Genomic DNA, 72,089 nt, shown 5'->3' with positions numbered 1-72,089 from the left:
GCCATGATGTAGGTATCACAAGCGCATTGCACTGTATGAATTGTTTTAAATTTTAGTCTGGATTTTATACTTCAAGGAAACATACCGACCTCTGCATTTCAGTTACCTTGAAGTATTTTAACATGTTTTCCAGTTCTATCAAGTGTACATTTTAAGAGCTGTATTCAACTGACTTGTAAATGTTTGATGAAAAACTGCCATACTTGACCATTGCGTTATATGCTCCAGCCTGTTACGGTAATTTTTTGATCTGCGTGCATGAGTCACTTTGAGGGCCTCTGTGTGACAAACAACAAAAAATTTAACTGTAAGGAAAGTCTGAGTGGCACACTCATAAATGCTAATTCACTGCCTCGCTTCCCAGAATGCTATCTCCATAAATTATATCTCATGATATCCCCTTTCAAGAACACATACAGACTTTCACTCATAAAACCTATCAAAATTAGGAGCTAGAATACAGGGAAACGAGTCTGGCAAAATCTATTATGTCAAACATACCAACTCTGTTCTCAGCCAATTGAAAAGTATTAAAATCACACGACATGAAAGCGGCGCATTTGCTGCAGGAAATACGAAACTACCAAGACACCTAAAGAGAAAGTTTCATACTTTCTGCGATATTATTCGCGCTCTCGCACCTCACTTGTGTTTATATGGACATACTTATACAGTAGACATTCAAGATGATAAAATCTATAGGTCTATTCGATTACAAAACACAAACTGTTTCGTAACAGCGTAACAAAACATTACATTATAGATTGAATTATTTCGAAACATGTACAAATTTAACTCCTCTACAATTTAACGGCTCGCATCATATGATACAAGCCTTCCAAAAATTAATGTATCGATTAAGAGGTATAATAAAGATCCTACAGAGACTTTTTTTTTTTTTTTTTACTTTATTGTCATTTTAAAACCTATACAATAGGCAGGCTGGCAGCAGCACACTACGCTGCTCTTCAGCCAAAGAAGACATAAGCATAAAAAACAGGAGAAAAACATAAAAGTCACAAAATGGTGGGCGATAAAACAGGAGACACAGAGAGACAAACACGGAGCCGTTCACACTCGACGATAAACCACACTGCAAACTGTTGAGACGACGCACAAACACTGAAGAAGACGATGGCACTGGTGAACAACGGAGTGTGACGGTGAACACTGAACACTAAACACGACGGCACACACAAGACACTGATGGCAGCGATCTCCGGCGCGCGAAAGTCCACGTAGCGTGTGCGAGTCCGGGGACCTGCCAAGAGGGGAACGGGGGTGAGGTGGGGGAGAAGGGAGAAAAGGACGCCGATGGCGGAGGAGACGGGGGCAGGAGGGAGAGGGACAGGGGAGGGGAGGCCCGGGGGAGGAGGGGAGAGAAAAGGAGGGGGGGAGGGAAAAAGGGAGAGAAGGGAGGGAGGGTGCCCTGAGGAGCATGCACAGGAGGAGGGTGGAAGGATCAAAGTTGGTAGGAGGGGTAGATGGAGGGGAGGAGGACATCATCAGGGAGGGGGAGCTGGCGGAAGCCACCTTGGGAGAGGGTAAGGAGGGTGGAGAGATGGAGACCGGGTGGGACATGGGAGTACAGGCGCGGCAGCGGGCGGGGGTGGGAGAGGATCGGGGAGACGAGCGGGTGAGGAGGATCGAGTTTACGGGAGGTGTAGAGGATGCGTATTCGTTCGAGGAAGAGGAGGAGGTGGGGGAAGGGGAGAAGATCATACAGGATCCGCGTGGGGGAGGGGAGACGGATGCGATAGGCAAGGTGGAGAGCATGGCGTTCAAGGATTTGGAGGGATTTATAAAAGGAAGGGGGGGCGGAGATCCAGGCGGGATGGGCGTAACAGAGGATAGGGCGGATGAGGGACTTATAGGTGTGGAGGATGGTGGAGGGGTCCAGACCCCACGTACGGCCGGAAAGGAGCTTGAGGAGACGGAGTCGGGAACGTGCCTTGGCTTGGATTGTCTGGAGATGGGGAGTCCAGGAGAGGCGGCGGTCGAGGGTGACGCCAAGGTACTTAAGGGTGGGGGTGAGAGCGATGGGACGGCCATAAACGGTGAGATAGAAATCAAGGAGGCGGAAGGAAGGGGTGGTTTTGCCTACAATGATCGCCTGGGTTTTGGAAGGATTGACCGTGAGCAACCACTGGTCGCACCAAGCGGTGAACCAGTCAAGATGGGATTGGAGAAGGTGTTGGGAGCGTTGCAGGGTGGGGGCAAGGGCAAGGAAGGCGGTGTCATCGGCAAACTGGAGAAGGTGGACGGGGGGTGACGGCGGCGGCATGTCCGCCGTGTACAACAAGTACAGAAGGGGGGAGAGGACGGAGCCTTGGGGCACACCGGCAGAGGGGAAGAAGGTGTAGGAATCGGCGTTATGGATGGTGACATGGGAAGGACGGCGGGAGAGAAAGGAACCGATCAGACGAACGTAGTTAATGGGAAGGGCGAAGGTTTGGAGCTTGAAGAGGAGACCGGAATGCCATACGCGGTCATATGCGCGTTCGAGGTCAAGAGAGAGGAAGATTGCGGAGCGACGGGAATTGAGCTGTTCGGAAAGGAGATGAGTGAGGTGAAGGAGAAGATCGTCGGAAGAGAAGGACGGCCGAAAGCCACACTGGGTAACGGGGAGGAGGCGGTGCTGGCGGAGATGCTGGTGGATGCGGCGGGTGAGGATAGATTCCAGGACCTTGCTGAAGACCGAGGTAAGGCTGATGGGACGGTAGGAGGAGACGGCGGACGGCGGTTTGCCAGGTTTGAGGAACATGAGGATACGAGAGGTTTTCACATGTCGGGGTAGTAACCAGTGGACAGGACTACATTGTAGAGCCTGGCCAGGGTGGAGAGGAAAGAGACAGGAGCTTCACGAAGGTGACGGTAGGTGACACGATCGTGACCAGGAGCGGTGTTGCGTTTGGTGCGGAGTGTAGTAATGAGATCCTGTGTAGTGATGGGGGCATTAAGTTCCCTGTGTGGAATGTTGTCCAAGTACTGGAAACCAGGAGCGAGGGGAGGGACAGATGTGTCAGTTCGATCGCGGATATCTGGGAAGAGGGAGTAATCGAACCGAGGATCATCAGGGATGGAAAACACATCGGACAGGTAGGAGGCAAAGTGGTTGGCCTTACTAAGGGCGTCAGGGAAGGGGTGGTCATCGTGGAGAAGAGGATAGTAGGGGGAGGGCTTAGTTCCGGTAAGGCGACGGAAGGCGGTCCAGAACTTGGACGAGTTTATAGGGAGGGTAGCATTTAAGCGGGTGCATGTCTGTCGCCAGTCCCGGCGTTTCTTAGCCGCGAGCAAATTTCGAATGTGTCGCTGTAGTTGCCGGTGGCATCGTAGGGTGTCCGGGTCACGCGTGCGGAGGAAGGCACGGTAGAGACGACGGGATTCACGGAGGAGGAGGACGGCCTGTGGCGGCAAGGTAGGACGGTGGGGGTGGATGGCAACAGTAGGTACGTGGGCCTCCACGGCCTCAGACAAGGTCTGCTGGAGAAGGGAGGTGGCATGGGAGATATCATCGGGACGGCGGTAGGCGAGAGGGTGGCTGTCGACCCGAGTGGAGAGGGTATCCCGGTAGGCATTCCCCTACAGAGATTTTTTTTTTTTTTTTTTTTTTTTTTTTTTACTTTATTGTTATTTTAATACTTGTACAAAGCAAGTAGGCTGGCAGCGGCACACTACGCCGCTCTTCAGCCACAGCGGTTTACAAAAGTAGAAAAACGGAGAAAGACAATGAAACAAAGTGACGGGCAAAAGAAAGATGTCACATAGGCACAAAAAAACACGGAGTCGTTCACACGTGACGATAACAACACTGATAACACATTGGCACGGCGCACACAACACTGATGAATCCGACGGCACAAGTGAACGTAGTAGTGGGACTGCGGACACCAAAAACACTAAACGGCGGCACACACACGAGACACAGAAGGCGATGATCTCCGGCGCGCGAATGTTCACTAGGCGTGTGCGAGTCCGGGGACCTGCCAAAAGAGGAGGAGGAGGAAGTGGAGAGGGAGAGCGAGAGGGGAGAGCAGGGATGCCATGGGCAAAGGAGAGAAGGGGAGGGAGGAAGGGGGTGGGGAAGCCCGGGGGAGAGGGGAGGAGGGAGGGGGGAAAGGAAAGAGAAGGGAGGGGATAGGAGGGAGGGAGGGTGCCTAAAGGATAGGACACAGGAGGAGGGGGGGGGATCAAAGTTGATAGGAGGGGTAGATGGAGGGGAGGAGGACATCATCAGGGAGAGGGAGCTGGCGGAAGCCACCTCGGGAGAGGGTAAGGAGGGTGGAGAGATGGAGACCGGGTGGGACATGGGAGTACAGGCGCGGCAGCGGGCGGGGGTGGGAGAGGATCGGGGAGACGAGCGGGTGGGGAGGATCGAGTTTACGGGAGGTGTAGAGGATTCGTAGCCTTTCGAGGAAAAGGAGGAGGTGGGGGAAGGGGATAAGGTCATACAGGATCCGCGTGGGGGAGGGGAGACGGATGCGATAGGCAAGGCGGAGAGCATGGCGTTCAAGGATTTGGAGGGATTTATAAAAGGAAGGGGGGGCGGAGATCCAGGCTGGATGGGCGTAACAGAGGATAGGGCGGATGAGGGACTTATAGGTGTGGAGGATGGTGGAGGCGTCCAGACCCCACGTACGGCCAGAAAGGAGCTTGAGGAGACGGAGTCGGGAACGTGCCTTGGCTTGGATTGTCTGGAGATGGGGAGTCCAGGAGAGACGACGGTCGAGGGTGACGCCAAGGTACTTAAGGGTGGGGGTGAGAGCGATGGGACGGCCATAAACGGTGAGATAGAAATCAAGGAGGCGGAAGGAAGGAGTGGTTTTGCCTACAATGATCGCCTGGGTTTTGGAAGGATTGACCTTGAGCAACCACTGGTTGCACCAAGCGGTGAACCGGTCAAGATGGGATTGGAGAAGGTGTTGGGAGCGTTGCAGGGTGGGGGCAAGGGCAAGGAAGGCGGTGTCATCGGCAAACTGGAGAAGGTGGACGGGGGGTGGCGGCGGCGGCATGTCCGCCGTGTACAACAAGTACAGAAGGGGGGAGAGGACGGAGCCTTGGGGCACACCGGCGGAGGGGAAAAAGGTGTAGGAATCGGTGTTATGGATGGTGACATGGGAAGGACGGCGGGAGAGAAAGGAACCGATCAGACGAACGTAGTTAATGGGAAGGGCGAAGGTTTGGAGCTTGAAGAGGAGACCGGAATGCCATACGCGGTCATAGGCGCGTTCGAGGTCGAGAGAAAGGAAGATTGCCGAGCGACGGGAATTGAGCTGTTCGGAAAGGAGATGAGTGAGGTGAAGGAGAAGATCGTCGGAAGAGAAGGACGGCCGAAAGCCACACTGGGTAACGGGGAGGAGGCGGTGCTGGCGGAGATGCTGGTGGATGCGGCGGGTGAGGATAGATTCCAGGACCTTGCTGAAGACCGAGGTAAGGCTGATGGGACGGTAGGAGGAGACGGCGGACGGCGATTTGCCAGGTTTGAGGAACATGAGGATACGAGAGGTTTTCCACAGGTCGGGGTAGTAACCAGTGGACAGGACTACATTGTAGAGCCTGGCCAGGGTGGAGAGGAAAGAGACAGGAGCCTCACGAAGGTGACGGTAGGTGACACGATCGTGACCAGGAGCGGTGTTGCGTTTGGTGCGGAGTATAGTAATGAGATCCTGTGTAGTGATGGGGGCATTAAGTTCCGTGTGTGGAATGTTGTCCAAGTACTGGAAACCAGGAGCGAGGGGAGGGACAGAGGTGTCAGTTCGATCGCGGATATCGGGGAAGAGGGAGTAATCGAACCGAGGATCATCAGGGATGGAAAACACATCGGACAGGTAGGAGGCAAAGTGGTTGGCCTTACTAAGGGCGTCAGGGAATGGGTGGTCATCGTGGAGAAGAGGATAGTAGGGGGAGGGCTTTGTTCCGGTAAGGCGACGGAAGGCGGTCCAGAACTTGGACGAGTTTATAGGAAGGGTAGCATTTAAACGGGTGCATGTCTGTCGCCAGTCCCGGCGTTTCTTAGCCGCGAGCAAATTTCGAATGTGTCGCTGTAGTTGCCGGTGGCGTCGTAGGGTGTCCGGGTCACGCGTGCGGAGGAAGGCACGGTAGAGACGACGGGATTCACGGAGGAGGAGGACGGCCTGTGGTGGCAAGGTAGGACGGTGGGGGTGGATGGCAACAGTAGGGACGTGGGCCTCCACGGCCTCAGACAAGGTCTGCTGGAGAAAGGAGGCGGCATGGGAGACATCATCGGGACGGCGGTAGGCGAGAGGGTGGCTGTCGACCTGAGTGGAGAGGGTATCCCGGTAGGCATTCCAGTCGGCACGGGAATAGTCATGGATGTACTTGGGGGGAGGGTCATTACGAGGGTCGGGGCGGGGGCGACGACCGTCTGAAACGGTGAGGAGGACAGGGAGATGGTCACTACCAATAGGCTCCAGGACATCCACCGTAATGCGACCAAGGAGGTTGGGGGAGGAAAGAATAACATCGGGAGTGGAATTGGATTCGGGGCGGGTGTGCTGGGGGATGGGGATGAGGTCGCCTTGAAGGGAGGAGAGGAACCGATGCCACCGCCGTAACTGGGCAGCGGAGCGACTATGGATGTTGAGGTCGGCGGCGATCACATAGGAGGAGAAGGTACGGTCGATGTGGGAGAGGAAGTCGAAAGGAAGAGGGGCGTTAGGGCGGACATAGATGGTGGCACAGGTAACGGTAAGGCCGGGGAAGAAGAGACTAAGGATCAGGTGTTCGGTGGGGTCGGGAAGGAGAGGTTGGAGCCGAACGGGGATCTGGCGGTGGTGGCCAATGGCAACGCCGCCACGCGCCACTGGGAGGGGATTATCGGATCGGTGGAGGAGATAGGGGGAGGTGTGAATGGAGTGGTGGGGTTGGAGAAAGGTTTCATTGAGGAGGAAGGCATCCACACGGTGGGTAGCAAGGGTGTGCAGGAAGAGGTTCTTGTTGGCGGGAAGGGAGCGGATATTGTTGAAAAGGATACGATGCTGTCGCGCCATAATAGGATTTAGACGAGGGTGTCAAGGCGGGAGAAGGTGAAATGGGCCTGGTTATTGGAATAGGTGGCGTACATTTTAAGGTGGAATATGGAACGGGCGGCGAGGGAGATCTGTTGGAGGGTGTGGGGGCGCTGAAAGGGATGGACGTTTTGGAGGACAATAGTGAGGAACCTGATGATGTCCTCAGCAGTGGGGGGGGGACGAAGGGAATTGCCAGGAGGGGTGGGGGCGTCCAGGGGACGGACAGGTACGGTGAGTTCAGGGGTGGTGGGAGGGGGCCGGGCTTTACACTTTTGGGAGTAGGTAGGGTGGGGCAGGCTGCAGGTATTACAGGAGGGAGGGGATTGGAGGTTGGGGCACTGCCGGAGAAAGTGCGCTTGTCGACAATGCGGGCAGGTGGGGGCCTCGCGGCACTCGGCTGTTGTATGTGCATTGTAGCGCAGACATCTCTGGCAGCGCAGGGATTGAGGGGGGGAACGGGAGGGGTCGACCTTGTACCGCTGATTGAAGAGGAGGGCACCCTCCTTCAGGAGGCGGTCAATGGAGGGGGCGTCCTCAGAGAACACCCGCATAAGGCGGGTGGGGCCGGTCGCGTTAAAAATGCGGCGGACTGCCCGCACCTCCAGGGTGGGATGGGCCTTCAGCTCCGCCAACACCTCCTCCTCCGTGATCGACGGACTAAGCCGAGTGATCACGGCGGTGAGGGTCGGCGGGCGACGCGGGGGTTGGGGTTGGCGGGTAGGAGAAGGAGAGGGAGCAGGGGTGAGGGAGGCGTTAGGACCAAAACGGGTGATGGGGAGGCGGGAGAGGATGTCAGTATGGAGGGTCGGGCTGGGGGAGGAGATAAGAACAGAGTCCCGTCTGGGAGTAAGGAGAGATATGGGGGCGCCAGGGAAATGGCGGCGGAGGAGGAGGGAGAGATTCCGGGCCTCGAGGAAGGAAGGATCGGGACGGGACAGTAGATATTTGTAGAGACCGGGTGGGGAGGAGGAGGAGGAGGAGGAGGGAGCGGGGCCAGGTGGGGAGACGTCCATGGCATTTTGGGGTGGGGATGGGGGGCGGGGTGGAGCCTTTTTAGGAGCAGAGGAAGTGGGGGCGCCACTAGGGCGTTTGACAGCTGCAGATGGGCGGGTGGTGATAAGAGGGACGGGAACGATGGGGAGGTGGTGGGAAGGGGCAGGTCCCGGCACGGACGCAACAGTCGGCGCCGGAGATGACTGTGACGGTGCAGGCGAAGGTGGCAGTGATGGTGACGGCGACGAAGATGGCGGTGGTGGTGGTGGTGGTGGCGGCGGAGATGGCGATGGCGACGGGGAAAGCTGGGCGTGGGCAGTGGCCCGACGGGCCACCACCCGAGCCGGAGCTGCAGCGACAGGCTGGGGGAGTGGGGGGAAGGGATCAGAACGAGAGGAAGAAGCGGAAGAGGGGGGGACAAAGAGCGAGGGCGAAGGGATAGAGAGGAGGGGAGGGATGGAAGGAGGGGGGTGGGACTGGGCACACCAAGTGATAGTGGTGGAGGCGGCGGAAGGGGACGTATACACGATGACGGTGGTGGTAGTAGTGACGGTGGTGGTGGGGGCGGACATGATGACAAGGAGAAGAAAAAACACAGCACTAAAGGACAGGACACACACTGGCGGACGGCGGGAACGCTGCTGCCGCGGACGGGGCCGGGGCGGCGGCTGCTGCTGCTGCTGCTGCTGCTGCTGCTGCTGCTGGCGGAGCTGCTGCTGCTGGCGGAGCTGCTGCTGCCACCGGAGGGCTGGCTGGCTGGCTGGCTGCCCGACCACTGCTGCAGGCCGGGACCGGGAACTGCTGCTACTGCTGCTGCTGCTGCTGCTGCTGCTGCTTCTTCGGGGCTGGCTGGCTGGCTGGCTGGCTGGCTGGCTGGCTGGCACCTGGAACACCTAACACTTCGATAAGCGCTAGAAGGGCACTATCGAAGGGCGGTAACCTTGCGGTGTACCGCCGGAGATTGATGCCCCTACAGAGACCTTCTTTCGATTTCTTAACGAACACATCACCACAAGTGCTGCCGAGTATGAAGAATTCTCTTCGCAAATAATCAAACATGGGCTGTTATACCAACTTGTTACCAAACTAAAAATACTCAATAGATGCAGATAAGGAGACTCTTGTGTCTTCTACTCGTTTCCTACTAAGCTTTTTGTGGCGACACCGAATAAACGGTACTCGATTGCTGGCACTGTTGCTTGGCGTCGCCGACAGATGTCAGTATGGTACGCTGCCGGGAAAAACATGGCGATTCACCTCCGTCTCTCCTCGTAGTCTGCTCTGCAGTGCCTGTACATCGGAGCAAAAACACAGGCGAAGGACCAGTTCACAGAATAATGATAGCGTTCACTGCAATTCGCCTGTACTTACGAACAAGCTTTTACGCAAGACGAGTGAAAGACAGCACTGTCGAACAAGTAATGAGCGAGCGAACACAAGCAAACCGCACATTTCTGTTTCTTTGGGGCTAAATTCGCATACACAACATCCGACAGAACGCTACCGTAGTGAAATAGTCGCGTTGAAGAACAGTGATATCCAGCTGTGTACGTCAGGTGCGCTGCGAGTAATGCAGAAAGCAAAGCAGCGAAGGAAGAGAGAAATACGGGTGTCTGAATTTTTGCGGAAGCCTCAAATACGTGGCGGCAGTGCACAAGTCGCTGACTTCCAATCCCCTGCTTCATAAGGCCTGTGACGAAATTTGACGCGTATGCTGGAGGACGATTTTCGATGGTTGCTTACACATATTGAGCGGATAATTAAAACCAGGAACCGACTACAGAGGAGCAATCTCAGCTGAAGAAAGAGTCGTACTTACGCTTCGGTTCTCAGCAACTAGAGACAGTTACACCAGTCTAACAGACTTATTTCGAATTTCAACAACAGCTGTATCAGAGATAGTTCCTCAAGATAATAAACCTGCCCGGTTCTCAGCGCACCAAATGGAATTACTCTATTCCAATCCCAAAGAAAGCAGGTGTTGACAGATGTGAAAATTACCGAACTATCAGTTTAGTAAGTCACAGCTGGAAAATACTAACACGAATTCTTTACAGACAAATGGAAAAACTAGTCGAAGCTGACCTCAGGGAGGATTATTTTGGATTCCGTAGAAATGTTGGAACACGGGAGACAATACTGACCCTACGACTTATCTTAGAAGCTAGATTAAGGAAAGGCATTTCTAGCATTTGTAGACATAGAGAAAGCTTTTGACAATCTTGACTGGAATACTCTCTTTCAAATTCTAAAGGTGGCTGGGGTAAAATATAGGGAGCGAAAGGCTATTTACAATTTGTACAGAAACCAAATGGCAGTTATGGGAGTCGAGGGGCACGAAAGGGAAGCAGTGGTTGGGAAGGGAGTGGGACAGGGTTGTAGCCTCTCCCCGATGTTATTCAATCTGTATATTGAGTAAGCAGTAAAGGAAACAAAAGAACAATTCAGAGTAGGTATTAAAATCCATGTAGAGGAAATAAAAACTTTGAGGTTCGCTGATGACATTGTAATTCTGTCAGAGACAGCAAAGGACTTGGAAGAGCAGCTGAACTGAATGGACAGTGTCTTGAAAGGAGGATATAAGATGAACATCAACAAAAGCAAAACGAGGATAATGGATTGTCGTCGATTTAAGTCAGGTGATTCTGAGGGAATTAGACTAGGAAATGAGACACTTAAAGTAGTAAAGGAGTTTTGCTATTTGGGGAGCGAAATAACTGATGATGGTCGAAGTAGAGAGGATATAAAATGTAGACTCCAATGGCAAGGAAAGCGTTTCTGACGAAGAGAAATTTGTTAACATCGAGTATAGGTTTAAGTGTCAGGAAGTCGTTTCTGAAAGTATTTGTATGGAAGTGAAACATGGACGATAAATAGTTTGGACAAGAACAGAATAGAAGCTTTCGAAATATGGTGCAACAGAAGAATGCTGAAGATTAGATGGGTAGATCACATAACTAATGAGGTGGTCTTGAATAGAATTAGGGAGAAGAGGAGTTTGTGGCACAACTTGACCAGAAGAAGTGATCGCTTGGTAGGAAATGTTCTGAGGCATCAAGGGATCACCAATTTAGTACTGGAGTGCTACGTGGAGGGTAAAAATCGTAGAGGGAAACCAAGAGATGAATACACTAAACAGATTCAGAAGGATGTAGGTTGCACTAGGTACTAGGAGATGAAGAAGCTTGCACAGGATAGAGTAGCATGGAGAGCTGCATCAAACCAGTCTCAGGACTGAAGACCACAACTACAAGATGACAAAATCCATAACTTAATGTACTATATCTCATTCAGAATTCTACAAAATAGGTTTTTCTATCATTATAACTATAATATATACTGATGTATAGTGAGTGAATTCGCATACCAAGTTGCAGTGTGTTTACCACCAGGTAGCACTGACGTAACTTGTAGTTGAGTGGTGAGGGCTATACTCAGTACGTCAAGAGACAACACTCGGCTCCTTCAGAACGCCGCGTCACTCATTGCAGCATTCCTGTAGGGGCAGCATTCTGCAGCCATTTGACTGCAACAATTTGTTTTGTTGTTATACGGTTCAGATTTCGCTGTATTTCATACCAGTCTGATATCTTTTCACATATAAATAAGTTATTGTACCTGAAAATGGATCGCATAACAAAAAATAAATAAAAATTACTACCGCCAAACGGAGGTAACATCATTTTAAAAAAATTACCGCGGCTATGGTTGCACCCAAAATAAAAATTGCACAGAATCAGATTTTCAACACTAACAAGGTAAAACAAGTTGCACAAATGTTAAGTGTAAAATATCGAATAAGGACATTACCTCTATTTTTCGTGCGGGAGAATGGAAACCCTAAGATCATCGACATGAGATTGGCCATCTCTCATTACGACCACATAGTCTTCGGTATCTTTGCTGCCTCTGTCCTCATCGTCCGACAGTGAAATTACAATATTATGGACGAATTATCTTCTCTTACACCTTGTTTCGTGTTTGATCTTGTAATCTCTTTCCACACGTCGTCCACGACGTTCTCCCGGCGTTATTCGTGTGACAGCCTCATTCACCAGCCCCACTTTGTCTCACAACTCAAAGATTTTGTTTCGCTCCGCAACATCTGCTTTTATTTGAGCCCAGATGGTTTCAATTGCGTTGCAATGGCAGTGGTACGGTGGAAGACGTGTAACTTTGTGGCCGTAGTTCTCTGCTAATGTATCAATCACATAATGCGTCTTCTGTGGCTTGTATTATTTCACTAATCCCCGAAGTTCCTCTTTCCACATATTCTGTTCGAAGCCTATTTTATTATCTTTCAACCAGCTGACTATTCCGCCTCCCATTGCAGCAGCTGTTGCTGCCTTATTTAACTGTACACAATGGTACGGCGCGTTGTCCATTACAAAAACACTACCAGAACTGACGTCTTCTAGCAAACTAGTAACGAGCCAGTCTGTGAATGTATCTAAATTCATCTCCTCGTTGTAGTTGACAGATTTTATTGACTGGAACATCACCACAGCACCGGGCACAAAACCGTTCATAGAGCCAGCATGAACTATAATTAGTCGCCCTCCCTTACTAGATGACACACGCATAATTCCGTGGCGCGTGTCGTCTGTCCATGTGACGGAACGTGCATGACGCAAATTGACCCATGTATTGTCAAACCGTATTACATTTTCAGGATTCACTGCTAGCAACTCGCGCAGGAAACGACATCTCGATGCTATGATGTCCCCGCACTCCGTTAATACCTTTCGTCCTGATAACTTTCTCCAACGGAAGCCAATTTTTCTCAGAACAATAGAGAGACTTGTCGTTCTGCCTGCGAACAAACAGTGATGCCATCAACTTTTTAAGTGTCGAATTCTGCCTCCTGCTGTACTACGCGTATATGTGTTGCCTGACAGCACTCTCGGCAAAGTTGTCTGTTTCAGTCAGACGACACGATCTCTTCCTTGAGTTTCCAGGCGTCGCAATAACAGGGCTCATAGCTGGATTGGCAGCCTCTTTATCATTAGTGACTCTCTTAACTGTCGCTGTAGAGATGCTCAATGCTTCTGCCACTCTGTCAACCACTGATTTTAAGGACCCACCACTGTCCTTTTCACTTTCAAAGTGGACACGCAATCTGTATATAAATTCGTGTGCTTGGGATTTCAGCGAAGCTCCTTTCCCAAAAGCCCTCTTCTCTACACTACTGGCAGCCATTTTCCACTTATACACACGGCAAGACTCACGGAAGTAGAGAATGCACGGGTCAGCTGAAGAATGGGATACAACCAACACCGACTCAAAGGAAGGTCTCGGCGCTTGTTGGTGACGTCACGTCAGCTAGGCATGGCGAACGCCAGGTCTGTTGCAGGCGTACTCATAATGGTGGTGTCTCCCTCTCTGACACAGGAAAATGTGAAACCATTGGCGGTAGCTGACCAGCACACATTGTTCTGAGGGATTTCTGCAATCAATTAATTGTGAAGTTCCTTACACTTCTTAACAAATAGTGTATTCCTGAACTTAAATTTCCACCGGTTTTAAGGATTGACATACAAAAACAACTTCACGGTCCAGCAGCAACAGAATTCGTGCTTCTTTGCCTTATTTGTAAATCTGAGGAAGTTACGTTTGTACGGGGTTGCTTTTACAAGAAACTGTGAACATATTGGTGCTCTTCTTTAGGTATCTTGGTTGACTATGGGGTGAGGAGCACTGAATGTTAATGAAATATCTCGCGATTGTACCCGTTGGGGGAGGGGGTGGAGGACAGAAGAAGAAACAAAAGAGAGATAGTTGTTTTATCAAATAAATTTTTTTTATCTTATGAAGTTTCTCCTTTCAGTTGCAAGAGGGGAATATTTATGTTTTCTATTGTGCATGTTTAAAAAAGTTTAAGCTCAGCAGTATTTTCGATGTATGAAGCCATTTTGTTTCCTGTTTAGAATTCCCTTCGTTGAAAACGACTGTAATCTAATGACTGGCAACAGTTGGACATTTACACATGTAAATTAGTTCACATTTCCAGTGACGATGTCAAACGAAATAAATAAATAAATAAAAGAAACGAGTTCATTGTAAGGGGGTTGGGGTAAGATTCGATAACAAAATTGATCAAGTAAATATTGTTACTTGAATGTAAAATTTCCGAAGCTTGCAATGGGGCAAAGCGTCTTCTCATATTGATCTACGTTTGTTTCGACAGGATTCAGTAATACAGAACTATGATTTTCATTTCTAGCTTTACGATAGTAAGAAAATCTTTCATCTAAATGAAACTGCAGAATCCAAAACAATACCATACATTTTGTCCAAAAATAAGAGATTTATAGTGATAAGCACGCCCAGGCGTTTGTGCCTGCAACTGACGTGGCGTTCGCCGTGCCCAGCTGACGTGACGTCACCAACAAGCGGCGAGTCGGTGTTGATACAACCGTCGGCTTTGACAAATGACGTCATAGGTTGCTCATAAATATTAATGTCTTTACTTTCGAGCCATAGACAACAAATCGGTTGTCTGCTGTGTATAAGCGTCATCATTGTAAATTGAAATAAATGAATGTGTTTCTAAAAGACGGTGCTAGACACTGCATAAGACTGATTTCGTTTGCATTGATTTAAATAATTGGTAATTTCCAAGAATGATTGCCTTTCGATGTTGCCGTGTCCAAGCGATACATATCGAACGTGCGATCGTAAATCGATCATGCGACTCTGGTGGCGGACGTTGCGATCAGTTATTTGTGATCGTCATTTTTAACTGTTTCCCGTAGTTGCTCTAAATTACATAGCTCCGCGAATTATTCGTGAGTTGCTAGGGAATCCCAGACGACTTATGTGGTCAGTGAGTGGGAAGTCTGGTGTTCTTGACGTTTCTTCGGCGGATTCTCTCACATGGAAAAATTAATTCCATGTTTATCCAGCGTAGAAAATTGTACGACTTTTTGTCGCAAATATGGAGTACTAGTGGACGAGGAAAGAAGGGTCTGTGTAGACTGTGGCGGTGCGAAGTGTGTAAAACTTCGTAAGAACAGTTTCGATGTTGAAATACCGTTTACAATTTCATTGTGGACAGTGCGGAAAACGAACGAGTATCAGGAAGAATACATGGTTCGACTCTTCCAAATCATCCATCCAGACCACCGTAATGGACTTTCCATGATGACAACACCGATGACGAGTAAGGTAAGTCGTCTCCTTTGCAATTAAAAGTATTCTTGTAACGCTCTTCTTTTGTCGTTGTTGTAGCAAACGCCGTACGCATAGTCATAACGCCAGCCACTAGAGTCGCATGATCGATTTACGACGGCACGTTCGATATGTATCGTTTGGACCCCGCCACTTCGATAGGCAATCATACTCGGAAATCACCATATAATTGGTTCTTTACCATTATTTCGGTACTTAATTTCATTCTTAGTGAGTTTGAGATAATTTGGAAGAATATATTTCAATTGAGAAGAATGTTTAGTTTGGTTTTTTTTTTTTTCGTTTGTAGTTATGGATGTATCTATTCCCACGAATATGGAAGGCTTACAGCAGGCTTTGGGCGTAGATATGATGGCCATTTCTTCAAATTGGGAAACAAGCTGTAGTCTGAGGGAGTCAAGTCCGGAGAATAGGAGGGGATGTGAAACGAGTTGGAACCCTATTTCCATTAATTTTGCGACCACAGCTGGTGAGGTGTGTGTTGGTGCATTGTCAAGATGGAATATGACTTTTTTGTGGTCCAATTGCCGGCGTTTGTCTTGCAGCTCGGATTTCAAACGGTCCAATAACGATGAATAATATGCACCTGTAATAGTTTTACCCTCTTCCAGATAGTCAATGAGGATTATCCATTGAAAATCCTAAAAGACAGTCGTCACAACCTTTCCGGCCGAAGGAATGGTCGTCACCTTTTTTGGTAACCCATTCTTTAGATTGTTGTTTGGTCTCAGTAGTATGGTAATGTATCCATGTTTCATCCACAGTGACGAAACGACGCTTAAAATCCTGCGGATTCTTCCTGAACAGCTGCAAACCATCCTTGCAACACTTCACATGATTCTATTGTTGGTCAAGCGTGAGCAACCGCGAAACCCATCTTGAGGATAGCTTACTCATGTCGATATGTTTATGCAAAATATTATCATTCGAGATGCCCCGAGCACTAGCAATCTCACGCACCTTAACTCTTGTCACCCATCACCATATCATGGAATTTATCAATGATTTCTGGAGTCGTAACCTCCACAGGGCGTCCAGAACGTTCAGCATGACTTGTGCCCATATGGCCACTCCGAAAATTTTGAAACCACCTATAAACTGATCTAATCGAAGGTGCAGATTTTTTTTCCTTTATTGTAATTTCAATCACCTATACAGGCGGGCTGGCAGCAGCATAGTACGCTGCTCTTCAGCCTTAAGTGGAACAATAACATGACATAGAGGCGATACAAACAATACAAAAAAAACGGCGGGCAAAAAATGGAGATACAAAAAACAATAAACAAGAAGCCGTTCACGTTGGACGATAAAAACACTAAAACTTGTTGACACGGCGCACAAAACACGGAGAAAGGCGACAGCACATGTGAACAGTTGAGTTGTAACTGCACAAAACACAAAACGAAGCACACACACTAGACACTGATGGCGATGAACTCCGGCGCGCGAATGTTCACTATGCGTGTGCGAGTCCGGGGACCTGCCACGAGAGGAGGAGGAGGAAGGGGAGTGGGAGAGGGGAGAGCAGAGGTGCCACAGGCAGAGGAGAAAGGGGGGAGGGAGGAAGGGGGAGGGGAACCCCGGGGGAAGAGGAGCACAGGGAGGTGGCGGGGAAAAAGGAAAGAGAAGGGAAGGGAAGGGAAGGGAAGAGAAGGGAGGGAGGGTGCCTAAAGGAAAGGACACAGGAAGTGGGGGGGCAGGGTCAAAGTTGATAGGAGGGGTAGATGGAGGGGAGGAGGACATCATCAGGGAGGGGGAGCTGGCGGAAGCCACCTTGGGAGAGGGTAAGGAGGGTGGAGAGATGGAGACCAGGTGGGACGTGGGCATACAGGCGCGGCAGCGGGCGGGGGTGGGAGAGGATCGGGGAGACGAGCGGGTGAGGAGGATCAAGTTTACGGGAGGTGTACAGGATCCGTATCCTTTCAAGGAAAAGGAGGAGGTGGGGGAAGGGGATGAGATCATACAGGATCCGCGTGGGGGAGGGGAGACGGATGCGATAGGCGAGGCGGAGAGCATGGCGTTCAAGGATTTGGAGGGATTTATAAAAGGGAGGGGGGGGCGGAGATCCAAGCCGGATGGGCATAACAAAGGATAGGGCGGATGAGGGATTTATAGGTGTGGAGGATGGTGGAGGGGTCCAGACCCCACGTACGGCCAGAGAGGAGCTTGAGGAGATTGAGTCGGGAGCGTGCCTTGGCTTGGATTGTCCGGAGGTGGGGAGTCCAGGAGAGGCGACGGTCGAGGGTGACGCCAAGGTACTTAAGGGTGGGAGTGAGGGCGATAGGACGGCCATAGATGGTGATGTAGAAATCAAGGAGGCGGAAGGAAGGGGTGGTTTTGCCTACAATGATCGCCTGGGTTTTGGAGGTATTGACCTTGAGCAGCCACTGGTTGCACCAAGCGGTGAACCGGTCAAGATGGGATTGGAGAAGGTGTTGGGAGCGCTGTAGGGTGGGGGCAAGGGCAAGGAAGGCGGTGTCATCGGCAAACTGGAGAAGGTGGACGGGGGCTGACGGCGGCGGCATATCCACCGTGTACAAGAGGTACAGAAGGGGGGAGAGGACGGAGCCTTGGGGCACACCGGCAGAGGGGAAAAAGGTGTAGGAATCTGTGTTATGGACGGTGACATAGGAAGGACGGCGGGAGAGAAAGGAGCCGATCAGACGGACGTAGTTAATGGGAAGGGCGAAGGTTTGGAGCTTGAAGAGGAGACCGGAATGCCATACGCGGTCATAGGCACGTTCGAGGTCCAGGGAGAGGAAGATTGCGGAGCGACGGGAATTAAGCCTTTCGGTAAGGAGATGAGTGAGGTGAAGGAGCAGGTCGTCGGAAGAGAAGGACGGCCGAAAGCCGCACTGGGTAACGGGAAGGAGGCGGTGCTGGCGGAGATGCTGGTGGATGCAGCGGGTGAGGATAGATTCCAGGACCTTGCTGAAGACCGAGGTAGGGCAGATGGGGCGGTAGGAGGAGACGGCGGACGGCGGTTTGCCAGGTTTAAGGAACATGAGGATACGGGAGGTTTTCCACAGGTCGGGGTAGTAACCGGTGGACAGGACTACATTGTAGAGCCTGACCAGGGTGGAGAGGAAAGAGACAGGAGCTTCACGAAGGTGACGGTAGGTGACACGATCGTGGCCAGGAGCGGTGTTGCGTTTTGTGCGGAGTGTAGCAATGAGATCCTGTGTAGTGATAGGGGCATTGAGTTCCGTGTGTGCAATGTTGTCCAAGTACTGGAAACCAGGAGCGAGGGGAGGGACAGATGTGTCAGTTCGATCGCGGATATCCGGGAAGAGGGAGTAATCGAACTGCGGATCATCGGGAATGGAAAATACATCGGAGAGGTAGGAGGCAAAGTGGTTGGCCTTACTAAGGGAGTCAGGGAAAGGGTGATCATCATGGAGAAGAGGATAATAAGGGGAGGGCTTAGTTCCAGTAAGGCGACGGAAGGCCGACCAGAACTTGGACGAATTTATGGGTAGGGTAGCATTGAAACGGGTGCATGTTTGTCGCCAGTCCCGGCGTTTCTTAGCCGTGAGCAAATTACGAATGTGTCGCTGGAGTTGCCGGTGGCGTCGTAGTGTGTCCGGCTCACGCTTGCGGAGGAAGGCACGGTAGAGATGACGGGATTCACGGAGGAGGAGGACGGCCTGTGGGGGTAAGGTAGGACGGTGGGGGTGGATGGCGACAGTAGGGACGTGGGCCTCCACGGCCTCAGACAAGGTCTGCTGGAGAAAGGAAGCGGCATGGGTAACATCGTCAGGGTGGTGCTAGGTGAAGGGGTGGCTATCGACCTGGGTGGAAAGGGTATCCCGGTAGGCATTCCAGTCGGCACGGGAGTAGTCATGGACATACTTAGGGGGAGGGTCATTATGAGGGTCGGGGCGGGGGCGACGACCGTCTGAAACGGTGAGGAGGACAGGGAGATGGTCGCTGCGAATAGGCTCCAGGACATCCACCGTTATGCGGCCAAGGAGGTTGGGGGAGGAGAGGATAACATCGGGAGTGGAGTCGGATTCGGGACGGGTGTGCTGGGGGATGGGAATGACGTCGCCTTGAAGGGAGGAGAGGAACCGATGCCACCGCCGTAACTGGGCAGCGGAACGACTATGGATGTTGAGGTCGGCGGCGATCACGTAGGAGGAGAAGGTACGGTCGACGTGGGAAAGGAAGTCGAAGGGAATAGGAGCGTTGGGGCGGACATAGATGGTGGCGCAGGTAACGGTAAGGCCAGGGAAGAAGAGACTAAGGATCAGGTGTTCGGTGTGGTCGGGAAGGAGAGGTTGGAGCCGAACGGGGATCTGGCGATGGTGCCCAATGGCAACTCCGCCACGCGCAATTGGGAGGGGATTATCGGAGCGGTGGAAGAGGTAGGGCGAAGTGTGGATGGTGTGGTGGGGTTGGAGGAAGGTTTCATTAAGGAGGAAGGCGTCCACGCGGTGGGTGGCAAGGGTGTGGAGGAAGAGGTTCTTGTTGGCGGGAAGGGAGCGGATGTTGTTGAAAAGGATACGTTGCTGTCGCGCCATGACAGGGATTTAAACGAGGGTGTCAAGACGGGAGAAGGTGAAATGGGCCTGGTTGTTGGAGTAGGTGGCGTACATTTTGAGGTGGAAAACGGATCGGGCGGCGAGGGAGATCTGTTGGAGGGTGTGTGGGCGCTGGAAAGGATGAACATTCTGCAGGACAATGGTGAGGAATCGGATGATGTCCTCAGCGGTAGGGGGCGGGCGAAGGGAGTTGCCGGGAGGGGTGGGGGCGTCCAGAGGGCGGACAGGAACGGTGAGTTCTGGAGTGGTAGGAGGGGGTCGGGCCTTACACTTCTGGGAGTAGGTGGGATGAGGGAGGTTACAGGTATTACAGGAGGGGGGGACTGGAGATTGGGGCACTGCCGTAAAAAGTGGGCTTGCCTACAGTGCGGGCAGGTGGGGGCCTCGCGGCACTCAGATGTTGTGTGCGCATTATATCGCAAGCACCTTTGGCAGCGGAGGGATTGAGGAGGGTAACGGGAGGGGTCAACTTTATACCGCTGGTTAAAAAGGAGGGCACCCTCCTTCAGGAGACGGTCTATGGAGGGGGCGTGCTCAGAAAAAACGCGCATAAGGCGGGTGGGGCCGGCAGTGTTATGGATGCGGCGAATCGCACGCACCTCCAGATGGGGATGGGCCTGAAGCTCCGCCAAAACCTCCTCCACCGTGATCACTGGACTGAGCCGAGTGATCACGGCGGTGAGGGTTGGCGGGCGACACGGGGGTTGGGGTTGGCGGGAGGGAGGTGGTGAAGGAGCGGGGGTGAGAGAGGCATGAGGGCCAAAGCGGGTGACAGGGATGCGGGAAAGGAGGTCTGTGTGGAGGGTAGGGCTGGGGGAGGAGATGAGTACCGAATCACGGCGAGGAGTGATGAGGGAGATGGGGGCACCAGGACAATGCTGGTGAAGGAAGAGGGTGAGGTTCCGGGCTTCAAGGAGGGAGGGATCCGGACGGGAGAGGAGGTAGCGGTAGGAGGAGGGGGTAGAGGAGGAGGAGGGGGAGTGGGCAGGGACGCGCGGGGAGACATCCATGGCATCAGGGGTGGGGGAAGGGGGACGAGGCGGAGCCTTTTTGGGGGCAGAGGAGGCAGGGGTGCCGCTGGGGCGCTTGACGGCGGTGGAGGAGGTGTGGGGGATAGGAACAACTGGAATGTGGCGGGGCGTGGCAGGTCCCGGGGCTGGAGTCGGCGCCGGAGACGGTGAGGCCGATGGCGATGGCGAAGGCGATGGTGAAGCCGACGACGAAGACGATGAAGGTGAAGGGGAGAGTGGAGTGTGGGCAGTAGCCTGCCGGGCGACCACCCTGGCGGGGGCCGCAGAAACGGATGGAGCAGGGGGAGGGAGTGGAGGGAAGGGATCAGAGGAGGCGCGGGAGGGAGGAGCCGGGGACGGGGCGACAAAGAGGGAGGGAGATGAGAGAGTGAGGAGTGGGGGGATGGACTGAGGGGGGAGGGAAGCGGCACACCACGTGATAGTGGTGGCAGAAGCGGAGGGGGAGGTGTAGATAATGGCAGTGGTGGTGGCTGTAGAAGTGGTGGTGGGGGTGGACATGATGAGAAGGGGGAAAAAAACACAGTACTAGACAAAGGAACAAACGAGAGACACAGAGAAGAGAGGGACGGAGAATGACGAAGGAGATTGGGGCCGAAGCCCCACTCTGCTGCCGCTGGAGGCGGGCGACCCGGGCGACCTGGCCGGCAGCTGCTGCTGCTGCTGCTGGGGGCAGCTAGGACCACCGCTGGCGACCGCTGGCTGCTGGCAGGGGCCGGCGTAGATGAGGACCGCTGCATGCTGCTAGCGTGGACGCTGCTGGCTGCTAGCGTAGACCGCCGCTGGCTGCTGGCGAGGACCGCCGCTGGTGAGGACCGCCGCTGGCGAGGACCGCTGCTGGCTGCTGGCTGCTGCACGTCAATGGGCTGGCTGGCTGGCTGGCTGGCACCTGCAACACCTAACACTTCGATCGGTACGAGAACAGCACAGATCGAAGGGCGGTATTCGACCGAATTACCGCCGAAGAAGTGTGTCGAAGGTGCAGAGTCACCGCAATGTTTATCAAGCTTCTCTTTAGTCTTGTGAGGTGTCTTGCCTTTCATAAATTAGTGTTTAATCACCACACGAAATTCTTTTTCGTCCATTTTTTGACAATCACTCAACTTCCTTGATTCACACGAATGCCAAACACAAAGAAATAGGCCAATACGGCCGAAACTTGGTGTGCGTTCTTTCCAAAGATGCTACTAACTAAACGTGACCTCGATACGCGCCGGTGGTGCCATCTCTCGGACTTTGCCCCTCGTAGGTGTGGTACTGAGTCAAATGCTTTTCGGAAATCAAAGAACGCTGCGTCTTCGTGGTTGCCTTGATCCAAAGCTTTCGGTGTGTCATGTGAGAAGAGTAAGAGTAGGGTCTTACTTGATCGATGTCTTCGAAATCCATTCCGGTTGGCATTGAGGTGGTCATTCTGTTCAAGGTACCTCATTGTGTACTGTGGGAAAAGAGAAATAATATTTATAATAACCATTTAACATGTACCGTTTTCCGGTGTAAGTTGCTAAAGTAATTGGTACTAGAAAAGAACACATGCAGCACGGTTACCAAGCAGCATATTTCACATTCTTTCCTTAGTATTTCCTTCAGAAGACAATTTAAAAGGTTTCCTTCTTTGCGCCGCTGCTGGCGATAAAGCTTTACACACTGTCCAGTCACAATAACGTGGCCACGTGTCGAAATCATGAATAAACCATTTTTTTGCATTGCGGGCTGCTGCGAGATGTACAAGAAGAGGGTGGCGAGGTAACATGTCTTAAATGTTCAAAAAACGACTCTAAGCACTATCGGACTTAACATCTGAGGTCATCAGTCCCCTAGACTTTTAACTACTTAAACCTAATTAACCTAAGGACATCACACACATCCATGGCCGAGCCAGGATTCGAACCTGAGACCGCAGCAGCCGCGTAGTTACGGACTGAAGCTCCTACATCAACATCTACATCTACATTTACATCTACATACATACTCCGCAATCCACCATACGGTGCGTGGCGGAGGGTACCTCGTACCACAACTAGCATCTTCTCTCCCTGTTCCACTCCCAAACACAACGAGGGAAAAATGACTGCCTATATGCCTCTGTACGAGCCTTAATCTCTCTTATCTTATCTTTGTGGTCTTTCGCGAAATGTAAGTTGGCGGGAGTAAAATTGTACTGCAGTCATCCTCAAATGCTGGTTCTTTAAATTTTCTCAGTAGCGATTCACGAAAAGAACGCCTCCTTTCCTCTAGAGACTCCCACCCGAGTTCCTGAAGCATTTCTGTAACACTCGCGTGATGATCAAACCTACCAGTAACAAATCTAGCAGCCCGCCTCTGAATTGCTTCTATGTCAATCTGACCTGATAAGAATCCCAAACGCTCGAGCAGTACTCAAGAATAGGTCGTATTAGTGTTTCATAAGCGGTCTCCTTTACAGATGAACCACATCTTCCCAAACTTCTACCTATGAACCAAAGACGATTATCCGCCTTCCCCACAGCTGCCAATACATACTTCTCCCACTTCATGTCGCTCTGCAATGTTACGCCCAAATATTCAATTGACGTAACTGTGTCGAGCCCTACACTACTAATGGAGTATCCAAACATTACAGGATTCTTTTTCCTATTCATCTGCATTAATTTACATATACCTATATTTAGAGTTAGCTGCCATTCTTTACACCAATCACAAATCCTGTCCAAGTCATCTTGTATCCTCCTACAGTCACCTTCCCGTACACCACAGCATCATCAGCAAACAGCCGCACATTGCTACCCACCCTGTCCAAAAGATCATTTATGTAGATAGAAAACAACAGCGGACCTACCACACTTCCCTGGGGCACTCCAGATGATACCCTCACCTCCGATGAACACTCACCATCGAGGACAGAACCGCTTGGCCACAGCGGCCGGCTTAAATGTTCAGAAATGTAAAGTTGTGCCCTCCAGCAAACGAAAGAACACAGTATCCTTTGACTGCAACATCATCGAGTCATAGTTTGAATGAACCAACTCGTACAAATACCTGCTTATAATACTTTGTAGGGATGTGAAATGGAATGATCACATAGTCCCAGTGATGGGTAGCCAGGGCAGGGCAGATATAAGACTTCAGTTTATTGTTAGAATGCTGAGGCAATGCAATCAGTATACACAGGCGATTTCTTACAAATCACTCATTTGAACCATCCTAGAATATTGCTCCGCGTGTGTACGACCCATTCCAGATAAGACTATCAGAGAATATTGAATGTATAGAGAGAAGGGCAGGATGAATGACCACAGGTTTGCTTGACCTGGGGGAGAGTGTCACTGAGATGATGAAAGAATTGAAATGTCATAAAGTAAACTGACACAGCTTACTTACAAACCGATTTTGACTGATGACTCTAGGAATTTGCAACAGCCCCTTACATATCGCTCTCTTCTAGAACGTGTGGACAAGGTTAGACTAATTACAGTCCGCACAGGGGCGTTTGAACAGTCATAGACGTGTTTCATTTGAGCACACTGCCTGAGTGTGGCCCATGCAAGTTCACCATCCTCACAATGTATCGCGAACAGTTCGAGGAAGTGGACACGTTATTCTGATGTCAGCACATCAAATTGGTTTTGGCACACGAAAGACATTTTTAATGGAGACTTCATGTGTTATGTATCAAGAAACATTGCCTTGGCAAAAGAGAGAAACTACACTCATGCACATAAATTAAGGATAATACTGAAACATGGTGGAACAACGCTCTGGTGGGCGGTTTGCGGGCTTAAATCACCTCGGGGTATGACCATGCGGTGCATTTGACCTGTGGCCGTCGTACGGTGACGCTGGCAGCAGTCCACATACGCAGAAGTGTGTTGGTGCGTGACAGAGTCCGGTGCAGCGAGTAAGTGTGCAGACAGACGTGCTAATGGTGACTGTGTGTTGACAATGGCTCAAAGAACACATACTGATGACGTTATGAGGGGTAGAATACTAGGGCGACTGGAGGCTGGTCAAAAGCAGCAGGTCGTAGCACGGGCCCTCCGTGTGCCACAAAGTGTGATCTCAAGATTGTGGCAGCTATTCCAGCAGACAGGAAAAGTGTCCAGGCGCTGCAGTACGGGACGTCCACAGTGTACAACACCACAAGAAGACCGATATCTCACCGTCAGTGCCCGCAGACGGCCACGGAGTACTGCAGGTAGCCTCGCTCGGGACATTACCGCAGCCACTGGAACAGTTGTCTCCAGACATACAGTCTACAGACGACTGAACAGACACGGTTTATTCGCCTGGAGACCTGCAAGGTGCATACCACTGACCCGTGGACAGTGTCCCGCAAGGCATCCACTTTCTCATAGAGCCGCCGCGTGTTGTTGCGTATGGTCGTCTTTAGGGGGACGATATCCGCTTCCTCGTGGAGAGTGACAATTCTCGTGAGTGGCGGGGCGTGCAGGCTCCACCTGAGCACCTTGTTCTGGAGGCGCTGCAATGTCCGCATCCTGGTGACACTAATCGTGGTCCATGCAGCAGATCCATACGTGAGGGCAGGCAGGATAACTGCTCGGTAAATGCGGAGCTTGGTATGCAGGTTAAGTTCCCTACTGCGAAAGAGCGGGTACAAAGCCCTCGTTAGCTTTTGCCCCTTGTTGGTGACATACTCCGCATGACAGTGGAAGAGCAACTTGTGGTCCATCTGGACCCCTAGATAGGTGGTTGCCGGGGACCAGGGCACCTGCCCACCTGCAATCGAGATATTGCGGCGGAGGACTGGGCGCCGTTTCGTGAAGTAAACTGCCGTAGTTTTGGCGGCATTGAGAGCTATTTTGTTTATCCGGCACCAGGTGATAGTGGCGTCCACCTGTCGCTGGAGGCGGGCGACGACGGCGTCAGTAATGCGGCCAGTGGTGTATAGCGCTGTGTCGTCAGCGTATTGTGCAAGGTGGCACTCGGGGATGACCGGCATATCATTGACATAGATATTAAACAGGATGGGAGATAGCACCGATCCTTGCGGAGTGCCTGCCGACAATTGGCGAATGCCAGAACGCATTCCCCGTTGAGCCACCAGGAAAGTCCTACCACAGAGGAAGTCATCCACGATCTTGACATAAATATCCGGTATAGGGGTCTGTGTCAGCATCTTGTGTACGAGGTTGTCTTGCCAGATCTTGTCGTAGGCGTTTTGCAAGTCCAGAAAAACGGCAGCTGCCGACTTGGCAGTGTTGAAGCCTTTGCTGATGTGTTCAGTGATCCGTAGGACCTGAAGCTCAGCAGAGAGGTGCGAAGTGAATCCAAACTGTTCAGGACGGATCGTCCCAGCTGCTGCAAGAGGTTGGGAAAGTCGGTGAAGGATCACAGATTCAAGGACCTTCGCCATAGTGTTTAGGAGGCTGATGGGCCTGTTGTTGGTTGGGACTGTAGGGTCTTTGAACCTCTTGGGGATCGCAATCAGCTTGGCTTGTTTCCACTGAGGGAGGAAAAGGCCAGATGTGAGACAACAGTTTAAAATCTTGGTGAACAAGATGAGTGGTGTGCGGGGAAGGTGGCAAAGATGTTCATTTAAAATTCCGTCCAATCCAGGGGCCGACCGGCCACGTTTCCGTCGAAGGATGCGCTAATTTCTGCCATGGACGTAAGAAGGGGAGCAGACTGGGGTGGGCGGTTGCGGAAAGCAGCAACAGCTGTCAGAACTTCATGTTCTTACTGTAGTCCGATCGGAGAAAGGTCCTGGACCAGAGGGCGGTTTTGGGCCTCGAACACATCTGCCAGGGTTTCCACAATTTGCAGGGTATCATATGACAAGCCCGCTGCTGTGCGAATAGGATGGGCAGTCGCTGGCTTAGAACGCCGCAGGGTGCGAATGACAGCCCAGTCAGATTTTTGGTGGAGTAGGAAAGTGGACATCCTGTCCTCCCACTGTTCAGACCTCCATTCGGCGAGCCGGTGGCTGAATTCGCGTTGGAGGCGTCTCATTTGGCGTTTGGCCTGAGGGTCACGAAACTGCTTCCACTTCCGGCGGTAGCGGTTCTTTTGCACCTTCAGCTCTCGTAAGAGAGGGGGCAAGTCGTCCAGGGGTGTTAAATTTCGAGGTGCAGTGGAGGTGGAGAGTTTCACTGCTTTCTGTATTTTGGCGGTAAGGTAATCCACAGCACGGACTATATTGGCCGGTGTTGTCAAATCGAGGTCATGTCGAGTGGTGTTATTCAGTACCCTGGCAAACTTGTCCCAGTTGGTGAGGGTCGCAGTGGTACGAGCATCAAACGAAAGGGCAGCATTGGTGAGGTGCAAGAGTACTGGCTCATGGTCAATTATAAAATGGGAAATTTGAAGCATAAGGCACTAGTGATTTGGATACATGTGTGGGAAATTGAACTTCCTCTTAAAATGCAGGTACATGTGCAGTGTGTAACGTATATTGGCAATCAGTAAATCACATCATTTTTGTTCCAGGTATAGCTCCAGAAAACTGCCACGAGCACTGTCACACAGTTACAATATGGGAAACTTGACGAATAAGGTAGTAGTGGTGTTGATACACATTTATCAAATTTCACACTTCACTTAAAATATCATTACAGATATAGTTCTTAAGAGTATGCTGGCAATTGGTAAATCACAAATCTTTAGTCTTTTTACAGATCCACAAGTCAGTCAACAGCAGCAGATGTCACACAATTATAAAATGGGAAACTTGAAGAATAAGGTACTAGTGGTTTGGACACATGTGTGGGAAATTGAACTACCTCTTGAAATGCAGGTACATGTGCGGTGTGTAATGTATATTGGCAGTCAGTAACTCACAGCACTTTGTTCCAGGTATAGCTCCAGAAAACTGCCACTAGCAACAGATGACGCACAGTTACAATATGGTAAACTTCTCACACATCAGTCACCAGCAGCAGATGTCACACAATTATAAAATGGAAAACTTGAAGAATAAGGTACAAGGGGTTTGGAAACATGTATGGCAAACTGAACTTAAACTTAAACTGCTAGTACATGAGCAATATGTTATGTATATTGGCAGTCAGTAACTCACAGCACTTCGTTCCAGGTATAGCTGCAGAAACCTGCTCCCAGCAACAAATGTCGCACATTTACAATATGGGAAACTTGAAGGATGGTAGTGGTTTTGATAAATATTTATTAAATTTCACTATTCACTTAAATATCAGTACAGATATAGTTCTTAAGAGTATGCTGTCAATTGGCAACTCACAAATCTTTGTTCGTGTTACAGCTGCAGATTATAGTCATCAGCAGCAGATGTCACACAAGTATATAATGATAAACTTGAATAATAAGGTACTAGTTGTTTGGATAAATGTGTGGTTCATTGAACTTCGTCTTAAAATTGTGGTCCATGTTAAGTGTGTAATGTATATTGGCATTCTGTAACTCACAGCACTTTGTTCCAGGTATAGCTCCAGAACACTACGACCGGCAACAGATGTCACACAGTTACGATATGGGAAACCTGAAGAACAGTGGTGGCTTTGAAACATATTTATTATATTTCACAATTCACTTAAAATATCAGTACAGATATAGTTCTTAAGACTATGCTGGCAAATGTTATCTCACAAATCTTTAGTCTTTTTACAGCTCCACAAGTCAGGCACCAGCAGCAGATGTCACACAATTATAAAGTTGGAATCTTGAAGAATAAGGTACTAGTGGTTTGGATACATTTGTGGGAAACTGAACTTAGTCTTAACATGCTGGTACATGTGCAGTGAGTAATCTATATTGTCAGAAAGTAAATCACAACACTTTGTCACAGATATAGCTGGAGAAAACTGCAGCTGGCAACAGATGTTGCACAGTTACAGTATGGGAAACTTGAAGAATAAGATAGTAGTGGTTTTGATAGACATTTATCAAATTTCAATCTTCACTTAAAATATCAGTACAGAATAAGTTGTTATAGTTCTTAAAGATCTGCAGGCAAATGGTAACTCACAAATCTTTAGTCTTGATACATCTCAACAACTCAGTCAGCAGCAGCAGATATCAAACAATTATAAAGTGGGAAACTTGAACAATAAGTTAGTGTTAACTTGAACTTACTCATAAATTGCTGGTGCATGTGCAGTGTGTAATGTACATTGGCATTCAGTACTTCACAGCGCTTTGTTCCAGGTATAGCTCCAGATAACTGCAACCGGCAACAGATGTCGCACAGTTACAACATGGGAACCTTGAAGAATAAGGTAGTAGTGGTTTTCATTGACATTTATCAAATTTGACTCCTCACTTAAAATAACAGTACAGATATAGGTTTTAACAGTATGCTGGCAAATGGTAATTCGCATATCTTTAATCTTGTTACAGCTCCACATATCAGTAGCTGCAGCAGATGTCACACAATTGAAAAACGGGAAACTTGAAAAATAAGGTACTAGTGGTTTGGATACATGTGTGGGAAACTGAAGTTAATCTTAAAATGCTGGGCCATGTGCAGTGTGTAATGTATATTTTCAGACAGTTAATCACAACACTTTGTTACAGGTACAGCTTGAGAAAACTGCACCGACAGCAGATGTTGCACAGTTGCAATATGGGAAAATTGAAGAATATGGTAGTAGTGATTTGATATGTGTGTGGGAAACTGAATTTCCTCTTAAAATGCTGGTACATGTGAAGTGTGTAACGTATATTAGCAGTCAGTAACTCACAGCACTTTCTTCCAATTATAGCTGGAGAAAACAGCCACCAGCAACAAATGTCGCACAGTTACAATATGGGAAACTTCAAGAATAGTAGTGGTTTTGATACACATTTGTTAAATTTCACTCTTCACTTAAAATATCAGTACAGATATAGTTCTTAAGGGTATGCTGGCAAATGGTAACTCACAAATCTTTGTTCCTGTCACAGCTCCACAAGTCAGTCATCAACAGCATATGTCATACAATTATAAAAAGGGAAAATTGAAGAATAAGGTACTAGCGGTTTGGATACATGAGTGTTAAATTGAAATTGCTCATAAAATGCAGGTACATGTGCAGTGTGTAATGTATATTGGCAGTCAGTAACTCACAGACCTTTGATCCAGGTATAGCTCCAGAAAATTGTAACCGGCGACAGATGTCACACAGTTTCAATATGAGAAACTTGAAGAACGAGGAAGTAGTGGTTTTGATAGACATTTATCAAAGTTCACTCTTAACGTAAACTATCAGTACAGATATAGTCCTTAACAGTATGCTGGCTAATGGTAACTAACAACTCTTTGTTCCTGTTACAGCTCTACAAGTCTGTCACCACCTGCAGATGTCACACAATTATAAAATGGGAAACTTGAAGAATAAGGTACTAGCGGTTTGGATACATGTGAGGGAAATTGAAGTTCCTCTTAAATTGCTGGTACATGTGCACTGTGTAACTTATATGTATATTAACAGGAACAGAAAAAGTCGGTTTACAAGGGTCCATTAAGTAAGCCATCAATCTCTTGAAAGCTAGAGTACCTGGTTCAGTACAACACATGGCGGTAAAAACAGTCACTGTTCAAGAAATTGAAAGAGTTATTAAATCCCTGAAAAGTAAAACCTCTGCTGGAATTGACTACATTTCTAAAAAATTATTAAAATACTGCTGCAGCCATGTAAGTGAAGTCCTTCGCTACATTTTTGATGCATCACTTAAGTAAGTAATAGTTCCTGAGAGGCTTAAGTATGCAGTTGTAAAACTGCTGTATAAGAAGGGGGATAAGATGGATACTGCTAACTATAGGCCAATATCACTACTGACTTTTCAATGGTTTTAGAGAAACTAATGCATGCCAGCATCTCAGTGAACATAATAGCTTCAGCAAAAGTCAGTTTGGATTTCAGAAAGGGATGTCAACGGAAGATGCAATATTTACATTTACTGGAAAACACTTGGAATCTATCAACAAAAAACTGAAAGTGATTGGCATATTTTGTGACCCAACAAAATCATTTGACTGTGTAAATCACCAAATTCTTTTACAAAAACATGCACATCTCGGTATAGGTGGTGCAGCACGGAAATGGCTCAACTCATATCTGTCAAACAGTAAACAAAAAAGTTGTAGCAGATAGTCAAGATGGTGTCGCAGTATCTTCAGAATGGGGTACCATCACATGTGGAGTGCCGCAGGGCTCCGTTCTGGGCCCCCTACTTTTTATTATATTTATAAATGATCTTCCTCTCTCTACGGAATATTGTAGATTCACCGTTTTCACGGATGACACTTCACTACTTATTGATAATTCAGTAGATAAACTTGAGGTAATGGCAAATAAGGTTTTAAATGAAACGGTGAACTGGTTCAACATTAGTGGTACTACTTTAAATTACTGTAAAACAAACTACATTCAGTTCCACAAAAATCCAAAGATGAGGAAATATTTGTAAAGATATGTGAGCAGACAATAACCAGTGTAGATTCCTCAAAATACCTAGGCTTGCATGTTGATAGCAAACTGAATTGGTCAAACCACATCGTGGATCTGTGCAAAAGACTAAGTTCAGCAACATACGCATTGTGCATTGTTTCTTTTTATAGAAATATGGAAACCATGAAGTCAGCGTATTCTGGTTACTTTCATGCAATTATGGTATTTGGAATTATATTTTGGGGAAATCAGCCACTGGCTAAAAAAGTACTGTGTCTACAAAAAAGAGCCATAAGGATAATGTGCGGAGTCCATCATAGAGCCACATGCAGGAATCTTTTTAAGAAGCTTGAAATACTTACATCCACTGTGCAATACATATTCTCGTTGATGTGCTTCATAAGGAAAGAAAAATCCATCTTTAAGCTGCATAGTGCATATCACAGACACAATACTAGAAGGAAACATGATATCCACTATGAAGAGCCAAATCTAAGTATGGTGCAGAAAGGAGTCCATTTCAATGGCTGTATGATTTTTAATGCCCTCCTTTCAAGAATTAAGTGTTTGGTAGATGATGATCTCCTGTTTAAAAAATCCTGAAGGCAGTTCCTATTGCAAGGATCATTTTATAAATTAGAAGAGTTCCTGAACTACAGTGTTTAACATTTCTTGTTTGTAAATTGCAAATGGTAACACACAAATCTTTAATCTTGTTACAGCTCCACAAGTCAGTCAACAGCACCAGTAAATTGCAAATTCATGACAAATTTGTATTTGTAATACTGAAAATTTTTATTGTAAACATATATTTTGCAATATTATTATTTTGTAATCTTTATCTATCGGTAATTTTTTTTTTTTTGTAATGGGACATAAATTACTGTTTACTGTTTTTTCTTTTGTAATGTCTATCCATCTCTAAATTGTATTTTTTTGTAGTTTACTGTTTTTGTTTTACTTTATGTATTACCATAAATTCTGGCCAAAAGCTTGTAAAATTGACACTTTTCATAACCTGTGATAGTGTCACAACATGGATCACCGGAACAAGAGATAAATAAATAATAAATAAATAAATAGTCAGTAAATTGCAGCACTTTGCTCCAGGTATAGATGAAGAAAATGGCCACCAGCAACAGATGTCGCACAGTTACAATATGGGAAACTTCAAGAATAGTAGTGGTTTTGATACACATTTGTTACATGTCACTCTTCATATTTATTAAGTTTCATTCTTCACTTAAAACATCAGTACAGATATAGTTCTTAACAGTATGCTGGCAAATGGTAACTCACAAGTCATTAGTCTTGTTACAGCTCCACAAGTCAGTCCACAGCAGCAGAGGTCACACAAGTATAAAATGATAAACTTGAATACTAAGGTACTAGTGGTTTGGATACATGTATGGGAAATTGAACCTCCTCTTAAAATGCTGCTGCATGTGAAGTGTGTAATGCATATTCGCAGTCAGTAACTCACAGCATTTTATTCCAGGTATAGATCCAGAACACTTTGACCAACAACAGATGCCGCACCGTTACAATATGGGAAACTTGAAGAATAACGTAGTAGTGGGTTTGATAGACATTTATCATACTTCACCCATCACTTAAAATATCAGTACAGATCAGTACAGTTCTTAAGGGTATACTGGCTAATTGTAACTCACAAATCATTAACCTTGTTACAGCTCCACATGTCAGTCACCAGCACCAGATGTCACACAACTATAAAATGGGAAAGATGAAGAATAAGGTACTAGTGGTTTGGATACATGTGTGGGAAATTTATCTTCCTTTTAAATTGCTGGTAAATGTACAGTGTGTAATCTATATTGGCAGTCAGTAACTCACAGCACTTTGTTCCAGGTATAGCTCCAGAATGCTGCCACCGGCAAAAGATGCCGCACAGTTAAAATATGAGAAGCTTGAAGAATATGATAGTAGCGGTTTTGACACACTTAAAATATCAATACGGATATAGTTCTTAAGAGTATTCTGTCAATGTGCAACTCACAAATCTTTGTTCGTGTTACAGCTCCACAAGTCAGTCACCAACAGCAGATGCCACACAAGTATAAACTGATAAACTTGAAGAATAAGTTACTAGTGGCTTTGATATATGTGTGGGAAACTGCAATTAATCTTAAACTCCAGGTACATGTGCAGTGTGTAGTGTACACTCCTGGAAATTGAAATAGGAACACCGTGAATTCATTGTCCCAGGAAGGGGAAACTTTATTGACACATTCCTGGGGTCAGATACATCACATGATCACACTGACAGAACCACAGGCACATAGACACAGGCAACAGAGCATGCACAATGTCGGCACCAGTACAGTGTATATCCACTTTCGCAGCAATGCAGGCTGCTATTCTCCCATGGAGACGATCGTAGAGATGCTGGATGTAGTCCAGTGGAACGGCTTGCCATGCCATTTCCACCTGGCGCCTCAGTTGGACCAGCGTTCGTGCTGGACGTGCAGACCACGTGAGACGACACTTCATCCAGTCCCAAACATGCTCAATGGGGGACAGATCTGGAGATCTTGCTGGCCAGGGTAGTTGACTTACACCTTCTAGAGCACGTTGGGTGGCACGGGATACATGCGGACGTGCATTGTCCTGTTGGAACAGCAAGTTCCCTTGCCGGTCTAGGAATGGTAGAACGATGGGTTCGATGACGGTTTGGATGTACCGTGCACTATTCAGTGTCCCCTCGACAATCACCAGTGGTGTACGGCCAGTGTAGGAGATCGCTCCCCACACCATGATGCCGGGTGTCGGCCCTGTGTGCCTCGGTCGTATGCAGTCCTGATTGTGGCGCTCACTTGCACGGCGCCAAACACGCATACGACCATCATTGGCACCAAGGCAGAAGCGACTCTCATCACTGAAGACGACACGTCTCCATTCGTCCCTCCATTCACGCCTGTCGCGACACCACTGGAGGCGGGCTGCACGATGTTGGGGCGTGAGCAGAAGACGGCCTAACGGTGTGCGGGACCGTAGCCCAGCTTCATGGAGACGGTTGCGAATGGTCCTCGCCGATACCCCAGGAGCAACTGTGTCCCTAATTTACTGGGAAGTGGCGGTGCGGTCCCCTACGGCACTGCGTAGGATGCTATGGTCTTGGCGTGCACCCATGCGTCGCTGCGGTCCGGTTCCAGGTCGACGAGCACGTGCACCTTCCGCCGACCACTGGCGAAAACATCGATGTACTGTGGAGACCTCACGCCCCACGTGTTGAGCAATTCGGCGGTACGTCCACCCGGCCTCCCGCATGCCAACTATACGCCCTCCCTCAAAGTCCGTCAACTGCACATACGGTTCACGTCCACGCTGTCGCGGCATGCTACCAGTGTTAAAGACTGCGATGGAGCTCCGTATGCCACGGCAAACTGGCTGACACTGACGGCGGCGGTGCACAAATGCTGCGCAGCTAGCGCCATTCGACGGCCAACACCGCGGTTCCTGGGGTGTCCGTTGTGCCGTGCGTGTGATCATTGCTTGTACAGCCCTCTCGCAGTGTCCGGAGCAAGTATGGTGGGTCTGACACACCGGTGTCAATGTGTTCTTTTTTCCATTTCCAGGAGTGTATATTGGCAGACAGTAAATCACCACACTTTGTTACAGGTATAGCTGGAGAAAACTGCGACCGGCAACAGATCTTGCACAGTTACAATATTTGCCAGCATACGATTAAGAACTATATCTGTACTGATATTTTAAGTGAAGAGTGAAATTTGATAAATGTGTATCAAAACCACTACTACCATATTCTTCAAGTTTCCCATATTGCAACTTTGTGACAGCTATTGCTGGTGGCAGTTTTCTGGAGCTATCCCGGGAAAAATGTTTTGTGTGTTACTGACTGTCAATATACATTATGCACTGCACATGCACCAGCATTTTAAGACAAAGTTCAATTTCCCACAAATGTATCGAAAGCACTAGTAACTTATTCTTCAAGTTTATCATTTTACGTTTGTGTGAGATCTGCTGATGGTGACTGACTTGTGGAGCTGTAACTAAGTGAAGGCTGAAATTTAATAAATATGTATCACAACCACTACTACTCTTTACGTTTCCCATATTATAAGTGTGCGACTTCTGTTGCTACTGGCAGTTTGCTCCAGCTATACCTGGAACATAGTGCTGTGAGTTACTGACTGTAAATATGCATTACACACTTTGCATGTACCAGCATTTTAAAAGGAAGTTCAATTTCACACACTTGTAACCACACAACTTGTACCTTATCCTTCATGTTTTACATTTTATAATTGTGTGACATCTGCTGCTGGTGACTTGACTTGTGGAGCTGTAACAAGACTAAAGATTTGTGAGTTACCATTTGCCAGAATAATCTTAAAATCTATATCTGTAGTGATATTTTAAGCGAAGAGTGAAATTTGATAAATACGTATCAAAACCTCTGCTGCCATATTCTTCAAGTTCTCCACATTGTAACTGTGTGACATCTGTTCCGGGTGGCAGTTTTTTTCAGCTATACGTGAAACAAAGTGCTGATCGTTACTGACTACCAATATATATTACACAATGCACATGTAACAGCATTTTAAGAGGAAGTTCAATTTCCGACACATGTATCCAAACCACTAGTAACTTATTCTTCAAGTTTATCATTTTATAGTTGTGTGACATCTGCTGCTGGTGACTGACTTGTGGAGCTGTAACACGAACAAAGATTTGTGAGTTACCAATTGACAGAATACTCTTAAGTACTATATCTGTAGTGATATTTTCATGTAAAGAGTAAAATTTAATATATGTGTGTGAAAACCACTACTATTCTTTATATTTCTGGTATTGTAATTGTGCGACATCTGTTGCTGGTGGCAGTTTTCTGAAGCTATACCTGGATCAAAGGGCTGTGAGTTACTGACTGCCAATATACATTACACACTGCACATGTAAAAGCAATTTCAGAGGATGTTCAATTTCCCACACATGTTTCCAAACCACTTGTACGATATTCTTCGAATTTCTCATGTTATAATTGTGTGACTGACTGGTGACTGGTGACTGGTGACTGTTGACTGACTTGTTGACCTGTAACATGAACAAAGTTGTGTGACTGACCAATTGACAGAATACTCTTAAGAACTATATCTGTACTGATATTTTAAGTGAAGCATGAGATTTAATAAATATGAATCAAAATCACTACTATTCTTCAAGTGTCCTATATTGTAACTGTGTGACATCTGTTGCCGGTCACAGTTTTCTGGAGCTATACTTGGAAGAAAGAGCTGTGAGATACTGAATGCCAATAAACATTACACACTGCACATGTACCAGCAATTTATGAGTAAGTTCAATTTGCCACACATGTATCCAAACCACTAGTACCTTAAAGTTCAAGTTTCCAATTTCATAACTGTGTGACATCTATTGCTGGTGACTGACTTGTGGAGCTGTAACAGGAACAAAGATTTGTGAGTTTCCATTAGTCAGCATACTGTTACGGACTATATCTGTACTGATGATTTAAGTGAAGAGTGAAAATTGATAAATGTGTATCAAAACCACTACTACCTTATTCTTCAAGTTTCCCAAATTGTAACTGTGTGAGATCTATTGCTGGTGGCAGTTTTCTGGAGCTATACCTGGAACAAAGTGCTGTGAGTTACAGACTGCTAATTTACATCACACATAGCATATGTACTAGCATTTTAAGATTATGTTCAGTTTCCCAGACATGTATCCAAACCACTAGTACCTTATTCTTCAAGATTCCCATTTTTATAATTGTGTGACATATGCTGCTGGTGATTGACTTGTGGAGCTCTAACAAGACTAAAGATTTGTGAGTTACCACTTGCCAGCATACACTTAAGAACTATATCTATAATGATATTTTAAGTGAAGTGTCAAAACTGATAAATGTGTACCAGAACCACTACTACCTTATTCTCCAGGTTTCCCATAAGTAACTGTGTGACATCTGTTGCTTGTGGTAGTTTTCTCGAGCTAAAGGTTGAACAAAGTGCTGTGAGAGACTGACCGTCAATATACATTATGCACTGCACATGTACCAGCGTTTTAAGAGGACGTTCAATTTCCCACACATGTATCGAAACCACTAGTACCTTATTCTTCGTTTCCCATTTTATAATTGTGTGACACCTGCTCTGGTGACTGACATGTGGAGATGTAAGAGGAACAAACAAACATTTATCAATTTTCACTCTTCACTTAAATTATCAGTACAGATATAGTCCTTAACAGTATGCTGGCAAATGATAATTCACAAATCTTTGTTCCTGTTACAGCTCCACAAGTCAGTCACCAGCAGCAGATGTCACACAAGCATAAAATGATAAACTTGAAGAATAAGGTACTAGTGGTTTGGATACATGTGTGGGAAATTGAACTTCCTCTTATAATGCTGGTACATGTGCAGTGCATAATGCATATTGACAGTCAGTCACTCACAGCACTTTGTTCCAGGTATTCCTGAAGAAAACTGCCACAAGCAACAGATGTCACACAGTTGCAATATTGGAAACTTGGAGAATAAGGTAGTAGTGGTTTTGGTACACATTTATCAAATTTCACACTTCATTTAAAATATCATTACAGATACAGTTCTTAAGAATATGCTGGCAATTGATATATCACAAATCTTCAGTCTTGTTACAGCTCCACAAGTCAGTCACCAGCAGCAGATGTCACACAATTATAAAATGGGAAACATGAAGGATAAGGTACTAGTTGTTTGGATACATGTGTGGGAAACTGAACCCAAACTTAAAATGCTGATACATGTGTAGTGTGTTATTTATATTTGCAGTCAGTAACTCACAGCACGTTGATCCAGGTATAGCTCCAGGAAACAGCCACCAGAATAGATGTCGCACAATTACAATACAGGAAATTTGAAGAATAGTAGTCGTTTTGATACACATTTGTTAAATTTCACTCTTCACTCTAAATAATAGTACAGATATAGTTCTTAAGAGTATCCTGGCAAATGGTAACTCGCAAATCTTTAGTCTCATTGCAGCTGCACAAGTCAGTCATCAGCAGCAGATGTGACACAATTATAAAATGGGAAACTTGAAGAATAAGGTACTAGTTGTTTGGATACATGTGTCGGAAATTCAATTTCCTCTTAAAATGCTGGCACATGTGCAATGTGTAATGTATATTGGCAGTCAGTAACTCACTGCACTTTGTTCCAGGTACCGCTCCAGAAATCTGCCACCAGCAACAGATGTCATACAGTTACAATATGGGAAGCTTGAAGTATAAGGTAGTAGTGGTTTTGATACATATTTATCAAATATCACACTCCATTCAAAATATCAGTACAGATATAGTTCTTAAGAGTATGCCGGCAAATGGTAACTCACAAATCTTTAGTCTTGTTTCAGCTCCACAAGTCAAACAACGCCAGCAAGACCTCACTCACCAACATCAACAAGAAAAGAAGGAACAAGGTGCCTCCAACATTCAGGCACGGCAACAGCAATGAATGCAGTAACAGCTCTACCTATTGCAGACCCAGCCCTAACACTAGCAGCAATATTATTAACAGTAAGATCAGCAGCTTAACAACTACCAGGGGAGCCAGACAAAGAAGAGAATTCTGCTGCAGATGACAAAAGAAGAATAGGTGCAGTCAGGAAAAGAAAAGCAGTACTTCCAGCACACCTGAATGATTTTTTATTGACAAGGTGAAGGTAAGTGATCAATTAAATATGCCAAAGTCTAACAATATGCCAAAGCCTAACAAATCCTTTATTCATCAAAATGTCTAATCATTGCTAAACAAATTAAGTGAAGCTGAATTTTATGTACTGATGAGCTAAAAAACGCTTCTGTAATGTGTATAACTGAACAGTGGCTGCCTAAAGATGCAATGTCAGTCACAAAACTTGCAGACTTCAATCGTTCATCATCATTTTCTAGAATTACATCCAGTCATGTATATTTGTTAAAAGTGGCATTGATTATTGTAACAGCAAACCCATTGAACTGTTAGCTGAAGAGAAAGTTTTTGAAGTATCTGCAGTTGAACTCTCTGCATTAAAATTAATAATCATCTGTGTATATAGGAGCCCTGATGGGATCTTAAATGATTTCTGTCATCAGCTACAAGCAGCTTTAAATACTATAAAAAACTTTAACAAATCAGTGATCATATGTGGAGATTTTAATATTGATTTTCAAGAAATCTCAAAAGACCAGCATAACTTGATGACCTTACTGGAAACATATAACATAAAAGCCACATTAGACTCTCCTACAAGAGTTATACCAACAACTAGCTCAACAATTGATCAGATATTAATAAACACAAATGTAAATCACAATTTCTGTGCTGGAAATCTTAATACTGACTTCAGTAACCACTATGCACAGTTTATTGCTTTGCACACCTCAAGTGAAACAACTGAGAATGAGAAACTTGTAAAAGAAGCAAGGAAATTCACTAACATACAAATAAACCTTTTTGTACAGAGACTAAGTGAAGAAACTTGGTATGAAGTGTATACTTGTGAAAACACTAACAAAAAGTTTGAAAAATTCATGGAAATCTTCATGTCATACTTTGAAGCTGCATTTCCATTAAAAAAAATCAACCTAACTTCAAAAAGAACAAATGGATTACAACAGGTATTAGACTCTCTTGTGCAGAGAAAGGAAGATTACACAATATAGCAAAGACACAGAACATGCCTCCTGAATTTCATTTGTACCTGAAGAATTACAAGAGGTGCCTCAAAAATGTTGCAAGGAAAGCTAAAGCAATGACAAATGACAAATACATTGAAAATTCAAATAACAAATCTAAAGCTATATGGGAAGTTATAAAAAATCAAATAACAAGTGAAACTAAACAATATAAAAATGTGAACTTATGTTATGAAGGACAAATGATTTCTTGCCCAACAGAAATTGCAGGGACCTTCAACAAATATTTTGCGAACGTAAGTGAACAGTTGGTGAATGGGCTGGAAGACCACAACAAAATATCACCTCCATCATGCAATAGTGTGAGAAATGTGTCTACATCTTTGTTCCTTTCACCCACAAATACTGAAGAAATTTTATCAGTTATAAAAACCTTGAAAACATGGTACTCATGTGGAACTGATGGAATACCAGATGCAATTATTAAACAATGCTGTCTTGCCTTAGCTGAACCCTTGACACACTTGTGCAACAGCTCACTGGCATCAGGAAACTTCCTTTCACGCTTAAAAACAGCAAAACTGAAACCACTGTTCAAAAAAGGAAGTCCAGAATGTGTTTCAAATTATAGACCAAAAGCCCTACTGCCTGTATTTTCAAAAATTTTAGAAAAAGTTTTTTTATAAGAGATTGTCTGATTTCCTAAATAAAAATAAAATTCTCTCTCCTTCACAGCATGGCTTCAGGAAAGGCTATTCAACTGAAAGTGCAATATTTGAATTTCTTAATGAAATCTATACTAAACTGGATGCAAGTGAGATTGTGATAGGCAGACGCATTGATTTATCTAAAGCTTTTGACGTCATTGACCATAATGCCCTACTGCAGTTGCTTGACCAATTAGGAATTTGAGGTATATCCAATGACTGGCTCAAGACATACCTATGTGGTTGCAAACAGGTGGCTGAAGTGCAATATACTAACCATAACAAAAATCCGCTACTACTATTCAGGATATGAAAATGTGAAATATGGCGTCCCTCAAGGATCAGTATTAGGACCCATTCTGTTTCTCCTTTATGTCAATGATCTTATGTACAACAAGTATTGCCAAACTACCCTCCAATTTGCAGATGATACAAGCTTCCTTATTAGTGGTAAAACAGAAGAAAAACTTAAAGACTCCACTGTCCAAACAATGAACAGTGTAGAACAGTGGTTCAGCTACAACAAGTTAATTATAAACAAAGAAAAGACAGTAGCACTGAATTTCTATAATGTAAAAGGAAGAAACCACCCAAATATATAAACAGAACATAGGGACAGAGTTCTTGAAAGTGTTGACAGCACTAAATTTCTGGGACTCTGCCTCCAGAACAACACAAAAAGGGAGGTACACATTGAATATTTGCAAAGAAAACTAAGCAAAACGTGTTAGATGATACGGATCTTAAAAACTTGTTGCAGCAAAGCCAGCCTGTTAAACATATACTACTCCTATGTGCATTCTGTAATTAAGTATGGCATAATCTTCTGGGACAATACAACAACAAATATTAAACTTTTCAGGATGCAAAAGAGAATACTAAGAATTATTGAAGGGGTAAACAATACCAAATCATGCAGACCCATATTCAAAAAAATGTCAGTTCTTCCTCTTCCTTGCATTTTTATCTACGAAACATCAGTTTTCATCAAACAATATATCTAGAGACACCCAGATATCTTATTAAAAAATGAAGATATACATGCATAAAATACAAGGCAAAAATGTAACCTTCATATGAAACAGGTGAGAACATCATTGTGCCAAAAAGGCACACTACATACTGGGATAAAGATTTTCAGTAATCTACCAAACCATATTAAATCGATAGGTAGACTCTCTAGTTTTAAGGCTGAAGTAAAGGCATATTTAATTGATCATTGCTTTTACAGTCTGACAGAATATATAAAAGCCAAACAACAAAAATAAAGATGCATTATTAATAATGTACTTCGTATGTTGCCTGTAATGTTTGTTGTATGTATAAATCTTTGCTAAATTACTTCAATATCTAGACCTTAGGTTTGCAATACAAACTGTATTTTATCTTGTAAATACCTAACCGTGTCCAAAATCCTTCTACATATTCTATACATATAGGATTTGAAGGACTAAATAAATAAATAAATATTGGCAGCCACTAACTCACAGCACTTTGTTCCGGGTATAGCTCCAGAAAACTGCAACCAGCAACAGATGTTGCACAGTTACAATATAAGAAGCTTCATAAATATGGTAGTAGTGGTTTTATATATCTAAAAACAAAGATGATGTGACTTACCAAACGAAAGCGCTGGCACGTCGATAGACACACAAACAAACACAAACATACACACAAAATTCAAGCTTTCGCAACAAACTGTTGCCTCATCAGGAAAGAGGGAAGGAGAGGGAAAGACAAAAGGATGTGGGTTTTAAGGGAGAGGGTAAGGAGTCATTCCAATCCCGGGAGCGGAAAGACTTACCTTAGGGGGAAAAAAGGACGGGTATACACTCGCACACACAAACATATCCATCCACACATATACAGACACAAGCAGACATATTTAAAGTGGTGGTTTTCATAAACATATATCAAATTTCACTCTTCACTTAAAATATCAGTACAGATATAGTTCTTAAGAGTATGCTGGCAAATGGTAACTCACAATCTTTAGTCTTGTTACAGCTCAGAAAGCCACTCACCATGAGCAGATGTCACAGAATTATCAAATGGGAAACTTGAAGAATAAGGTACTAGTCGTTTGGATACATGTGTGGGAAATTCAACTTCCTCTTAAAATGCTGGTACATGTGCAGTGTGTAATATATATATTGGCAGTCAGTAAGTCAAAGCACTTTCTTGCAGGTAGAGCTGCAGAAAACTACCACCAGCAACAGATGTCGCACAGTTACAATATGGGAAACTTGAAGAGTAAGGTATAAATGGTTTTGATAATATTTATCAAATTTCACTCTTCATTTAAAATGTTAGTACACATAGAGTTCTTAAGTGTATGCTTGCAAATGGTACCTCACAAATATTTGTTCTTGTTACATCTCCACAAGTCAGTCACCAGCAGCAGATGGGTTTGGATACATGTGTGGGAAATTGAACATCCTCTTAAAATGCTGGTAATGTGCAATGTGTAATGTAAACTGGAAGTCAGTAACTCACAGCACTTTGTTACAGGTATAGCTGCAGAAATGTGCCACCACAAACAGATGTCGCACAGTTACATTATGGGAAACATGAAGAATAAGGTAGTAGGGGATTTGATAACCATTTATCAAAATTCAAACTTCACTTAAAATATCAGTACAGATATAACTCTTAAGAGTATGCTGGCAGATCCTAACTCACTAATCTTTGTTCCTGTTACTGCTCCACAAGTCAGTCACCAGCAGCAGATGTCACACAATTATAAACTGGGAACCTTGAAGAATAAGGTACTAGTGTTTTGGATACATGTGTGGGAAACTCAAGTTCCTCTTAAGATAGAGGTACATGTGCAGTCTGTAATGTATATTGGCAGTCAGTATGTCACAGAACTTTGTTCCAGGTATAGCTGCAGAAAAACTGCCACCAGCAACAGATGTAGCACAGTTACAATATGAGAAACTTGAAGAATAAGATACTAGTGGTTTTGTTTCACATTTATCAAATTTCGCTCTTCACTTAAAATATCAGTACAGATATGGTTCTTAAGAGTATGCAGGCAAATGGAAACTCACAAATCTTTGATCCTGTTGCAGTTCCACAAGTCAGTCGACAGCAACAGATGTCACACAAGTATAAAATGGGAAACTTGAAGAATTAGTTACTAGTAGTTTGGATACATGTGTGGGAAATTGAACTCCAGCTTAAAATACAGGTACCTGTGCAGTGTGTAATGTACATTGGCAGTCAGTAATGCAGAGCACTTTGTTCCAGGTATAGATCCAGAAAACTGCCACCAGCAACACATGTTGCACAGTTACAATATGGGAAACTTGAAGAATAAGGTAGCAGTGGTTTGGATACATATGTGGGAATTGGAACATCGATTTAAAATGTCAGTCACCGGCAGCAGATGTCACAAAATTATAAAATGGGAACCTTGAAGAAAAAGGCACGCGTGTTTTGGATACATGTGTAGGTAATTGAAATTACTTTTAAAATGGAATTTAAATGTGCAGTGTCTAATGTGTATTGGCAGCCAGTAACACACAGTTACAATATGCGAAACATGAAGAATAAGGTAGTAGTGGTTTTGTTACACATTTATCAAATTTCACTTAAAATATCAGTGCAGATATAGTTCTTAAGAGTATGATGGAAAATGGTGACTCACAAATCTTTAGTCTTGTTACAGCTCCACAAGTCAGTCACCAGCAGCAGATGTCACACAATTATAAAATGGGAAACCTGAAGAATTAGGTACTAGTGGTTTGGACACATGTGTGGGAAACTGAATTTCCTCTTAATATGCTAGTACATGTGAGTGTTTAATGTATATTGTCAGTCAGTAAATCACAGCACTTTGCTCCAGTTATAGCTCCAGAAATCCGCCACTAGCAACAGATGTCACACATTTACTATATGGGAAACTTGAAGATTAAGGTATTAATGGTTTGGATACACATTTGTCAAATTTCACTTTTCACTTAAAATATCGGTAGAGTTATAATTCTTAAGAGTATGTTGGCAAATGGTAAATGAGTGCTCTTTGTTCCTGTTATAGCTCCAGAAGTCGGTCACCAGCAGCAGACGTCGCACAGTTATAATGCAAGAACCTTGAATAATAAGGTGGTAGTGGTTTGAATACATATGACATATTTCACCTTCAGTTTGAAGTTGAGTTAGTGTTTATATTCGCAGGTGGTATCTCTGAGCTCTTTGTTCCAGTTATGGCTCCGATAATCTTCCAGCAGCAGCAAATGTTATGCAGTCTTATAGGGGACAGCTTGAGATATAAGGTAATAGTGTTTTGCATACGACTGCAAACTTAACATTTCAATTAAAATGGTTGTACATGTGCAGTGAGTTTAATTTTATGACATGTGAATGGAGTTCCAGTGATGTATATGTAAATATTGGAATTTGGAACATAGAACTTAGTTTCAGCATCAGCTGAATTTGTTTAATGCATACAGCTATAATCTCTTTAATGATGATAGCAGCAGTCATCAGATTGCAATCCAGTTAAGCACCTGTGAGGCATGAGATGTCAAATGTACTTGTGGGTAATTGGTAGCCTGTGTCGAGGCATGTGGCACCTCAAGGTGTATAAGTACAGTAGCAATTTGATTTCTGCTTTACTTAAAAATTGTTAGCTGTAGCATCCATTCTGAATTTCAAGTATCTTGAAATGATACTGACATCAGTTTCATGTGTATTAACACTAATCTGTACAATATTGTTAATATATGCACATATTTTCCTCAGATGTCAACTTCAATTATGTTTTATTGTAATGATAAGAACACTTAAGCCTCTGCAAACTTGCAGTATGGGCTACCTGCTGAGAAATATTTACTGGAAAAAATCAGAAGAAATGGTTGCTTGAATAGGACAAAAAGGAATACCACTGAAAATGCCAAACATGAATTAGTGAAACATCTTGTGCTCAATAATAAATTTCATTTGCAGAACATGGAAGTTTTCCTGTCTTTGTGGTAGAACACAACAAATTCTCATAATTTTGCTAGTTTATATTCTAGAAAGGGTGCCAGAAATGGAAGAGAGTAATTTTTATTAAATCAGGCATTAAATGTAAGTAGGGTTGCAGTACACATAGGAGGCAACTGGCCTTCCCCACTTTAGCCTGAGGTGCTCCAGCACGCATTTCTACTGATGTGCCGGTGGTTAGAACACTGGTATCAAACTGCATGGTACCTGCTACTAATGTGACCTACCCTTGCATGATCTGTTGCAGACAGCAAGAAATCCGCTACTGATCTTACTACCTGTCCGGCAGTTGTGGAGAATTTTTTCCCTCGGTGTTTGCCATCACATATTTTGCCCTCTGCCCTAAAAATTGCAATTCTTGTTATATTTTTCATCCATTCTCTATCTGCCGATGGACCTGTATTAGCAGGTAATTGCATCCAGACGTGCGGACACCATCACAGTCCTGCATCCTGTGATACACTGATTAAAAAACTAACCAGAGCAGAGGTGATTGTAGAACTTTTGTTATGGTCACTAAGCTAGTGGCAGTGTGGAGGGGCCCCACTCTTTAAAACACACAATTCTCTTGTAGGATTTATTTATCTATTTATTTGGTCCTGTTGATTACATATTATACAGCCAGTGTACAACTAATATAGGACAAGTCAATTGATGCAATTATAGTAGTACATGAACATTTATACATCACATTGCACAGACATTTGTATATTTAACAATAACAATTGTTTTCATGCAGTATTAAAGCCGGCATTATTCCAAAATCAGTTTAAGTGACTGTTTAAAATAGTAGAATAAGCGAAAGTGCATATTTTTATGCTACTGACTCATATAAGCAAGTAAATTTTCTTCATGGTCATGGTTTGAATTGAATACAAATTTCAACTGCGTTCCTTGAGAAGAGGTTTAAGTGAAAGTCAAGAGAGTGGAATACATGGGAGTCCACATTTTCTCATAATGAAACAAATAAATTTACATTTTATCACCACAATTTCAGTTAAACTACAAGTAGCATCATCACTCTTTATAACTCTAAGTATTCATTCATTTTATAGAAAGTTTGTTCAATGAGGAGTAATCTTAGTTTCCTTTTGAAAACCTGTACATTATTTATTTCCTTTTTTATATTGATGGGGAGCTTATCAAAGACCTTTATACCTGACTCAGTAACTCCCCTATGTACTTAAGTGAGAGTTGCAGAGCCTTGGTGAAAATTATTCACCTGTCTTGTGTCATGGTTGTGGATGTCACAATTTTTCTGAAACAATTCCCTGTTGTTGGCTACAAATAACATCAGTGAGTATATATACTGACCTGTGATGGTAAGTATCCTGAGAGATTTGAAGAGACCTCTGCAAGATGCCCCATTTGGAACCCCACATATTAGCCTCACTGCTCGTTTTTGTATTCTGAAAACTTTTTCAACACCTGCAGCATTTCCCCAGAAGATTATGCCATAGGAGAGAACAGAATGGATATATGTAAAATATGACAACAACACTACTTCTCTGTCTACTAACTGATGGAGAGCTCTTAGTGCAAAGCACGATGAGCTAAGTTTCTTGACCAGTTGATCAATTTGTTCTTTCCATCTTAGGTGACTGTCTATCTGGATAGCTAGGAATTTTAAATGCGTGGTTTCATTAATTTTGTGATTGTTAACATGTATTTCAGGAGCTTTATTTTTTTTATTTTTTGTCAGAAACTGTATCATATTGGTTTTTGAAAGATTTAAGGTTAGGCTCTTCGCAGTGAACCATTTGTGTACTTGAGTAGAGACTGTCATGGCTGTATCCTGCATTGGGGACATGGAATTATTTATTATTAGTGACTTGCATGGACATTTTGTTTACTGAAAAAGTCAGTCATTATCTGGGGTATTTAAATGTTAACTTCAAATCTAAAACTGCATCAAAAGATAAATTTCAGTAAGTCTTAAACAAGTTTCAGTATCTTGGTTCACATGCTGGACTCTCCAACAATAAAAAACAGTGTTTTGCAGAGAACAGCTATTCAGATGTTAAAATCCCAGAATTTGTGTAGAAGATATCCCTTACATTGTTAGTTTCTTCTGGGATGTAAGCCACATTGCGGTCACACTCTACAGTGTAGTGTTATCAGCATATATAGAGAAGTTTGAAGAACATATTAAATTCATTGCTAGAGACATGCCTTAAGTGAATATGTTTACTACTAATGTGAGTCAGCTAAGTAGTTGCTGCAAGTTTTTATGTTGTTTCTAAAGTGTCTTTAGACAAGGATATTTCTGCTGTTTGTTTCCTGCTCTTCTGTTTCAGATAACTATTCATAAATGCAGCAGCTGCTGAAGCAGCCTGTGGCAGTTTATTGATGTTCCGTGAACAAAGCGTTGTTTGGTCTGTTTGTGTGAAGTGATAAAGAAAAATGTTGCAGTGTAATTGCATATGTCATTGTTTATATATTTCATCATTATTTCTGCTAGTTGTAAGATCTATTTTCATGTAAATCAGAGAACACTGTATAATAGGGACCAACCGAATGAGGCAGTGCAGCCATTAACAGCACTGACCTCATATTCGGGAGGATGGGGTTCGCTCTGCCTGGCCATCCTCATTCTGGTTTTCCGTGGTTTTCCTCGATCACTAAGGCAAATGCCAAGATGGTTCCTTCATATAGGCCACAGCCGACCACCTGTCCTGCCCTTAAAGAGATTCTTTAAACATTCTGTGTATTCCCATATTTTGAATTATTGATGTTATTTGTATTGCTGTGACAACTGCTGTATTATGTTGAGATATTCTTGGACGAAATAAAAAAGTTTATGTATTTGTATTTGTGGTCACATGTTAAATTACTGAGAAAATTTCAGAGCGGTTATGGCACCGAATTTCCATTCAGGAGCATTGGGCTCCTTCGCCTGTTTGAACATCCTGATTTAGGTTTGATGTGGGTTCCCTAAATTCCTTTAGGCAAATACTTTTGTTGGTTCCACTGAATAGGCCATGCCAGAGTACCTGCCACTTCCTCGTCCAATCCGACTTTGTGCTCAGTCTCTGACATGTTAACTATTTATTGATTCTCTTTATAATGCTGTAACATGTTTTAAATGTTCCATATCGTTGTGGAAAAGTCAGAATAAAATTGATCATCTCACATATACATACATTTGTGTTGGTTACCATTTTTTTTTTATTTTAACTTATATTCCTTTTGTTCGCTGTACTCTTAAGTAATTTGTTGAAACCTCTTGAGCTCAAAGACGGGCACTTACTACCATTTTAGGATATATTTTATGTACAAATATGGTAATCTCTCTCATGTGGCATGGTAATGTGTCTTTGTTGAGGTGATATTACTGTCTCATGAACATAGGTGACAGAGGTGTCTTAGATAGAACATACAGAAATTAAACAGCTGTGCAGTAATCTTGTAAGAATATATTTTGTTAATTTTGGGGCAGGATAGGAAACTCACCTCAAGTGAAACAAAAGGTAGTACATCTACTACCTTCTCAAAAAATGTTTCAAAATTTGTGGCACTACTGTGAGCACAAACACTTGCTGTCTCATACACAGTATGGAAAGCTATGAAACATTGTAGAGTGTATGCAACATGTTAATACTTTCTACGGGTTTTACACTTACTGAAATGTCTTGAGTATAGTAGGTGATCTAAAAATGGAACATAGTTGAGTATCTTCTCCAAGTATACCCCATCACTAATACTTGGTAGCATAATGATGAAAAAGTGCCAGTGCTGTATCGGATCAACTTGAAAACAAAGAAACTTAAGTAATTTGGTGAAACTCAGCTTTGTGGCATTAGTGAGAGAAAAATGAGTTTTCTCAATTTGTACACATCCATTGCAATTGGAATTTTTTCATTTAATTAGTTTTTGGCCATTGACTTTGAAACATTTTATACATAGTGTACACTTCAAACATATGTATTGCAGTTGAAGCATTTTATGGAGGCATGTTTGATATGAATACAGTATGCTTACAACAATAATAAGGTCAGATGCTTTGACAGTGTACTTAAATAAAAGTATAGATTTACTTACATTAGAGCCTATTAGCACTTGTGCATACTCCATGAACGTTTTTGAATAAAATATGCTTTCTTGTTTTCAAAGAGCTCAATTCAGTTCATTTTCTATTATCTTAAGCAACACTGAAAAATTCTGTTAGGTGCACTCATTGCAATGTTGAGGTGGTTATATGCAAGACTTAACCCTTCACTTTGAGTGCTCATCTTGTCTTTTTCATGAATTAATCTTCCCTATTCAGACAGTTAACTGTCAATATATTAAATTGCAAACAGGTCAAAGCAGGCAGCTGGCATTGACAGATGAGGTGTTTGGAAAGGGTTCATATTATTGCCTCATATGTGAGACAGAAAGAAAAAAGCAAAACACGGAATCCACTGATAAAGCATTCCCCAGGAAAGGAAATTTTGTATTTCCTATAGATGAATATGTTAATAGCAACTGGTGTAGTAGCTTAAGTAAAAAGTATTATTTCAGTTTTGACAGCACTTGACCACAACAGTCAAGATCAGATTTCTGAAAACTTACTGCAAATTCGTATTACAAACACAATACTATTAATTCATACTCTCACAATCTGGATAGCCAAAGAAGAACTATATAAAAAGAGTGAAAAGGTATTGTAATGACGTCTGGGACGTTAAACCCTATGAGTTTAACATTATCAATCATTCAATGGAATTCTGTGTACAATAACGCCAAACATAAGAGATACACAACAAACTGAAGGCTTGGAGATATGTAATTAGTCATTCTCCGACCACAAAATCAAGACCCTCACTGTAGATTGGATTAGCTTGTTTTTGTTTCAGGGACCCAAAAATGAGATGATTCTCATGGATGTGGAGCATGTCAAAGTATAAGACAAAGCATTTTAATATAATACTTATCATCATCATCTGTCACGAGATTGTCAAAATATGTGAATATATTACAGTAAACTGGAGCTGCTAATATGTACAGTATTAATACACTGCCAGAATACAATATAGTTATGCACTTTTAATACATTCGTCATACACAGAATACCTGATCTTGAACGTTGTGACCAAGTGCTGTCAAAACTGAAATATACTGGTAGCAGAATTTTTACTTAAGCTGGTCTAAGAGTCCCTGTTAAGATATTCATCTATAGAGTAGGAGGAGTTGCCTATCAAAAAGTCTTTCAAACTCTCTGAAAACCGTTCTTCATCTGAAACCAAGTTTTTAATGGTTGCTGCCAGTTTATCGAAAATGTGAATTCCTGAATAATGGACCTGTTTTTGGTCCAAGATAAGTGATTTTAGATCTTTATGTAGATTGCTGTTCTTATTCCTAGTATTGATACTACGTATTGTGCTAATGATTGGTAATACTTGCAACAAATTTCATTAAGGATTAAATATACTAGCAAGCAGCGGTTAGAATATGCAATTCCATGGACAGGATTCCACATGGTGTTCATGAATTTATATCACAAACGATTTTTATTACACGCTTTTACTTGGTAAAAACTGTTGCTCCGTTTGGTGAGTTACCCCAGAATATGATCCCTTATGACATAATAGAATGAAAGTATGTAAAATTTTTTTATATTTGTGTCTCCTACATCTGACTCCATTCTAACCGCAAATACAGTCTTGTTTAGGAGCTTTAGCAATTCTGTGGTAAGCCCTTCCCAACTGAATTTATTATCGAGCTATAGTCCCAGAAATTTAACACTGTCAACCTTTTCGATCTGCATGTCTTCATATGTTATGGGATTACAGAACCTTACGTCACGGGTCAAAGCAGACGGGTGGAATCGGACGCTTACATTCACCCTATGTTATACACATGCTGCAGCTGGAGAAATCGAGCAGTTTTCCAACTAGCGAATTCACACCTTCCCCCATATGACAATATTGTACAGGAGTAAACGAATCTGTCACATTACGTATATTTCTGTGTTGTATTACCTGGCAGTACACTTATTATATTAAGTAAACAACACAAGAAATTAAGCTTCGAATTTGGCCTACAGTATTCAGTTTACATATTACTTCAAACTTAAAAACGCACCTTGTTAACATTTTACTTAAACAGTGCTGTGGCGAATTACGCGTACTTTGTGTTGCAGCTGCGAGGATAATATTTCTAATAGCGACCGACAACCAACATACATATAATATGAAACACGAATAATCGTTCTAACATCAACTGAAATGTACCCGGAGTTAATTAGCTAAGGTCATTTCGCACTACTCGCATTTATACTGATAACTAAACTAATAATTATAAATAAAGAAACTGATGTATTCCAATTATGTCGTTATTTAACTGTAAGCCCGTCGGAGTATTCAGTGTTGAAAAATAACTTGACAGTTATCAACAACCGTTAAAAATAACGGTTACTTCAGAATAACCGTTTCGGCCATCCCAAGTAATTTCAGATACGTATGTGCAGCCGTTATCCCACGACTTCATACTCGTGACTCTTGAATATAGAATACCGCATCACTCCATCATTCACAACTCGCATAAAGACTCGCACGCCACAGTGCAAGCCCTGCAAAAATTGACCAATAAATGACAGAGATAATGATGTTGCCATTTTTTTTTCTTTTTCCTTTATTGTTATTTTAACACCTTATACAAAGGCGGGCTGTCAGCAGCACAATACGCCGCTCTTCAGCCTTGAGTTTGGCAACAAGTAGTACAGAAAGGTGGCACAGAGCAGACAGTAAAAACGGTGGTCAAAAAAGGTAGACACTAAAAATCGAAAAAACATGGAGCCGTTCACGCTGGACGAGAAACATCACTAACACTGGGCGACACGATGCACAGAACACGGATGATGATGGCGACGGCACGTGAACGGTGGTGGCGTGACGGCGAACAACACTACACACAAACGAAGGCACACACACGAAACACTGACGGCGATGATCTCCGGCGCGCGAATGTTCACTGAGCGTGTACGAGTCCGGGGACCTGCCAAGAGAGGAGGTGGAGGAGGAGGAAGGGGAAGGGGAATGGGAGAGGGGAGAGCAGAGATGCCATGGGCAAAGGAGAGAGGAGGAGTGAGGAAGGGGGAGGGGAAGCCCGGTGGAGAGGGGAGGAGGGAAGGGGGAAAGGAAAGAGAAGGGAAGGGAAGGGAGGGTGCCTAAAGGATAGGACACAGGAGGTGGGGGGGTGGATCAAAGTTGATAGGAGGGGTAGATGCAGGGAAGGAGGACATCATCAGGGAGGGGGAGCTGGCGGAAGCCACCTTGGGAGAGGGTAAGGAGGGTGGAGAGATGGAGACCGGGTGGGATATGGGAGTATAGGCGCGGCAGCGGGCGGGGGTGGGAGAGGATCGGGGAGACGAGCGGGTGAGGAGGATCGAGTTTACGGGAGGTGTATAGGATTCGTAGCCTTTCGAGGAAGAGGAGGAGGGGGGGGAAGGGGATAAGATCATACAGGATCCGCGTGGGGGAGGGGAGATGGATGCGATAGGCAAGGCGGAGAGCATGGCGTTCAAGGATTTGGAGGGATTTATAAAAGGAAGGGGGGGCGGAGATCCAGGCGGGATGGGCGTAGCAGAGGATAGGGCGGATGAGGGACTTATAGGTGTGGAGGATGGTGGAGGGGTCCAGACCCCACGTACGGCCGGAAAGGAGCTTGAGGAGACGGAGTCGGGAACGTGCCTTGGCTTGGATTGTCTGGAGATGGGGAGTCCAGGAGAGGCGACGGTCGAGGGTGACGCCAAGGTACTTAAGGGTGGGGGTGAGAGCGATGGGACGGCCATAAACGGTGAGATAGAAATCAAGGAGGCGGAAGGAAGGGGTGGTTTTGCCTACAATGATCGCCTGGGTTTTGGAAGGATTGACCTTGAGCAACCACTGGTTGCACCAAGCGGTGAACCGGTCAAGATGGGATTGGAGAAGGTGTTGGGAGCGCTGCAGGGTGGGGGCAAGGGCAAGGAAGGCGGTGTCATCGGCAAACTGGAGAAGGTGGACGGGGGCTGACAGCGGCAGCATGTCCGCCATGTACAAAAGGTACAGAAGGGAAGAGAGGACGGAGCCTTGGGGCACACCGGTGGAGGGGAAAAAGGTGTAGGAATCTGCGTTATGGATGGTGACATTGGAAGGACGGCGGGAGAGAAAGGAGCCGATCAGACGAACGTAGTTAATGGGAAGGGCGAAGGTTTGGAGCTTGAAGAGGAGACCGGAATGCCATACGCGGTCATAGGCACGTTCGAGGTCCAGGGAGAGGAAGATTGCAGAGCGATGGGAATTAAGCTGTTCAGAAAGGAGATGAGTGAGGTGAAGGAGAAGGTCGTCGGAAGAGATGGACGGCCGAAAGCCACACTGGGTATCGGGAAGGAGGCGGTGCTGGCGGAGATGCTGGTGGATGCGGCGGGTGAGGATAGATTCCAGGACCTTGCTGAAGACCGAGGTAAGGCTGATGGGGCAGTAGGAGGAGACGGCGGACGGTGGTTTGCCGGGTTTAAGGAACATGAGGATACGGGAGGTTTTCCACAGGTCGGGGTAGTAACCGGTGGACAGGACTACATTGTAGAGCCTGGCCAGGGTGGAGAGGAAAGAGATAGGAGCTTCACGAAGGTGGCGGTAGGTGACACGATCGTGACCAGGAGCGGTGTTGCGTTTCGTGCGGAGTGTAGCAATGAGATCCTGTGTAGTGATAGGGGCATTGAGTTCTGTGTGTGCAATGTTGTCCAAGTACTGGAAACCAGGAGCGAGGGGAGGGGAAGAGGTGTCAGTTCGATCGCGGATATCCGGGAAGAGGGAGTAATCGAACTGGGGACCATCGGGGATGGAAAATACATCGGAGAGGTAGGAGGCAAAGTGATTGGCCTTACTGAGGGAGTCAGGGAAAGGGTGATCATCATGGAGAAGAGGATAATAGGGGGAGGGTTTAGTTCCGGTAAGGCGACGGAAGGCTGACCAGAATTTGGACGAGTTGATTGGTAGGGTAGCATTTAAACGGGTGCATGTCTGCCGCCAGTCCCGGCGTTTCTTAGCCGCGAGCAAATTACGAATGTGTCGCTGGAGTTGCCGGTGGCGTCGTAGTGTGTCCGGGTCACGCGTGCGGAGGAAGGCACGGTAGAGACGACGGGATTCACGGAGGAGGAGAACGGCCTGTGGGGGCAAGGTAGGACGGTGGGGGTGGATGGCGACAGTAGGGACGTGGGCCTCCACGGCCTCAGACAAGGTCTGCTGGAGAAAGGAGGCGGCTTGGGTGACATCGTCCGGGTGGTGGTAGGTGAGAGGGTGGCTATCGACCTGGGTGGAAAGGGTATCCCGGTAGGCATTCCAGTCGGCGCGGGAATAGTCGTGGACATACTTAGGGGGAGGGTCAGTACGAGGGTCGGGGCGAGGGCGACGACCGTCTGAAACGGTGAGGAGGACAGGGAGATGGTCGCTACCAATAGGCTCCAGGACATCCACCGTTATGCGGCCAAGGAGGTTGGGGGAGGAGAGGATAACATCAGGAGTGGAGTTGGATTCGGGACGGGTGTGCTGGGGGATGGGAATGAGGTCACCTTGAAGGGAGGAGAGGAACCGATGCCACCGCCGTAACTGGGCGGCGGAACGACTATGGATGTTGAGGTCGGCGGCGATCACGTAAGAGGAGAAGGTACGGTCAATGTGGGAGAGGAAGTCGAAGGGAATAGGGGCGTTAGGGCGGACATAGATGGTGGCGCAGGTAACGGTAAGGCCAGGGAAGAAGAGACTAAGGATCAGGTGTTCGGTGGGGTCGGGAAGGAGAGGTTGGAGCCGAAAGGGGGATCTGGCGGTGGTGCCCAATGGCAACTCCGCCACGCGCAATGGGGAGGGGATTGTCGGAGCGGTGGAGGAGGTAGGGCGAAGTGTGGACGGTGTGGTGGGGTTGGAGGAAGGTTTCATTAAGGATGAAGGCGTCCACGCGGTGGGAGGCAAGGGTATGGAGAAAGAGGTTCTTGTTGGCGGGGAGGGAGCGGATGTTGTTGAAAAGGATACGATGCTGTCGCGCCATGACAAGGATTTAAACGAGGGTGTCAAGGCGGGAGAAGGTGAAATGGGCCTGGTTATTGGAATAGATGGCGAACATTTTAAGGTGGAATATGGAACGGGCGGCGAGGGAGATCTGTTGTAGGGTGTGGGGGCGCTGAAAGGGATGGACATTCTGGAGGACGATGGTGAGGAACCTGATGATGTCCTCAGCAGTGGGGGGGGGGGGGGACGGAGGGAATTTCCAGGAGGGGTGGGGGCGTCCAGGGGACGGAGAGGGACGGTGAGTTCAGGAGTGGTGGGAGGGGGTCGGGCTTTACATTTTTGGGAGTACGTGGGATGGGGGAGGTTGCAGGTATTGCAGGAGGGAGGGGATTGGAGATTAGGGCACTGCCGGAGGAAGTGCGCTTGCCGACAATGCGGGCAGGTGGGGGCCTCGCGGCATTCAGCTGTTGGATGCGCATTATAGCGCAGACACCTCTGGCAGCGCAGGGATTGAGGAGGGGAACGGGAGGGGTCGACCTTGTACCGCTGATTGAAGAGGAGGGCACCCTCCTTCAGGAGTCGGTCAATGGAGGGGGCGTCCTCAGAGAAAACCCGCATAAGTCGGGTGGGACCGGCCGCGTTGAAAATGCGGCGGACCGCCCGCACCTCCAGCGTGGGATGGGCCTTGAGCTCCGCCAACACCTCCTCCTCCGTGATCGACGGGCTGAGCCGAGTGATCACGGCGGTGAGGGTCGGCGGGCGATGCGGGGGTTGGGGTTGGCGGGTAGGAGACGGAGAAGGAGCAGGGGTAAGGGAGGCGTTAGGACCAAAACGGGTGATGGGGAGGCGGGAGAGGATGTCAGAATGGAGGGTTGGGCTGGGGGAGGAGATGAGAACAGAGTCCCGTCTGGGGGTAAGGAGAGAGATGGGGGCACCAGGGAAATGTTGGCGGAGGAGGAGGGAGAGATTCCGGGCCTCGAGAAAGGAAGGATCGGGGCGGGACAGGAGATATTTGTATAAACCGGGTGGGGAGGAGGAGGAGGAGGGGGGAGCGGGGTCTGGTGGGGAGACATCCATGGCACCCTGGGGTGGGGAGAGAGGTCGGGGTGGGGCCTTTTTCGGGGCGGAGGAAGCGGGGGTGCCACTAGGGCGTTTGATGGCGGCAGAAGGGCGGGTGGTGACAGGAGGGACGGGAGCGACGGGGAGGTGGTGGGAAGGGACAGGTCCCGGTGTAGATGCAGCAGTCGGCGCCGGAGATGGTGACGGTGACGGTGCAGGCGAGGGTGACGGCGATGGTAACGGCGACGATGAAGACGGTGGTGGCGGTGATGGCGAAGGGGACGGGGAGAGCTGGGCGTGGGCAGTGGCCCGACGGGCCACCACCCTAGCCGGAGCTGCAGTGACAGGCTGGGGGAGTGGGGGGAAAGGATCAGAACGAGAGGAGCGAGAGGAAGAAGCGGGAGAGGGGGCGACAAAGATAGAGGGTGAAGGGAGAGTGAGGAGAGGCGGGAGGGAAGGAGGGGGGTGGGACTGGGCACACCAAGTTATAGTGGTGGAAGCGGCGGAAGGGGATGTATAGACGATGGCGGTGGTGGTAGTAGTGACGGTGGTGGTGGGGGCGGACATGACAGGAAGAAAAAACGCACAGCACGAAAAGGAAAGGACACAAACTGGGAAACGGCGACGACGCAGATGGACGAAGACCGGCGAAGACGCAGACGGACACAGACCAGGGCGGACGGCGGCGGCGGCGGCGACGGCGGCGGCGGCGGCGGCGGCGAGCACCGGCTGGCGGCGATGGCGGCGACGGCGGCGGCGGCGGCGAACGGACGGACGGACGGACAGCTACAACAGTAAGCGGCGGGCTGACAGACAGACAGACAGACAGACAGACAGACAGACACAATCTTCGAAAGCGAAGATTCCAACCAGAGAGTAGCCCAGGCTTTGGAATCCGGCTCCTTCGAATGAGGGAATCCAACCCTCTGATGCCTACACAGACTTTCTCTTTTTTTTTTCCTTTATTGTTATTTTAACACCTTATACAAAGGCGGGCTGTCAGCAGCACAATACGCCGCTCTTCAGCCTTGAGTTTGGCAACAAGTAGTACATGAAGGTGGCACAGAGCAGACAGTAAAAACGGTGGTCAAAAAAGGTAGACACTAAAAATCGAAAAAACATGGAGCCGTTCACGCTGGACGAGAAACATCACTAACACTGGGCGACACGATGCACAGAACACGGATGATGATGGCGACGGCACGTGAACGGTGGTGGCGTGACGGCGAACAACACTACACACAAACGAAGGCACACACACGAAACACTGACGGCGATGATCTCCGGCGCGCGAATGTTCACTGAGCGTGTACGAGTCCGGGGACCTGCCAAGAGAGGAGGTGGAGGAGGAGGAAGGGGAAGGGGAAGGGGAATGGGAGAGGGGAGAGCAGAGATGCCATGGGCAAAGGAGAGAGGAGGAGGGAGGAAGGGGGAGGGGAAGCCCGGGGGAGAGGGGAGGAGGGAAGGGGGAAAGGAAAGAGAAGGGAAGGGAAGGGAGGGAGGGAGGGTGCCTAAAGGATAGGACACAGGAGGTGGGGGGGTAGATCAAAGTTGATAGGAGGGGTAGATGCAGGGAACGAGGACATCATCAGGGAGGGGGAGCTGGCGGAAGCCACCTTGAGAGAGGGTAAGGAGGGTGGAGAGATGGAGACCGGGTGGGATATGGGAGTATAGGCGCGGCAGCGGGCGGGGGTGGGAGAGGATCGGGGAGACGAGCGGGTGAGGAGGATCGAGTTTACGGGAGGTGTATAGGATTCGTACCCTTTCGAGGAAGAGGAGGAGGTGGGGGAAGGGGATAAGATCATACAGGATCCGCGTGGGGGAGGGGAGACGGATGCGATAGGCAAGGCGGAGAGCATGGCGTTCAAGGATTTGGAGGGATTTATAAAAGGAAGGGGGGGCGGAGATCCAGGCTGGATGGGCGTAGCAGAGGATAGGGCGGATGAGGGACTTATAGGTGTGGAGGATGGTGGAGGGGTCCAGACCCCACGTACGGCCGGAAAGGAGCTTGAGGAGACGGAGTCGGGAACGTGCCTTGGCTTGGATTGTCTGGAGATGGGGAGTCCAGGAGAGGCGACGGTCGAGGGTGACGCCAAGGTACTTAAGGGTGGGGGTGAGAGCGATGGGACGGCCATAAACGGTGAGATAGAAATCAAGGAGGCGGAAGGAAGGGGTGGTTTTGCCTACAATGATCGCCTGGGTTTTGGAAGGATTGACCTTGAGCAACCACTGGTTGCACCAAGCGGTGAACCGGTCAAGATGGGATTGGAGAAGGTGTTGGGAGCGTTGCAGGGTGGGGGCAAGGGCAAGGAAGGCGGTGTCATCGGCAAACTGGAGAAGGTGGACGGGGGCTGGCGGCGGCGGGATGTCCGCCGTGTACAAGAGGTACAGAAGGGGGGAGAGCACGGAGCCTTGGGGCACACCGGCAGAGGGGAAAAAGGTGTAGGAATCTGCGTTATGGATGGTGACATAGGAAGGACGGCGGGAGAGAAAGGAGCCGATCAGACGGACGTAGTTAATGGGAAGGGCGAAGGTTTGGAGCTTGAAGAGGAGACCGGAATGCCATACGCGGTCATAGGCACGTTCGAGGTCCAGGGAGAGGAAGATTGCGGAGCGACGGGAATTAAGCTGTTCGGAAAGGAGATGAGTGAGGTGAAGGAGAAGGTCGTCGGAAGAGAAGGACGGCCGAAAGCCACACTGGGTAACGGGAAGAAGGCGGTGCTGGCGGAGATGCTGGTGGATGCGGCGGGTGAGGATAGATTCCAGGACCTTGCTGAAGACCGAGGTAAGGCTGATGGGGCGGTAGGAGGAGACGGCGGACGGTGGTTTGCCGGGTTTAAGGAACATGAGGATACGGGAGGTTTTCCACAGGTCGGGGTAGTAACCGGTGGACAGGACTACATTGTAGAGCCTGGCCAGGGTGGAGAGGAAAGAGATAGGAGCTTCACGAAGGTGGCGGTAGGTGACACGATCGTGACCAGGAGCGGTGTTGCGTTTCGTGCGGAGTGTAGCAATGAGATCCTGTGTAGTGATAGGGGCATTGAGTTCTGTGTGTGCAATGTTGTCCAAGTACTGGAAACCAGGAGCGAGGGGAGGGGAAGAGGTGTCAGTTCGATCGCGGATATCCGGGAAGAGGGAGTAATCGAACTGGGGATCATCGGGGATGGAAAATACATCGGAGAGGTAGGAGGCAAAGTGATTGGCCTTACTGAGGGAGTCAGGGAAAGGGTGATCATCATGGAGAAGAGGATAATAGGGGGAGGGTTTAGTTCCGGTAAGGCGACGGAAGGCCGACCAGAACTTGGACGAGTTGATTGGTAGGGTAGCATTTAAACGGGTGCATGTCTGCCGCCAGTCCCGGCGTTTCTTAGCCGCGAGCAAATTACGAATGTGTCGCTGGAGTTGCCGGTGGCGTCGTAGTGTGTCCGGGTCACGCGTGCGGAGGAAGGCACGGTAGAGACGACGGGATTCACGGAGGAGGAGAACGGCCTGTGGGGGCAAGGTAGGACGGTGGGGGTGGATGGCGACAGTAGGGACGTGGGCCTCCACGGCCTCAGACAAGGTCTGCTGGAGAAAGGAGGCGGCTTGGGTGACATCGTCCGGGTGGTGGTAGGTGAGAGGGTGGCTGTCGACCTGGGTGGAAAGGGTATCCCGGTAGGCATTCCAGTCGGCGCGGGAATAGTCGTGGACATACTTAGGGGGAGGGTCAGTACGAGGGTCGGGGCGAGGGCGACGACCGTCTGAAACGGTGAGGAGGACAGGGAGATGGTCGCTACCAATAGGCTCCAGGACATCCACCGTTATGCGGCCAAGGAGGTTGGGGGAGGAGAGGATAACATCAGGAGTGGAGTTGGATTCGGGACGGGTGTGCTGGGGGAGGGGAATGAGGTCACCTTGAAGGGAGGAGAGGAACCGATGCCACCGCCGTAACTGGGCGGCGGAACGACTATGGATGTTGAGGTCGGCGGCGATCACGTACGAGGAGAAGGTACGGTCAATGTGGGAGAGGAAGTCGAAGGGAATAGGGGCGTTAGGGCGGACATAGATGGTGGCGCAGGTAACGGTAAGGCCAGGGAAGAAGAGACTAAGGATCAGGTGTTCGGTGGGGTCGGGAAGGAGAGGTTGGAGCCGAACGGGGATCTGGCGATGGTGCCCAATGGCAACTCCGCCACGCGCAATGGGGAGGGGATTGTCGGAGCGGTGGAGGAGGTAGGGCGAAGTGTGGACGGTGTGGTGGGGTTGGAGGAAGGTTTCATTAAGGATGAAGGCGTCCACGCGGTGGGAGGCAAGGGTATGGAGAAAGAGGTTCTTGTTGGCGGGGAGGGAGCGGATGTTGTTGAAAAGGATACGATGCTGTCGCGCCATGACAAGGATTTAAACGAGGGTGTCAAGGCGGGAGAAGGTGAAATGGGCCTGGTTATTGGAATAGGTGGCGAACATTTTAAGGTGGAATATGGAACGGGCGGCGAGGGAGATCTGTTGTAGGGTGTGGGGGCGCTGAAAGGGATGGACATTCTGGAGGACGATGGTGAGGAACCTGATGATGTCCTCAGCAGTGGGGGGGGGGGACGAAGGGAATTGCCAGGAGGGGTGGGGGCGTCCAGGGGACGGATAGGGACGGTGAGTTCAGGAGTGGTGGGAGGGGGTCGGGCTTTACATTTTTGGGAGTACGTGGGATGGGGGAGGTTGCAGGTATTGCAGGAGGGAGGGGATTGGAGATTAGGGCACTGCCGGAGGAAGTGCGCTTGCCGACAATGCGGGCAGGTGGGGGCCTCGCGGCATTCAGCTGTTGGATGCGCATTATAGCGCAGACACCTCTGGCAGCGCAGGGATTGAGGAGGGGAACGGGAGGGGTCGACCTTGTACCGCTGATTGAAGAGGAGGGCACCCTCCTTCAGGAGTCGGTCAATGGAGGGGGCGTCCTCAGAGAAAACCCGCATAAGTCGGGTGGGACCGGCCGCGTTGAAAATGCGGCGGACCGCCCGCACCTCCAGCGTGGGATGGGCCTTGAGCTCCGCCAACACCTCCTCCTCCGTGATCGACGGGCTGAGCCGAGTGATCACGGCGGTGAGGGTCGGCGGGCGACGCGGGGGTTGGGGTTGGCGGGTAGGAGACGGAGAAGGAGCAGGGGTAAGGGAGGCGTTAGGACCAAAACGGGTGATGGGGAGGCGGGAGAGGATGTCAGAATGGAGGGTTGGGCTGGGGGAGGAGATGAGAACAGAGTCCCGTCTGGGGGTAAGGAGAGAGATGGGGGCACCAGGGAAATGTTGGCGGAGGAGGAGGGAGAGATTCCGGGCCACGAGAAAGGAAGGATCGGGGCGGGACAGGAGATATTTGTATAAACCGGGTGGGGAGGAGGAGGAGGAGGGGGGAGCAGGGTCTGGTGGGGAGACATCCATGGCACCCTGGGGTGGGGATAGAGGTCGGGGTGGGGCCTTTTTGGGGGCGGAGGAAGCGGGGGTGCCACTAGGGCGTTTGATGGCGGCAGAAGGGCGGGTGGTGACAGGTGGGACGGGAGCGACGGGGAGGTGGTGGGAAGGGACAGGTCCCGGTGTAGACGCAGCAGTCGGCGCCGGAGATGGTGACGGTGACGGTGCAGGCGAGGGTGACGGCGATGGTAACGGCGACGATGAAGACGGTGGTGGCGGTGATGGCGAAGGGGACAGGGAGAGCTGGGCGTGGGCAGTGGCCCGACGGGCCACCACCCTAGCCGGAGCTGCAGTGACAGGCTGGGGGAGTGGGGGGAAAGGATCAGAACGAGAGGAGCGAGAGGAAGAAGCGGGAGAGGGGGCGACAAAGATAGAGGGTGAAGGGAGAGTGAGGAGAGGCGGGATGGAAGGAGGGGGGTGGGACTGGGCACACCAAGTTATAGTGGTGGAAGCGGCGGAAGGGGATGTATAGACGATGGCGGTGATGGTAGTAGTGACGGTGGTGGTGGGGGCGGACATGACGACAGGAAGAAAAAACGCACAGCACGAAAAGGAAAGGACACAAACTGGGAAACGGCGACGACGCAGATGGACAAAGACCGGCGAAGACGCAGACGGACGCAGACCAGGGCGGACGGCGGCGGCGGCGGCGAGCACCGGCAGGCGGCGGCGGCGGCGGCGGCGGCGGCGGCGGCGGCGAACAGATGGACGGACGGACAGCAGGCGAGACGGACAGCGAGCAGGCAGGCAGGCAGGCAGGCAGGCAGGCAGGCACACGGACGGACGGACGGACGGACGGACGGACGGACGGACGGACGGACGAACAGCTACAACAGTAAGCGGCGGGCTGACAGACAGACAGACACAATCTTCGAAAGCGAAGATTCCAACCAGAGAGTAGCCCAGGCTTTGGAATCCGGCGCCTTCGAATGAGGGAATCCAACCCTCTGATGCCTACACAGACCTTCTTTCGATTTCTTAACGAACACATCACCACAAGTGCTGCCGAGTATGAAGAATTCTCTTCGCAAAGAATCAAACATGGGCGGTTATACCAACTTGTTACCAAACTAAAAATACTCAATAGATGCAGATAAGGAGACTTTTGTGTCTTCTAGTCGTTTCCTACTAAGCTTTTTGTGGCGACACCGAATAAACGGTACTCGATTGCTGACACTGTTGCTTGGCGTCGCCGACAGATGTCAGTATGGTACGCTGCCGGGAAAAATATGGCGATTCACCTCCGTCTCTCGTCGTAGTCTGCTCTGCGGTGCCTGTACATCGGAGCAAAAACACAGGCGAACGACCAGTTCACAAAATAATGATAGCGTTCACTGCAATTCGCCTGTACTTACGAACAAGCTTTTACGCAAGACGAGTGAAAGACAGCAGTGTCGAACGAGTAATGAGCGAGCGAACACAAGCAAACGGCACATTTCTTTTTCTTTGGCGCTAAATTCGCATACACAGACATCCGACAGCATCTCCGGCGGTACACCGCAAGGTTACCGCCCTTCGATAGTGCCCTTCTAGCGCTTATCGAAGTGTTAGGTGTTCCAGGTGCCAGCCAGCCAGCCAGCCAGCCAGCCAGCCAGCCAGCCAGCCAGCCCAGAAGAAGAAGCAGCAGCAGCAGCAGCAGCAGCAGCAGCAGCCGCCGCCCCGGCCCCGTCCGCGGCAGCAGCGTTCCCGCCGTCCGCCGTCCGCCGTCCGCCGTCCGCCGTCCCCCAGTGTGTGTCCTGTCCTTTAGTGCTGTGTTTTTTTCTTCTCCTTGTCATCATGTCCGCCCCCACCACCACCGTCACTACTACCACCACCGTCATCGTGTATACGTCCCCTTCCGCCGCCTCCACCACTATCACTTGGTGTGCCCAGTCCCACCCCCCTCCTTCCATCCCTCCCCTCCTCTCTATCCCTTCGCCCTCGCTCTTTGTCCCCCCCTCTTCCGCTTCTTCCTCTCGTTCTGATCCCTTCCCCCCACTCCCCCAGCCTGTCACTGCAGCTCCGGCTCGGGTGGTGGCCCGTCGGGCCACTGCCCACGCCCAGCTTTCCCCGTCGCCAACGCCATCTCCGCCGCCACCACCACCACCACCGCCATCTTCGTCGCCGTCACCATCACTGCCACCTTCGCCTGTACCGTCACAGTCATCTCCGGCGCCGACTGTTGCGTCCGTGCCGGGACCTGCCCCTTCCCACCACCTCCCCATCGTTCCCGTCCCTCTTATCACCACCCGCCCATCTGCAGCTGTCAAACGCCCTAGTGGCGCCCCCACTTCCTCTGCTCCTAAAAAGGCTCCACCCTGCCCCCCATCCCCACCCCAAAATGCCGTGGACGTCTCCCCACCTGGCCCCGCTCCCTCCTCCTCCTCCTCCTCCTCCTCCCCACCCGGTCTCTACAAATATCTCCTGTCCCATCCCGATCCTTCCTTCCTCGAGGCCCGGAATCTCTCCCTCCTCCTCCGCCGCCATTTCCCTGGCGCCCCCATATCTCTCCTTACTCCCAGACGGGACTCTGTTCTTATCTCCTCCCCCAGCCCGACCCTCCATACTGACATCCTCTCCCGCCTCCCCATCACCCGTTTTGGTCCTAACGCCTCCCTCACCCCTGCTCCCTCTCCTTCTCCTACCCGCCAACCCCAACACCCGCGTCGCCCGCCGACCCTCACCGCCGTCATCACTCGGCTTAGTCCGTCGATCATGGAGGAGGAGGTGTTGGCGGAGCTGAAGGCCCATCCCACCCTGGAGGTGCGGGCAGTCCGCCGCATTTTTAACGCGACCGGCCCCACCCGCCTTATGCGGGTGTTCTCTGAGGACGCCCCCTCCATTGACCGCCTCCTGAAGGAGGGTGCCCTCCTCTTCAATCAGCGGTACAAGGTCGACCCCTCCCGTTCCCCCCCTCAATCCCTGCGCTGCCAGAGATGTCTGCGCTATAATGCACATACAACAGCCGAGTGCCGCGAGGCCCCCACCTGCCCGCATTGTCGACAAGCGCACTTTCTCCGGCAGTGCCCCAACCTCCAATCCCCTCCCTCCTGTAATACCTGCAGCCTCCCCCACCACCCCTCAACTCACCGTACCTGTCCGTCCCCTGGACGCCCCCACCCCTCCTGGCAATTCCCTTCGTCCCCCCCCCACTGCTGAGGACATCATCAGGTTCCTCACTATTGTCCTCCAAAACGTCCATCCCTTTCAGCGCCCCCACACCCTCCAACAGATCTCCCTCGCCGCCCGTTCCATATTCCACCTTAAAATGTACGCCACCTATTCCAATAACCAGGCCCATTTCACCTTCTCCCGCCTTGACACCCTCGTCTAAATCCTATCATGGCGCGACAGCATCGTATCCTTTTCAACAATATCCGCTCCCTTCCCGCCAACAAGAACCTCTTCCTGCACACCCTTGCTACCCACCGTGTGGATGCCTTCCTCCTCAATGAAACCTTTCTCCAACCCCACCACTCCATTCACACCTCCCCCTATCTCCTCCACCGATCCGATAATCCCCTCCCAGTGGCGCGTGGCGGCGTTGCCATTGGCCACCACCGCCAGATACCCGTTCGGCTCCAACCTCTCCTTCCCGACCCCACCGAACACCTGATCCTTAGTCTCTTCTTCCCCGGCCTTACCGTTACCTGTGCCACCATCTATGTCCGCCCTAACGCCCCTCTTCCTTTCGACTTCCTCTCCCACATCGACCGTACCTTCTCCTCCTATGTGATCGCCGCCGACCTCAACATCCATAGTCGCTCCGCTGCCCAGTTACGGCGGTGGCATCGGTTCCTCTCCTCCCTTCAAGGCGACCTCATCCCCATCCCCCAGCACACCCGCCCCGAATCCAATTCCACTCCCGATGTTATTCTTTCCTCCCCCAACCTCCTTGGTCGCATTACGGTGGATGTCCTGGAGCCTATTGGTAGTGACCATCTCCCTGTCCTCCTCACCGTTTCAGACGGTCGTCGCCCCCGCCCCGACCCTCGTAATGACCCTCCCCCCAAGTACATCCATGACTATTCCCGTGCCGACTGGAATGCCTACCGGGATACCCTCTCCACTCAGGTCGACAGCCACCCTCTCGCCTACCGCCGTCCCGATGATGTCTCCCATGCCGCCTCCTTTCTCCAGCAGACCTTGTCTGAGGCCGTGGAGGCCCACGTCCCTACTGTTGCCATCCACCCCCACCGTCCTACCTTGCCCCCACAGGCCGTCCTCCTCCTCCGTGAATCCCGTCGTCTCTACCGTGCCTTCCTCCGCACGCGTGACCCGGACACCCTACGACGCCACCGGCAACTACAGCGACACATTCGAAATTTGCTCGCGGCTAAGAAACGCCGGGACTGGCGACAGACATGCACCCGTTTAAATGCTATCCTTCCTATAAACTCGTCCAAGTTCTGGACCGCCTTCCGTCGCCTTACCGGAACAAAGCCCTCCCCCTACTATCCTCTTCTCCACGATGACCACCCATTCCCTGACGCCCTTAGTAAGGCCAACCACTTTGCCTCCTACCTGTCCGATGTGTTTTCCATCCCTGATGATCCCCGGTTCGATTACTCCCTCTTCCCCGATATCCGCGATTGAACTGACACCTCTGTCCCTCCCCTCGCTCCTGGTTTCCAGTACTTGGACAACATTCCACACACGGAACTTAATGCCCCCATCACTACACAGGATCTCATTACTACACTCCGCACCAAACGCAACACCGCTCCTGGTCACGATCGTGTCACCTACCGTCACCTTCGTGAAGCTCCTGTCTCTTTCCTCTCCACCCTGGCCAGGCTCTACAATGTAGTCCTGTCCACTGGTTACGACCCCGACCTGTGGAAAACCTCTCGTATCCTCATGTTCCTCAAACCTGGCAAATCGCCGTCCGCCGTCTCCTCCTACCGTCCCATCAGCCTTACCTCGGTCTTCAGCAAGGTCCTGGAATCTATCCTCACCCGCCGCATCCACCAGCATCTCCGCCAGCACCGTCTCCTCCCCGTTACCCAGTGTGGCTTTCGGCCGTCCTTCTCTTCCGACGATCTTCTCCTTCACCTCACTCATCTCCTTTCCGAACAGCTCAATTCCCGTCGCTCCGCAATCTTCCTCTCTCTTGACCTCGAACGCGCATATGACCGCGTGTGGCATTCCGGTCTCCTCTTCAAGCTCCAAACCTTCGCCCTTCCCATTAACTACGTTCGTCTGATCGGTTCCTTTCTCTCCCGCCGTCCTTCCCATGTCACCATCCATAACACCGATTCCTACACCTTTTTCCCCTCCGCCGGTGTGCCCCAAGGCTCCGTCCTCTCCCCCCTTCTGTACTTGTTGTACACGGCGGACATGCCGCCGCCGCCACCCCCCGTCCACCTTCTCCAGTTTGCCGATGACACCGCCTTCCTTGCCCTTGCCCCCACCCTGCAACGCTCCCAACACCTTCTCCAATCCCATCTTGACCGGTTCACCGCTTGGTGCAACCAGTGGTTGCTCAAGGTCAATCCTTCCAAAACCCAGGCGATCATTGTAGGCAAAACCACTCCTTCCTTCCGCCTCCTTGATTTCTATCTCACCGTTTATGGCCGTCCCATCGCTCTCACCCCCACCCTTAAGTACCTTGGCGTCACCCTCGACCGTCGTCTCTCCTGGACTCCCCATCTCCAGACAATCCAAGCCAAGGCACGTTCCCGACTCCGTCTCCTCAAGCTCCTTTCTGGCCGTACGTGGGGTCTGGACCCCTCCACCATCCTCCACACCTATAAGTCCCTCATCCGCCCTATCCTCTGTTACGCCCATCCAGCCTGGATCTCCGCCCCACCTTCCTTTTATAAATCCCTCCAAATCCTTGAACGCCATGCTCTCCGCCTTGCCTATCGCATCCGTCTCCCCTCCCCCACGCGGATCCTGTATGACCTTATCCCCTTCCCCCACCTCCTCCTCTTCCTCGAAAGGATACGAATCCTCTACACCTCCCGTAAACTCGATCCTCCTCACCCGCTCGTCTCCCCGATCCTCTCCCACCCCCGCCCGCTGCCGCGCCTGTACTCCCATGTCCCACCCGGTCTCCATCTCTCCACCCTCCTTACCCTCTCCCGAGGTGGCTTCCGCCAGCTCCCTCTCCCTGATGATGTCCTCCTCCCCTCCATCTACCCCTCCTATCAACTTTGATCCCCCCCCCCTTCTGTGTCCTATCCTTTAGGCACCCTCCCTCCCTCCTATCCCCTCCGTTCTCTTTCCTTTCCCCCCTCCCTCCTCCCCTCTCCCCCGGGCTTCCCCACCCACTTCCTCCCTCCCCCTCTCTCCTTTGCCCATGGCATCCCTGCTCTCCCCTCTCGCTCTCCCTCTCCACTTCCTCCTCCTCCTCTCTTGGCAGGTCCCCGGACTCGCACACGCATAGTGAACATTCGCGCGCCGGAGATCATCGCCTTCTGTGTCTCGTGTGTGTGCCGCCGTTTAGTGTTTTTGGTGTCCGCCGTCCCACTACTACGTTCACTTGTGCCGTCGGATTCATCAGTGTTGTGTGCGCCGTGCCAATGTGTTATCAGTGTTGTTATCGTCACGTGTGAACGACTCCGTGTTTTTTGTGTCTATGTGACATCTTTCTTTTGCCCGTCACTTTGTTTCATTGTCTTTCTCCGTTTTTCTACTTTTGTAAACCGCTGTGGCTGCAGAGCGGCGTAGTGTGCCGCTGCCAGCCTACTTGCTTTGTACAAGTATTAAAATAACAATAAAGTAAAAAAAAAATTCAGACACCCATATTTCTCTCTTCCTTCGCTGCTTTGCTTTCTGCATTACTCGCAGCGCACCTGACGTACACATCTGGATATCACTGTTCTTCAACGCGACTATTTCACTACGGTAGCGTTCTGTCGGATGTCTGTGTATGCGAATTTAGCGCCAAAGAAAAAGAAATGTGCCGTTTGCTTGTGTTCGCTCGCTCATTACTCGTTCGACAGTGCTGTCTTTCACTCGTCTTGCGTAAAAGCTTGTTCGTAAGTACAGGCGAATTGCAGTGAACGCTATCATTATTCTGTGAACTGGTCCTTCGCCTCAAATACGTGGCGGCAGTGCACAAGTCGCTGACTTCCAATCCCCTGCTTCATAAGGCCTGTGACGAAATTTGACGCGTATGCTGGAGGACGATTTTCGCTTGTTCGTGACGTCACGTCAGCTAGGCACGGCGAACGCCAGGTCTGTTGCAGGCATACTCATAATGGTGGTGTCTCCCTCTCTGACACACGAAAATGAGAAACTATTGGCGGTAGCTGACCAACACACATTGTTCTGAGGGATTTCTGCAACCAATTAATTGTGCAGTTCCTTACACTTCTTAACAAATAGTGTATTCCTGAACTTAAATTTCCACCTGTTTTAAGGATTGACATACAAAAACAACTTCACGGTCCAGCAGCAACAGAATTCGTGCTTCTTTGCCTTATTTGTAAATCTGAGGAAGTTACGTTTGTACTGGGTTGCTTTTACAAGAAACTGTGAACATATTGGTGCTCTTCTTTAGGTATCTTGGTTGCCTATGGGGTGAGGAGCACAGAATGTTAGTGAAATATCTTGCGATTGTACACGTTGGGGAAGGGGGTGGGGGACAGAAGAAGAGACAAAAGAGAGATAGTTTTATCAAAATTTTTTTATCTTATGAAGTTTCTCCTTTCAGTTGCAAGAGGGGAATATTTATGTTTTCTAATGTGCATGTTTAAAAAAGTTTAAGCTCAGCAGTATTTTCGATGTATGAAGCTATTTTGTTTCCTGTTTAGAATTCCTTTCATTGAAAACGACTGTAATCTAATGACTGGCAACAGTTGGACATTTACACATGTAAATTAGTTCACATTTCCAGTGACGATGTCAAACGAAAATAAATAAATAAATAAATAAAAGAAACGAGTTAATTGTAAGGGGGTTGGGGTAAGATTCGATAACAAAATGGATCAAGTAAATACAGTTACTTGAATGTAAAATTTCCGAAGCTTTGCAATGGGGCAAAGCATCTTCTCATATTGATCTACGTTCGTTTCGACAGGATTCAGTAATACAGAACTATGATCTTCATTTGTAGCTTTACGATAGTAAGAAAATCTTTCATCTAAATGAAACTGCAGAATCCAAAACAATACCAAACATTTTGTCCAAAAATAAGAGATTTATAGTGATAAGCACGCCCAGGCGTTTCTGCCTGGAACAGACATGGCGTTCGCCGTGCCTAGCTGACGTGACATCACCAACAAGCGGCGAGGCCTTCCTTTGAGTCGGTGTTGATACAACCGTCGGCTTTGACCAATGACGTCATAGGTTGCTCATAAATATTAATGTCTTTACTTTCGAGCCATAGATACCAAATCGGTTGTCTGTTGTGTATAAGCGTCATCGTTGTAAATTGAAATAAATGAATGTGTTTCTAAAAGACAGCGCTAGACACTGCGTAAGACTGATTTCGTTTGCATTGATTTAAATAATTGGTAATTTCCAAGAATGATTGCCTTTCGAAGTTGCCGTGTCCAAACGATACATATCGAACGTGCGATCGTAAATCGATCATGCGACTCTGGTGGCGGACGTTGCGATCAGTTATTTGTGATCGTCATTTTTATCTGTTTCACGTCGTTCCCGTAGTTGCTCTAAATTACATAGCTCCGCGAATTATTTGTGAGTTGCTAGGGAATCCCAGTGTGGTCAGTGAGTGGAATGTCTGGTGTTCTTGACGTTTCTTCGGCGGATTCTCTCACATCGAAAAATCTAATTCCATGTTTATCCAGCGTAGAAAATTGTTCGACTTTTTGTCGCAAATATGGAGTAAAAGTGGACGAGGAAAGAAAGGACTGTGTAGATTGGGGCGGTGCGAAGTGTGTAAATCTTCGTAAGAACAGTTTCGATGTTGAAATAACGTTTACAATTTCATTGTGGACAGTGCGGAAAACGAACGAGTATCAGGAAGAATACATGGTTCGACTCTTCCAAATCATCCATCCAGACCACCGTAATGGACTTTCACATGATTACAACACCGACGACGAGTAAGGTAGGTCGTCTCCTTTGCAATTAAAAGTATTCTTGTAACGCTCTTCTTTTGTCGTTGCTGTAGCAAACGCCGTACGCATAGTCATAACGCCAGCCACTAGAGTCGCATGATCGATTTACGATGGCACGTTCGATATGTATCGTTTGGAACCCGCCACTTCGATAGGCAATCATACTCAGAAATCACCAAATAATTGGTTCTTTACCATTATTTCGGTACTTAATTTCATTCTTAGTGAGTTTGAGATAATTTGGAAGAATATATTTCAGTTTAGAAGAATGTTTAGTTTGGTTTTTTTTTTTTCGTTTGTAGTTATGGATGTATCTATTCCCATGAATATGGAAGACTTACAGCAGGCTTTGGGCGTAGATATGATGGCCATTTCTTCAAACGGTCCAATAACGATGAATAATATGCACCTGTAATAGTTTTACCCTCTTCCAGATAGTCGATGAGGATTATCCATTGAAAATCCTAAAAGACAGTCGTCATAACCTTTCCGGCCGAAGGAATGGTCGTCACCTTTTTTGGTAACCCATTCTTTAGATTGTTGTTTGGTCTCAGGAGTATAGTAATGTATCCATGTTTCATCCACAGTGACGAAACGACGCTTAAAGTCCTGCGGATTAATCCTGAACAGCTGCAAACCATCCTTGCAACACTTCACATGCTTCCATTGTTGGTCAAGCGTGAGCAACCGCGAAACCCATCTTGAGGATAGCTTACTCATGTTAATATGTTTATGCAAAATATTATGTACCCGTTCATTCAAGATACCCACAGCACTAGCAGTCTCATGCACCTTAACTCTTCTGTCATCCATCACCATATCATGGATTTTATCAATGATTTCTGGAGTCGTAACCTCCACAGGGCGCCCAGAACGTTCAGCATGACTTGTGCCCATATGGCCACTCCGAAAATTTTGAAACCACTTATAAACTGATGTAATCGAAGGTGCAGTCACCGTAATGTTTATCAAGCTTCTCTTTAGTCTCGTGAGGTGTCTTGCCTTTCATAAATTAGTGTTTAATCACCACACGAAATTCTTTTTCGTCCATTTTTTGACAATCACTCAACTTCCTTGATTCACACGAATGCCAAACACAAAGAAATAGACCAATATGGCTGAAACT

Source organism: Schistocerca nitens, chromosome 11 (genome assembly GCF_023898315.1).
Source record: "Schistocerca nitens isolate TAMUIC-IGC-003100 chromosome 11, iqSchNite1.1, whole genome shotgun sequence".
Taxonomy (NCBI): Eukaryota; Metazoa; Arthropoda; class Insecta; order Orthoptera; family Acrididae; genus Schistocerca; species Schistocerca nitens.
This window is presented reverse-complemented; position numbering follows the sequence as displayed.